The 72,089-nt window shown below is 47.9% G+C and overlaps 1 pseudogene; it reads right to left on the bottom strand.

The window, feature by feature from the left end:
- Positions 1-31,626: 31,626 nt before the first annotated feature.
- LOC150045370 (uncharacterized) lies at positions 31,627-34,401 on the bottom strand (annotated as a pseudogene).
- Positions 34,402-72,089: the final 37,688 nt, after the last annotated feature.

The raw sequence follows: 72,089 nt of genomic DNA, 5'->3' as shown, positions 1-72,089 counted from the left end.
TTATTCTATTGGTTTCAGTCTCTAATTATTAGTAATGTTGTTTTCTTAGTTAATGTTGGAATGCTTCCCAGTTTTCTCTGGCTGTTGTAGTCAGAGCCCCTCAGTATATACCAGTGCCTGTACAGGCAGAGGAGAATGCTTTCCCACTCATCAGTAAAAGAGACTTTGGTATTTTCCTGGCCGTGGTGGTAGCAATTGGCCCTTGCCACTGTGGTTTCTACAGAGAATGCTTTGAATACTGTATTGCAGACCCAAGAAGCCATTAATCAGCATGTGAGGACTGGAATTGTTATACTTGATCAATGAGTTGATTTATTGCAAGAATATTCTGGAGCAGGTGATAAGCACCTTTTGTGTAGCTGCTTATTCCAGATTTTGCTTGACAGGACTACCATATAACATTTTCAGTTGAGCGACTAATCTGTCCAATGTTCAGTTTGATAACTTGACGACCTCTCTATGTGCACAAATAATTATTGTTAATCAGACACGTTAATATTCCAACTTTGTGTGATTGGTTATCTTTACTTGAGACTATTTTAGGACTTGATCAAAGATGGGCAGGATTGATCGGTTTGGATTTATTTTTATGCACTATAATTTTAATATGTCTATATTGCTTGCCTAAAATAATACAAAGTCAATGAAGAAAGTAAATGCTAATGCAACAGGCGACTGCTCCCATGGAAATAGGTGCATCCCTTCAGGCCTGGTTTGCTTAAATGGACGGCTGGTAGTCAAAGACGGGAAAGTCCCAGCTATTATCCTATCAACCTAAGACAGGAGCCAAGTAAAGAGTACTTGGTGATCCCATGACGGGTAAGAAGACTAATGAACTTGGAGACACCTAAGACAGGCACAGTCGACCAAATATGGTGGTAGCCCCACATATCCTAGGTTTTGTCTTTTTTCTAAGAAAAAGATGGGGTATATGTTGGGAGCCATGTAAAGCCATGTCCTTATCAAGCTCTGCTGAGGCTTGTAGTAGGGATAAGACACATGGACCAATTTGTCCTGCCCACCTTTTGTGCTGATAGGCTCCGGGACCCAATATAAGGAAGAGGGATTTGGGGAAGAAAGAGAGAGATTTTCCTGCCTTGATGAAGCTGTGTGGTGTCTCTGTTCGTGCCCTAGGGAAAGAAGGGTGAATGCCGGAGGACAGTGGTCCTTCTCTCGCGGCTTGGCCTGGTCGGGGTGTGTTTTCCTCATCCCTCCAACTAGCCGAGAGGGACCAAGGACGATGGACCCCTACACCCCAGGAGAGGCAAAGACACACACACACACACACACACACACACACACACACACACACACACACACAAACACATGAGATGTAACCTATATAGCCAAGAAAAATTCAAAGAGCTCCTACTTTATGTCTCACATGAGACATCCACAATGCCTAAGGAAACAGGCCAGACAGGCGCAATCCCCACCTTGGGGGAATCTGGAGCGAGAGGCTTGGCACCAGTAGGGGGCACCCTTCTGTGTCCTCCCCTGTCTCCCTAACCAAACCGCCTTGCTATGAAATGTCAAATTCTTTCAACAAGAAGTCTGGCCTTGCTCTCCTTGCCTTCCATATCCCACCTACCCCTGTCTGAATAAAAATGAGACCTACTAGCCCACCACTTGTCCTTTGATTCCAATCTCAGATGGTAACGACTAGGGTCAATGTCAGACTCCTCTTGTAATAGCTCAAAGAAAATAAAGTACCTAGGAATTAACCTAACTAAGACGGAAGGACCTTTTCCAGGAAAACATTAAAATCCTGAAAAAGGAACTTAAAGCAGAACTGAGGAAATGGAAAAACCTCCCATGCTCATTGGACTGCAAGAATTAACATCGTGGAAATCGCAAACTTGCCAAAGACTATCTACAAATTCCACACAATACCCATCAATATCCAAATGTCATTCTTTAAGGAAATAGAAGAGGCAATCCAAAATTTTATATGGAACAACAAAAGACCCCGTTTAGACAAAACAATTATTAGCAGATAGAACAGTGCAGGAGGAATTTCAATACCAAATTTAGGCTATATTACACAGCTACACTGACAAAAACCACTTTATACTGTCACAAGAACAGGCCTCAAGAACAATGGAATAGAACTTAGGATCCAGATATTAACCCACAGACCTATGGCCACCTCATCTTTGTAAGAAAGCTAAAAGAAATAGAATGGAAAAAAGCCTCTTCAACAAGTGGTGCTGGAAGAACTGGTTAAGCACCTGTAGCAAACTAAAGTTGGATCCTTCTTTGTCACCCTGCACCAGGAGTAGTAACTCCAAATGAATCAAACACCTGGAGGTAAAAGCAGATATACTGAAAACTTTACAAGAAGCAATAGGAGACACACTAGATCTGCTTGGCATAGGTCGAAACTTTCTTAATAAGTACCCAGAAACACAACAAACCAGACAAAGTCTGGATAAGAGGGCCTGCATGATACTGCAGGACTTCTATATGACAAAAGACATAGCTAGCAAATTATCCAGAGAGCCTAGAGAGTGGGAGAAGATCTTCACTAACCATACAACAGACAAAGGCCTCCGATCTAAATTATATCAACAGTTAATAAATATTGAATCACTCCAAAATTAATCTCCAAAGAAACAACAATCCGCTGAAAAGATGGGCCAAAGTTTTATAGAGAGTCTTCTCTGAAGAAGAAATAAGAATGGCTTATGGACCCATGAAGAAATGCTGGCCATCTCTGTCCATAAAAGAAGTGCAAATCAAAACATCTCTAAGGATGCACCTCACTCTGGTTAGAGGCTCACAGCCCCAGCAGGTCTACAGTGGAGGCTGGAGGCCAGACATCTGACCTCTTCAGAGTAGTAAGAAAACACGCCCTGTCCCCTCCTGCTCAGGGCAAGGCCACTTCTAATGGTGGGATGTTTTGTGACTTTGTCACAAGGGGGCTGAATTTCATTTCTCCACCCCAAACTTCTATTGACTTTTCTCAGTGCAAGGAGGGATGGGGGGTTCAGTGCAGAAGATTCGCTGTGCCACTGGAGTGGTTGGGTGCTCACATCAGAAATGGGTACAACTTAAGTATTTATTCCTGACAATTGTATAAGCTCTCTGGGTCTTGCTTATGCCTCTGATTTTACCTATCTGAGTTATTCCTTTCACTGAAGGATCTTTCTGGGGTGTGGGCTTGTTGCCTGGTTCCTTGCCCAGCTGTCCTGCCCTGGAGTGGGTTGGGTTAGGGGGTTTAGATTTCCTAAAGGGGATTAAGGCCTGACAGTGACTCGGGACAAGTGGGGAAGGATGACCGAGACACAGTCTGTGTTCAAGCTAAAAATCCCACTGAAATTCCACAAAGAGTAGGATGGTACTTGGTGGATTGAGGTTGTCTCCCTTCTGCCTATGTCTCCCTCCTATCCCAACCATTCTTGTGAAGGCAGGGTGGGCCTGGATAAGGAAGTGGGGTGTACAAAGGCCTGAGGAGACAGGGCAGTGTGGATAGAGAGAAGCTGCCTACCTGCTGTGAAATTTGCAGACCAGGCACTGGCACTGGAGGCTCACACCTCCATTATGCACTGCACAGGAGGCTGAGAGAAAAGGGTGAAGGAGCAAAACCAACCCAAGCAAACAAACCTACAAGGTACTCTACCAAAAAGCAGGGATGCTGGGTCTCTAGCAAAAGAACCAGCTTTGAGTACAAAAGCACAGGGACAGTGCACAGGCCCTGAGTTTAAGCCCCAGGACAGGGACAGAGACATAGACACAGACACACATTCGTGATATGAGCACCCAACCCCTCCACAGGGAATCTTCTGCACTGAACTCTCCATCTCACTCTAGGACTGAGAAAAGGCTCTGGAAGTTTGGGGTGGAGAAATGAACATCAGCCCCTTGGGACAAAGTCACAAGACCTCCCCCCATTTGAAATAGGTGGGCTTGCCCAGAGCAGCAGAGGCCAGGGCGCTGTCTGCTTGCTACTCTGAAGAGCTCAGAGGTCTTGCCTCTGGCCTCCAAATTATATCTGCTGTGGCTATGAGCCTCTGCCCTGCTGGCCTGCGAGCCTTGCAGTGCAGGCTTCAGGCCTTTCCTGGGTTACTGTAAATCCAGCTCAGACCTTAGAGGGTCTGGCCCTGAGAATTTCTTTTTCTCAGTCTTGAACCACTTGTCTAAAGCTTGGTGGACCATAGCCAGCGGCAAGGGCAGCTCATCAAGATTGCCAGGAGGGCTACGAAAGTGTCCCCCATCAGGCCACACATAAGTTCCCGGTAATTGTGGAGCTGGACATTGCCAAGTTAGGTCTAAATTTTTCTTCTGATGTCTCATGTGACCAACAGACCAGAGTCTCAACCTGTCTAAATTTTATCTTTCATGCACAAATATAAGTGCTTTGCCCCTTGGGACTTGCCTCTTGTGCCCTGCCTCGCTGCAGTCTCCTTGCCTCTTCGCCTTACCTGGCTCCTTGCGGTTTGCCTCTTGGGCCTTGCCTTGCTCCTTGCCCCTTGCCTACTGCGCCCAGCCTTGCCCCTTGCACATTGCTTTTTGTGCCCTGCCTTTCCCTTTGCACCTTGCCCCTTCTGCTCTGCCTTGCCCCTTGTGCCCTGCCTTGCTTGTACCTTGCCTCTTGCGCCCTGCATTTCCCCCTTTCCTTGCCTCATGCGCTCTGCTTGGCCTCGTATGCCTTGCCTCTTGCACCCTCCATGGCCCATTGCGTATTGCTTCTTCTGCCCTGCCTTGCCCCTTGCACCTTGATGCTTATGCATTGCCTTGCCCCTTGCACCTTGCCTCTTGCACCCTTCCTTGCCCCTTTCCTCTTGCACACTGTCTAGCCACTTGTGACTTGCCTCTTGAGCCCCGCCTTGCCCCTTGCACCTTGCCTCTTGCACCCCACCTTCCCCCTTGCACGTGGCCTCTTGCACCCTGCCTTGAACCTTGTGCAATGCCTCTTGCGCCCTGCCTTTCCCCTTTCAGCAAGCCTGTGGCACACTGCCAGGCCTCTGGGGCTTTGCCTCTTCCGCCCTGCCTTGCACCTTGTTCCTTGCCTCCTGTGCCCTGCCTAGCTCCATGTGCATTGTCTCTTGGCCCTGCCTGTCCCATTGTGCCTTGCCTCTTGTGGCCTGCCTTGCCCCTTGTGCCTTGCCTCTTGCACCCTGCCTGGTCCATTGTGCCTTGCCTCTTTCGCCCTGCCTGGCCCCTTGAGCCTTGCGTCTTTTGCCCTGCTTGGCCCATTGTGCATTGCCTCTTGCACTCTGCCTTGCCCCTTGGCCTTGCTCTTTCTTGCCCCTTGCATTTTGAGCCTAGCCTTGCCCCATGCACCTTGTCTCTTTCACCCTGAATTGCCCCTTGCATCTTTCCTCTTGTGCACAGCCTTACGCTTTGGGCTTCACCTCTTGCACCCTGCCTGGCCCCTTGTGTGTGGCCTCTTGTGCCATGACTTGAACCTTGCGCAATGCCTCCTTCGCCCTGACTAGCCCCATGAGCCTTAATTCTTGCACCCTGCCTGGTTCATTGTGCCTTGCCTCTTGCGCCCTGCCTGGCCCATTGTGCATTGCCTCTTATGCCCTGCCTTGTCCCTTGCACTTGCTTCTTGTGCCCTGCCTTGCCCTTGCGCCTTGACTCTCACGTTGCCTGGCCCCTTGTGCTTTGCCTTTTGCGCATTGCCCTGCACGTTGCCCCTTGCATCTTGTGCCCTGCCTTGCCCCTTGTGCCTGGCCTCTTGTGCCTTGCCTTGCCCCTTACACCTTGTCATTTTTGCCTTGACTTCCCCCATGCGACTTGCGTCTTGTGCCCTTTGTTGCTCTTTGGGCCTTGCCTATTCTGTTCAACCCTGCTGCTTGCACCTTGCTTATTGTGTGTTGCGTAGCCTCTTGCACCTTGCATCTTGTGCCCTTCCTAGTGCCTTGAGCCTTTCCACTTTCCCCCTGTCTTGCCCATTGCACGGTGTCTCTTCCACCTGCCTTGCCCCTTTCATCTTGCCTTTGAGTCCTGCCTTCGCCTTTGCGCCTTGTCTATTGTGCCTTGCCATTCCCCTTACGCCTTGCCTCTTGCGCCCTGCCATGCCATTGCACCTTGCCTCTTGCACCCTGCCTTGCCCCTACGCCTTGCATCTTGAGACTTGCCTTGCAACATGTTCATTGCCTCTCCCGCCCTGCCTTGATCCATTCACCTTGCTTCTTGTGCCCTGCCTTGCCCCTTGCACCTTACTTCTTGAGCCTTAGCTTGATGCATGCACCTTGCCTCTTGTGCAGTGCATTGCTCCTTGCACCTTATCCCTTGTTCCCTGCCTTGCTCTTTGCACTTTGCCTTTTTTGCCTTGCCTCTCACCTTGAGCTTTGCCTCTTACACCTTGCCTTGCTCCTTGCCCCTTGCCTCCTGAGTCCTGCCATGCCCCTTGTGCCTTGCCTCTTGCACCTGCCTTGCCACTTGTGCCTTGCCTATTTCGCCCTGCCTTGCACCATGTGCCTTCCCTCTTGTGCCCTACTTTGCTTGTTGCGCTATGCCTCTTGCGACCTGCCTTGCCCCTTGCAACTTGGCTCCCTCGCCCTGCCTTTCTCCTTGCTCCTTGCATATGGCCCGCTAGCTGGCCCCTTGCAACTCGTCTCTTCTGTCTGCATTAGCCTTGAGGTTTATCTCTTGTGCCCTGTTTTGCCCCTTGCACCTTGCCAATTTTTCCCTGTTTTGGGCCTTGCACCTTGCCTCTTCCGCCCTGCCCTCCCTTGCGCTTTGCCACTTGCAGCTTGCCTTGACCCTTGCATGTTGCTTCTTGGGCCCTGCCTTGTCCCTTGTGCCTTGCCTCTTGTGCCTTGCCTTGCCCCTTACACCTTGCCTCTTGAGTCCTGCCTTTCCCCTTGTGCCTTTCATCTTAGGCATTGCCTTGCCTCTTGCGCCTTGCCTCTTGCACCCTGCCTGGCCCCTTGTACCTTGCCTCTAGCGCTCTACTTGGCCCATTGTGCCTTGCATATTCTGCCATGACTTGTCCCTTGTGCCTTTCCTATTGCACCTTGCCTCCCCCCTTGCACATTGTCTTTATTCCTTGCCTAACTGCTTGGCCTTGCGGCTTGCCTCTTGAACCCTGGCTTGTCCCTTGCGCCTTACCTCTTTCACCCTGCCTTGCACCATGTGCCTTGCCTACTTTGAATTTCCTTGCCTCTTGAGCCTTGCCTCGTTTGCCCTGCCTTGCCTCTTGTGCCTTTCCTGTTGGCCTGCATTGCCCCTGCACCTTGCCTCCTGCGCATTGCCTTGCACCATGCGCCTTACCTCTTGTGCCTTGCCTTGCTCCTTATGCCTTACCTCTTTCACCCTGCCTTGCTCCTTGTGCCCTTGCCTCCTGCGACTTGCCTTGACTCTTGCACCATGACTTCTATGACTTGCCTACCTCCTTGCACCTTCACTGTTGCTCCCTTCCTTGCCCATTGCCTCAGGTCCCTTGCCTTGCCCCTTGTGCCTTGCCTCTTGCAACTTGCCTTGCCCCTTGCACCTTGCATCTTGTGCCTTGCCTTGTCCCTGTGCATGGCCTCTTGTGGCTTGCCCTGCCCCTTGCACCTTGCCTCTTGCACCTTGCCTGGCCCCTTGCACCTTGTCTCTTGCGCCCTGCCTTCCTCCTTGCGCCTTGCCTCTTGCACCCTGCCTTTCCACTTGGCTTTGCCTCTTGTGCCCTGCCTTGCCACTTGCACCTTGCATCTTGAGGTTTGCCTTGCCCCATGTGCTTTGCCTCTTGTGCCCTGCTTTGCCCCTTGTGCCTTGACTCTTGTGGCTTGCCTTGCCGCTGGTGCATTGCCTCTTGCTCACTGCCTTGCTCGTTTTGCCTTGCTTCTTGCACCCTGTCTTGCCCCTTTCGCCTTGCCTTTTGCACCCTGCTTTGCCCCCTTGGCTTTGCCACTTGCTCTCTGCTTTACCCCTTGCCCATTGCTTCTACAGCCATGTCTTGCCCCATGTGCCTTGCCTCTTGCGCTTTGCCTTGCCCGTTTCACATTTCCTCTTGCACCCTGCATTGCCACTAGTGCCTTGCGTCTTGCGCTCCACGTTTCCCCTTGCACCAAGCTTCTTGCAGTCGCCTTGCCCTTTGCATGTGGCCTATTGCACCCTGCATTGCCACTAGTGCCTTGCCTCTTGTGCCCTGCCTTGCCCCTTGTGCCTTGCCTCTTGTGCCCTGCCTTGCTCCTTGTGCCTTGCCTCTTGTGCCTTGCCTTGCCACTTGTGCCTTTCCTCTTGCTCCATGCCTTGCCATTTTTGCTTTGCTTGTTGTGCCCTGTCTTGCCCCTTACACCTTGCCTTTTGCACCCTGCCTTGCCCCTTGGCTTTGCCACTTGCACTCTGCCTTGCCATTGCCCATTGCTTCTACAGCCTTGCCTTGCCCCATGCACCTTTCCTCTTGCACCTTGCCTTGCACCTTGCACATTTCCTCTTGCACCCTGCATTGCCACATGTGCCTTGCCTCTTGCTCTCCGCCTTTCCCCTTGCACCAAGCTTCTTGCAGTCGCCTTGCCCTTTGCATGTGGCCTCTTGCGCCCTGTGTTGCCACTTGTGCCTTTCCTCTTGCGCCCTGCCTGGCCTCTTGGCCTAGCATCTTGCACCCTGCCTTGCTCCTAGGCCTTGCCTTCTGCGCCCTGCCTTGCCCCTTGCACCTTGCCTCTTGTGCCCTGCCTTGCCCCTTGCACCTTGCCTCTTGCGCATTGCCTTGCTCCTTGGGCCTTGCCTTTTTTGCCCTGCCTTGCCCCTTGTGCCTTGCATCTTCCGCCCTGTCTTTGCGGTTGCACCTTGTCACTATCGCCTTGCTTGGCCCCTTGATCTTTGCCTCTTGCGCATTGCCTTGCCTCTTGCCCCTTGCTTATTGAACCCTGCCTTATCCCTTGTGACTTACCACTTCTGCCTAGCCCTGCCCCTTGCTCCTTGCCTATTGCGCGCTGCGTGGCCACCTATGCCTTGCCTCTTGCACCCACCCTGGCCCTTTGCACCTTGACTCTCACTCCCTGCCTTGCACTTAGTGGCTTGCTTCTTGCCCCTTGCCTTGACCCATTAGCCTTGCCTCTTGTGCCCTGCCTTGCCCCTTGCATCTTGCAACTTGCGCCCTGTCTTGCCTCTTTCGCCTTGCCTCTTGTGCACTGCATTGCCCCTTGGGCCTTGTCTCTTGCGCCATGCCTTGCCCCTTGCACCTTGATTCTAGCTCCCTGTCTTGACCCTTTGCTCCTAGCCACTTGCGCCCTGCCTTGTCCCTTGCACCTTGCTCTTGTGCCATGCCTTACCGCTTGTGCCTTGCCTCTTGTGACCTGCCTTGCTCCTTGTGCCTTGCCTCCCTCGCCCTGCCTGGCCCCCTTGCAACTTGCCTTTCCGCCCTGCCTTCCCCTTGAGTCTTGCCTCGTGTGGCCTGCCTTGCCCCTTAAACCTTTCCTCTTGCTCCCTGCCTTGTCCCTTGTTCCTTGTATCTTACGCCTAGCCTTGCCCCTTGCGCTTTCCTCTTGGGCCCTGCCTGGACCATGGTGCCTTGCTTCTAGCACCCTGCCTGGCCCATTGCGCCTTGATTCTTGCACACTACCTTGCCCCTTTAACCTTGCCTCTTATGCCCTGCCTCCCCTCTTGCGCCTTGTCTCTTGTTCCTTGCATAGCCCCTGGTCTTGTGCCTTGCCTCTTGAACACTGCCTTGAACCTTGTGCCTTCCCTGTTGTGCCTTGCCTTGTCCCTGCGCCTTGCCTTGCACCATACACCCTGCCTCATGCCCTGCCCTGCCCCCTTAGACTTTACCTCTTTCACCCTGCCTTGCCCCTTGGGCCTTGCCTCCTGCAATTTGCCTTGCCTGTTGCATCCTGCCTTGCCCCTTGCGCCTTGCCTATTTTGCCTTGACTTGCCCCTTGTGCATTTCCTCTTTTGTTTTGCCTTGCCCCTGTGGCTTGCCTCTTGAGCCTGTCCTTGCCCATTACGCCTTGCCTCTTGCGCCCTGCCTTCCCCCTTGTGCCTTGCCTCTTGTGCCCTGCCTTGCCCCTTGCACCTTGCTTCTACAGCCTTGCCTTGCCCCATGTGCCTTGCCACTTGTGCCTTGTCATGCCTATGGCACCTTACCTCTTGCGCCCTGCCTGCGCACTTGTGTCTTGCCCCTTGCGCCCCACCTTGCCCCATGTGCCTTACCTCTTGCAGCCCGCCTTGCCCCTTATGCATGGCCTCTTGCACCATGCATTGCCCCTTGCCCCTTGCCTCTTGCGGCCTGCCTTGCCCCTTGCGCCTTGCCTCTTGCCCCTACCTGACCTCTTGTGCCTTGCCTCTTGGGCCCTGCCTAGCCCCTTGCCCATTGCCTCTTGCACCCTTCCTGGCCCCTTGCGCATTGCCTCTTGCACCCTGCCTGATCCCTTGGCCTTGCCTCTTGAACACTTCCTTGCCCCTTTGCCTTGCCTCTTGTGCCCTGACTTGCCCCCTGTACCTTCCCTTTAGCGCCTTGCCTTCCCCTTTGTGCCTTGCCTCTCTTACCCTGCCTTGCCCCTTGCACCTTGCCTCTTGCACCCCACCTTGCCTGTTTTGCCTTGCTTCCTTCATCCCACCTTGCCCATTGCACCTTGGCTCTTCTGCCCTGCCCTGTCCCTTGGCCTTGCCTCTTGGGCCCTGCCCTGCCCCTTGGCCTTGCCTCTTGCACCCTGCCTTGCCCATTGTGCCTGCCTGTTGCGCCCTGCCTTCACCCTTGCACCTTGCCACTTCTGCTCTGTCTTACCCCTGTTACCTTGTCTCTTCCGCCCTGCATTGCCCCTTGTGCCTTGTCTCTTGCGCCCAGCCTGGCCCCTTGCATCTTGCCTCTTGCACCCTGCCTGGCCCCTAGTGCCTTGCCGCTTGTGCACTGCCTTCCCCATTGTGCCTTGCCAAATGCACCTGCCTTCCCCCTTGCACCTTGCATCTTGAGCCCTGTCTTGCCCCATGGCCTTGCCTCTTGCGCCCTGCCATGCCCATTGCATCGTTCATCTTGAGCCTTGCCTAGCCGCTTTTGCCTTGCCTCTTTCACCGTGCCTTGCCCCTTGCGTCTTTCATCTTGCACCTTGCCTTGCCCCCATGGCCTTGGCTCTTGTGCCCTGCCATGCCCATTGCACCGTTCATCTTGAGCCTTGCCTAGCCCCTTGTGCCTTGCCTCTTGCACCGTGTCTTGCCCCTTGCACCTTTCTTGTTTTGCCCTGCCTTGCCCCTTGAGGCTTGCCTCTATCGCCTTGCCGCCTGTGCCTTGCCCCTTGCGCCCTGCCTTCACCCTTGTGCCTTGCCTCTATCACCTTGCTTGGCCCCTTGCGCTTTGCCTCTTGGGCATTGCCTTGCCCCTTATCCCTTGACTCTTGTACCCTACCTTGTTCCTTGTGACTTACCTCTTCGGCCTAGCCCTGACCCTTGCTCCTTACCTATTGCGCTCTGTGTGGCCCATTGCGCCTTGCCTCTTCTACCCAGTCTGGCCCCATATGCCTTGCCTCTTGTGCCTTGCCTTGCCCCTTGATCTTTGCCTCTTGCGCCTTGTCTTGCTTCTTGGCCCTTGCCTTCTGTGCCTTGTCTTTTCCCTTGTGCCTTGGCTCTTGCAACATGCATTGCTCCTCGCACCTTGCCTTTTCTGCCTATCCTTGCCTATTGCCCCTTGCCTATTGCACACTGTGTGGCCCCTTGCACCTTGATTCTTTCTCCCAGCCAAGCCCTTTGCACCTTGCCACTTCCTCCTTGTCTTGCTTGTTGTGCATTGCCTCTTGCACCCTGCTTTGCCCTTGCGCCTTACCTCTTGTGCTCTGTCTTGTTCCTTGTGCCTTATTTCTTTCTCCCTGCCTTGCCCCTTGCTCCTTGCCTCCTGCACTTTGCCTTGCCACTTGCGCCTTGCCTCTTATGCCCTGCCTTGCCCCTTGTGCCTTACCTCTTTTGCCCTGCCTTGCCCCATGCACCTTGCCTCCTTCCACTTGCCTTTCCCCTTCCCCCTTGCCAACTGTGCCCTGCCGTGCAAACTTGTTCAACCACTATGGGAAGTAGTATGGCAGTTTCTCAAAAGATTAAACATAGAGCTCCCCTATGACCCAGCAATTCCACTAATAGGCATTTACCCAATCGTCCAGAATATACTAAATCCACTAGCACAATGATGTTCATTGCAGCACTATTTACCATAGCAAAGTTATGGAACCAACCCAGATGTCCCTTAGTTGATGAGTGAATCAGCAAGATGTGGTATTTATACACAATTGAATTCTATGCTGCTGTCAGAAAGAACGATATCGCCCCATTTGTTAGGAAATGGAAAGACTTAGAAAAAATCATTAAGTGAAGTAAGCCAGACTCAAAGAAACATAGGCCCAAAGTCTCCCTAATTCATCATAATCAATAGAAAGCTTGGGCTCTCCTAGCAAAGATTTACAATAGAACAAAATCTAGATACATTAGGCCAAATAGTATGACACTAAATGTAAGGAACTCCAGGATAAGGAAACAAAAGCCATATAACGAATAACTGGTATCCTTTATGTACTATGTTATTGCTCATCTCTCTTTCCATCCCTTGGTTATCTCATATTGTTACAATTTTTCACCTTGTTATCTGATATATTTTATATGTGCTTAATTGGTTATTTGAAATTGGATAGGGAAGAGGGGGATCAAGATAAGCAGGGGGAGGGTGGGAGGGAATTGGGGACCATGTAATGTGAAAGGGTACCAGTGTTTGTGTAGTTATGCACCTTCTACTGATGAATATAATGTAACCCTTCTATCAATCACAATAAAAATTATTTAAAAAGACACACAGATAGACACAGACTCTCAGATATGCACACAGACACACACAGAGTCTCAGACATGCACACAGACACACACTCAGACACACATACACACAGAAACACAGATACACACACATACACACAAACAGACACACACAGATGCACACACAGACACACACAGAGACACACAGACACACACAGAGACAGAGACACAAAGACACACACAAACACACAGACAAGCTGACAAACATACATACAGACATAGCAACAGACACAGACACAGAGACACACACACAAACACACAGAACCACAAACAAAAAGACAGACACAGACACACAGAAACACAGAGACAAAAACACACAGCAACACATAAATAGACACACACACACACACAAACACACAGACATATAGACAAACAGACACACAAACACACAGACAGATTTTAAGACAGACACAATGTGACACACAGACCCACAGACACCCACACAGACAGACCCACATACTTACACACAGATACATACACAGACACACACAGAACTACAGACATACACAAGTCAGACATACAGACACACACACCAACACAGACACAGACACACAGACACACAAACACATACATTCTGAAAAAATACATACACCCACACAATAGACACACAGAAACAGAAACACACACAGTCACACAGACACACGTACACACACAAAGACACACACTGACACAAACACACAGACACACAGAAACAAACACAAACACACAGACACACACCACAGATACACACACAGACAAGCACACAGACAGACACACATAGACAGACACACAGATACCCACATAGACACACATACACACAGACAGACACACATAGATATACACACACTCAGACACATACACACACAGTCAGACACAAAGAGACACAGACAGACACACAAAGATACAGACATACACACAAGCATAGAGACCTGCATACAAATAGACACACAGACACAAACACCGTCAGATCCACAGACACACAAAGACACACAGAGACACAGACACACACACACAAACAAATACACACATAGACAAACAAACACACACACAGACTCACAGACACCCAAACACAAAAAACAGACCCACAAACAGCTAGATATACAGACACAAACACAGACACACACACACACACATAAACAGACACACATTCACACAGAACAACACACAGACACATAGACAGACACACAGATACACAGAGACACACACACAGAAACATAGACTCATAGACTGACAGACACAAATTCACAGACACACAGACTAACACAGACACACACACGCACAAATAGACAGACACAGACACACAAACACACACAGATGCACACCCAGACACACAGACACCCAGACACACACATGGATGCACAGACACACACACACAAGGACACACAAACACTCAGAAACACAGACACACACACACAGAGACATATAGTCCCACACACAAACACACAGACACACAGAGGCAAACACACAGACACACAAGCACACTGACACACACACACAGACTCACATACAGTCACACACACAGATTAACATATCCACATACGCAAAAAAACAGGCACACAGACAGACACACATACAGACACAGACTGACACACAGACACACACACACACAGACACACATGGAGACACACAGACACAAACACACTCACACACAATGACACACACACACAGACATGTGCAGACATAGACACACCAACACACACAAACAACACAGAGACAAACACACATGTTTTGGGGGCCGAGTGTGGGGTCAGAGTAACCTTGGACCTGCACAACTGAGTACACAAGGAAGTAAGCCATTATCATGATGACTTTGGGGTTTGTCAATCACTTCTCATTTAACTTGTTTGAGACTTGATTGCTGTTTTGTGCGAATGCAACCCCCAGCACTTTCTTGGTTTTATAAAAGTATTTAAGATTTGAACTTGAAATAAACTAGGCTACAGTCTTAAGCTTACAGCCTTAGGCTCTGCACTCTTTGGCTGCTGAGTTGGGCTGTAATCCTCCAGACCCGATCTTTCTCTTGTCTTCTTCTTTTCTAAGTCCCTGCCCCTAAGTCGGAATCCCCATTCACTACTGGCTGACTCCAGCAAGTGGCACCCAAACAGAGACCTGAAAACCTGGGACGATGGTAGAGGACCCGCTGTGGTGAGTGACACGTCACAAGAGTCTTAAGAGAATGAGAATCTTAAGAGAGTGAAAGAGCAGGAGAGTGTATAGTCAGGAATAAAAAATAATGGGACAAGGTAATAACCACAGGCTCTATGAGCAGGCCATTAGAGGAACACTCCAAGGCCACAGAGCACGGGTAGGGCAAGGGCAGCTTGAACACTTCCTACAATTTATTGAGGAAGTGTGCCCGTGGTTTTCAGAGGAGGGAACCCTAAATTTAGAAACTTGGCAAAAGGTAGGGAAAGGAATTCAGGAGCACTATGATGCAAATGGCCATGAAAAGATGCCCATAGATGCTCTTACCCTGTGGAATTTAGTAAGAGATTGTTTCGATCTTCAACATGAGAATGCCAAGTTTAATCTTGATTTAAAAAACTGTTCTGGGTTTAAAGCCCTGAAAAAGGAAATTAATGCAGAACTGAGGAAATGGAAAAACCTCCCATGCTCCTGGATTGTAAGAATCAACATCGTGAAAATGACAATCTTGCCAAGAGCTATCTACAAATTCAATGCAATACCCATTAATAACCCAATGTCGTTCTTTAAAGAAATAGAAGAGGCAATCCAAAATTTCATATGGAATAATAAAAGACCCCGTATAGCAAAAAACACTTCTTAGCAGAAAGAACAGTGCAGGGGGAATTTCAATACCAAACTTTAGACTCTATTATAGAACTATAATTATAAAAACAGCTTGGTACTGGCACAAGAACAGGCCTCAGGAACAATGGAATAGAACTGAGGACCCAGATATTAAACCACAGACCTATAGCCACCTAATCTTTGACAAGGGAGCCAAAAAAAATAGAATGGAAGAAAGACAGCCTCTTCAAAAAGTGATGCTGGCAGAACTGGTTAAGCACCTGCAGAAAACTAAAGTTGGGCCCTTCTTTGTCACCCTGCACTAGAATTAACTCCAAATGGATCAAAGACCTGGAGGTAAAAGCCGACACACTGAAAAGTTTATGAGAAGGAATAGGAGACATACTAGGCCTCCTTGGTACAGGTCGAAACTTTCTTAATAAGGACCAAGAATCACAACAAATCAGAGAAAGGCTGGATAAGTGGGACTGCATTAAACTGCAGAGCTTCTGTAGGGCAAAGGACATAGCTAGTAAATTAATTCGAAAGCCTATAGAATGGGAGAAGATCTTCACCAACCACACAACAGACAAAGGCCTCATATCTAAAACATATCAACAGCTCAAAAAATTGAATCAATCCAAAACTAATCTCCAAAATAACAACCACCCCATTAAAAGATGGGCCAAAGACTTAAAGAGAGTCTTCTCTGAAGAAGAAACAAAAATGGCCTATAGACACATGAAGAAATGCTCAACATCTCTGGTCATGAAAGAAATGCAAATCAATGAATGGACCTCTAGGATACAGAAACATAAGCCAATAATGAATGATTGTTGTTCTTAAGGTACTATGTTATCTCTCATCTCTTTTGATGTCCCTTGGTTAACTCATATTGTTACAGTATCTCACTTTATTACCTGATATATTGGATATATTTGTATTTGGTTATTTGAAATTGGATAGGAAACAGGGGGAAACAAGATGAGGGGTGGGGGTGGAGGAAGGAAATGGGGACCAAGACATGTGAAAGGGTATCAATGTATGGGAATTAATGCACTATCTATCTGGCAAATATCATGTAACCCTTCTATTAATTACAATAAAAATATACGAAAAAAAGAAAGGAAAGGCTAAAGATTATGAAGTTGCAAAGTAGTAAGACAGGGTATCATGTTATTCTTAATGTGCTATATTATTTTCTCATCGCTTTTGTTGCCCCTTGGTTAATCTCATATTACAGTATCTGACCTTGTTATCCAGTAAAAAAAAGAAATGCAAATCAAAACAACTCTAAGATTCCACCTCAGTCCAGTTAGAATGGCCAGGATCAAGAAATCTAATAACAACAGATACTGGAGGGGATGTGGCCAGGAGGGCTCACTACTACAGTGTTGGTGGGAGTGCAAACTCATTCAACCATTATGGAAAGCAATGTGGCAGTTCCTCAAAAGACTAAACATACAGCTCCCCTATGACCCAGCAATCCCACTACTAGGCATTTACCCAATTATCCAGAAACTAGGACATACTAAATCCACTAGCACCATGATATTCATTGCAGCACTATTTACCATAGCAAAGATATGGAACCAACCCAGATGTCCCTCAGTTGATGAGTGGATCAACAAGATGTGGTATTTGTACACAATGGAATTCTATGTTGCTGTCAGAAAGAATGACATCGCCCCATTTGTTAGGAAATGGAAAGACTTAGAAAAAATAATATTAAGTGAAGTAAGCCAGACTCAAAGGAACTTAGGCTCAATGGTTTCCCTCATTCGTCATAATCAGTAGAAACCTTGGGCTCTACTAGCAGAGATCTGCAATAGAGCAAAATCTTGATACATAAGGCCATATAGTATGAAGCTAATTGAAACCACCTCCAGGATATTGAAACAAAAGCCATATAAAGAATGATTGTTGTCCTTAATGTACTATGTTATCTGTCATATCTTTTGCTGTCCCTTGGTTATCTCATATTGTTACAGTATCTCACTTTGTTATCTGATATATTGGATATATTTGTATTTGGGTATTTGAAATTTGATAGGGAAGGGGGGAAAACAAGATGAGGGGTGGGGGGGGGGGAAATGGGGACCAAGGCATGAGAATGGGTATCAATATATGTGAATTAATGCACCTTCTATCTGGCAAATATTCTATTAATATTCGATTAATTTTATTAATTACAATAAAAAATATATGAAAAAAACTCTTCTGAGGAAAAACTCAAGGCTGGGCCATACACCGCAGCCCAAGAGAGTTTAAATGAAATTTTAAAAAGAGAACAACAGTCAGTAGATGTTGAGCATGAGAATTCAGATTCGGGCAGAAAGGAGGAAATTCATGATGAGCCATCAAAGGATGGCTATGATGGAGGGCATGCTTAAAGAAATTTTATACAACCTATCTAAGGCAGAGATTGGGGGGGGACACCCCCCCCCACCAAAAGTAGAAAATAAATATGGCCTCCCAGCAACTGTCTCGGCCGATCTTAATTCTTTCCCCACACTCCTGCCACCTTCAGTTATTGCAGCCTTATAATCCCAACCCCCTTCTCAACCTTTATGGGTGCCTGAATGTCCTAGCATAAGTTTCCCTGGACAGGCACAACAACAAGGCGCAGTGTGCTGCAACAAAGTCTGGCTCAAGCTGCTGAAAGGGAGGAAGATATTTCAGGGTTTCAATTCTTTCCCATTTTAATTGATCAAGACCAACAGAGACACCACCAAACTACTCCTTGTAAACAAATACGAGACTTAAAGAGTGCCTGTTCCCAGATGAACCAACTGCCCCCTTTACTCAAGTAATGTTGGAGGCCACGTGTACTGACATCTTATGCCCAAATGACTGGAAGCAGCTTGCCAGAGTATGCCTTAGTGGGGAAGATTACTTATTATGTAAAACAAAGTTTACTGAGCAATGTCAAGCTACAGCTCAAGCAAATAGAGCTACGAACCTGCCTCATACATTTGATCATTGGCAGGAGAGGGAGCTTGTAGGGACACAAATGACCAGTTGGAATATCCACTTGAAGCTTATATACAAATAAATGCAGCGGCAAAAGGGGCTTGAAAAAATTACCAAATTCTAACCGTACTGAGGATCTAGTTAAAATTAGACAGAGAGGAAGGAAGATGGCGCCGAGACAATAGGGACCCTGCCTAGCTTTCTCTGACAAAAAGAGAGAACCAGGGAGTCCCACGAGCCAACTATCTAAAGAAATCCACAACAACAAACTCAAAAAGCAACGGAGAAGGACTCAAACTGGAAAAGAAATCCAGATAAAGCTCACATCCAACTTTCTCAAAGAATTCGGAACGCGAGGACCCCTCCCCCACCTCTCGCCCAAAGCCTCGGAGAGCCACGCCGGACCAAGCCGCGAAAAGCGGCTTGAGCGGGTGCCGGCTCCACTCGGGGAAAGCGGGAGCGGGCACCTGCATTAATCCATGAAAAGCGGCGGCAGTGGAGGGCACCAGGCTGGGAGCCCAACGGCTGAAGAAACCAGCACAGAACCGGGCCAGCGAACGGCGGAAGCAGCTGTTGAGCAACATTGTATATCTAGGTGTTTAATTATTCTCTAGGCTCAGAGGGACTTAAAGACAATATAGATTGGATTGAGAGGCTTATTGTTTTGGATATAAATCGCTTATCAGTGAATAATTAGACTAGTCAGTAACTGCACAAAAAGAAAGAGTGATAACACCAATCAAAACTTGTGAACATCTAGAGTCTGCCAGCTACAGAGGTCTAGGCTGGTTATATCTGAAAAACTATAATCGTGTTTAGTATTAATCTTGCTCCCATTTTCAAATGGGCAGAACAAGAAACTCAAGAAAAATGTCAAATCAAGAAACAACATCTCCCACCTCCCCCACCCAATGTAAACAGCCAATGGAACAGTCACTGGCAAACCTAGAGGAGAGTCTTCCAAGTGCTGTACAAATGCAATTGATAAACATCATTAATGAAAAATGTGAAAATATAAAGAAAGAGATAAGGGAGGAAGCCATAGCTGAACAAGAGAAAACCATAAACAAGGTGATAAGTGAAAAAAAGAAGCCATAAAGGAAGCCATAATAAAGGCTGTTCAAAGAAAGATGGATGAATACATAGAATTCACAAATAAAAAGGTGACTGAACTCCAGCAAATCTTCAAAGAAAATAAAGCTACTGAGCTAACCACTCAAATGGAAATCAAGGAGCTAAAGAAATCCATACATGATCTAAAAGAAGAGATGCAAGGCATCAAAAATGAGCAATTAGTAGCAAGGGAGATGAAAAATAAAGTAGATAGCTTTGATAGCAGTTAGACAATGCAGAGGAGAGAATTTCCGGGGCTGAAGATAATTTAGTTATTATAGAGAAAGAACAGAAAATGAGTCAATCGAAATTTAGGAAAAATGAGAGAGCGCTTCAGGAGGTCCAAGATACAATTAGGAAGCCTAATTTAAGGCTAATTGGTATTGAGGAGGGTCTGGAGAAAGAGGTCAATGGTATTGGAAATATACTTCAGGGAATCATCTCAGAGAATTTCCCAAATATCCAGAAGGGCAGGCCCATCCAGATACAAGAAGCTTTTAGAACCCCAAACAGACCTGACCAGAAAAGAACATCCCACCGCCACATCGTAATCCGAACTGGATCAGTAGAAACCAAACAAAGGATCCTAAAGGCAGCCAGGGAAAAGGGTTCAGTAACCTATAAAGGAAAACCAATCAGAATAACCCCAGATTACTCAGCAGAGACCATGCAAGCAAGAAGTGACTGGAAGCATATATGTCATGCCCTTAAGTCAAATAACTACCAACCAAGAATACTGTACCCAGCTAAGCTCTCATTCATAACTGAGGGAACAATAAAAACATTCCATTCCAGGGAAAAGCTGCAACAATATGTCGCAACAAAACCAACACTACAGAGAATTCTGAAAGATGTTCTATACATAGAAAACCAAAATAAAGGCAATATAGGGAAAGAAATGGCACCTAAACAGCATACCACCTAAGGACCACAAGAACTGTCAAGACACAGGCCCAAATAAAAGCTTTTAAAAATGGTAGGACCTAATAAATATCTCTCAATCCTAACTCTCAATATCAATGGACTTAACTCTCCAATTAAACGACATAGGCTGTCTAGTTGGATCAAAAAGCAAGAGCCATCGTTCTGCTGTCTTCAAGAGACACATCTTACCAAAAAAAAACAAACATCTTTTGAAAGTGAGAGGTTGGAATAAACTCTATCAAGCTAACGGCCCCCATAAACAGGCTGGAGTTGCCATCCTCATAGCAGATAAAATAGACTTCAAATCAAAATTAGTAAGAAAAGACAAAGAAGGTTACTACATATTACTAAAGGGATCTTTCCTCCAGGAAGACATAACGATCCTAAATATTTACACACCCGATCCCGGAGCTCCGAACTTCATCAAGCAAACTTTACTTACACTGAAACCATACATAGATCGAAATACAGTGATTGTCGGTGACTTTAACACACTACTTTCACCTATGGACAGATCAACAAGGCAAAAACTCAACAGAGAAACCTTAGAACTGAACAACTATATAGACCAGCTAGATCTAACAGACATCTGCAGAATATTCCACCCAGCAACAACACAATATATGTTTTTCTCAGCAGCACATGGAACATTTTCCAAAATAGATCACATCTTAGGTCATAAAACAAACCTGGACACATTCAGAAACACTGAAATTATTCCATGCACACTCTCAGACCACAAAGGCATCAAACTGGAACTGAACAAACATCTCCACCAACGAAAACCCTCTAACTCATGGAGACTGAACAACACACTGTTGAATCACCAATGGGTCATCGAAGAGATCAGAACAGAAATCCAACAGTTTATGAAATTTAACAGTAAGCAGCACACAAAATACCAACTCCTTTGGGACACAGCAAAGGCAGTACTCAGAGGAAAATTTATAGCACTGAGTGCCTACAACAACAAGTTGGAAAAATTGCAAACCAACAAGTTAATGTGTCACCTTAAGCTCCTGGAAAAAGAGCAACAAACCAACCCTAATCCCAGTAGAAGAAAGCAAATAATTAAAATCAAAGCAGAATTAAATGATTTGGAATCCAAAAAAACTACAGAAAGAATCAACAAAACAAGGAGTTGGTTCTTTGAAAGAATTAAAAAAATTGAGAAACCCTTAGCAAATCTTACCAAAAAAAGAAGAGAGCACATCGAAATAAACAAAATCGCAGATGAAAATTGTAATATCACGACAGAGATTACCAAGATCCAGAATATCATGAGGGAATACTTCTCAAACCTTTATGCCAACAAATTTGAGAATCTAGATGAAATGGATGAATTCCTAGCCAATATTAACATACCCACACTGAACCAAGAAGAACTAAGCCAACTCAACAGGCCTATTTCAACCTCTCAAATAGAAATGGCAATTAGAGAACTTCCACCTAAGAAAAGCCCAGGGCCAGTTGGATTCACAGCTGAATTCTATAAGGTCTTCAAAGCAGAGCTCACACCAATACTCCTCAAGCTCTTCAATGAAATTGAAAATGAAGGTTCTTTACCAAACTCATTCTATGAAGCCAGTATAACCCTCATCCCCAAACCAGACAGAGATTCATCAAAGAAAGAGAACTATAGACCTATATCTTTGATGAACATCGATGCAAAACTTCTCAACAAAATACTGGCCAACCGTCTACAACAACTCATCAAAAAAATTATACACTATGATCAAACTGGATTCATCACAGGGAGGCAAAGCTGGTTCAACATACGCAAATCAATTAATATAATTCAACACATCAACAGGAGCAAGGACAAAAATCACATGATTGTCTCAATAGACGCGGAAAAGGCATTTGACAAGATCCAACACCCCTTTATGTTAAAAGCTCTGGAGAAACTAGGAATCCATGGAACATTCCTCAATGTAATAAAGGCTGTGTATGAGAAACCTACTACTAGTATTACACTTAATGGTGAAAATCTAAAGCCATTCCCTCTAAAATCAGGAAGGAGACAAGGATGCCCACTCTCTCCACTACTCTTTAACATGGTACTAGAATTCCTAGCCAGCGCAATAAGGCAAGAAGCAAGCATAAAGGGGATCCAAGTAGGGAAAGAGGAAATAAAACTATTCCTCTTTGCAGATGACATGATTCTCTATTTAAAGAATCCTATAGACTCTACTCCCAAGCTCCTTGAGCTGATCCAAAGCTTTGGAAGAGTAGCAGGCTATAAAATCAACCCTCAAAAATCAACTGCCTTCCTTTATGCCAACAGTGAGAGGAACGAGGCAATAATCAGGAAAGAAACTCCTTTCACAATAGCCTCAAAGAAAATAAAGTACCTAGGAATTAGCTTAACTAAGAATGTAAAGGACCTTTTTGAAGAAAACTTTAAAACCCTAAAAAAGGAAATTAAAGCAGAACTAAGGAAATGGAAAAATCTCCCATGCTCCTGGATTGGAAGAATCAACATTGTGAAAATGACAATCTTGCCAAGAGCTATCTACAAATTCAATGCAATACCCATCAACATCCCAATGTCATTCTTTAAAGAAATAGAAGAGGCAATCCAAAATTTCATATGGAATAATAAAAGACCCCGTATAGCAAAAACACTTCTTAGCAGAAAGAACAGCGCCGGAGGAATTTCAATTCCAAACTTTAGACTCTATTACAGAGCTATAATTCTCAAAACAGCTTGGTACTGGCACAGGAACAGGCCTGAAGACCAATGGAATAGAACTGAGGACCCAGATATTAAACCACAGACCTATGGCCACCTAATCTTTGACAAGGGAGCCAAAAAAATAGAATGGAAGAAAGACAGCCTCTTCAACAAGTTGTGCGGGCAGAACTGGTTAAGCACCTGCAGGAAACTAAAGCTGGATCCTTCTTTGTCACCTTGCACTAGAATTAACTCCAAATGGATCAAAGACCTGGAGGTAAAAGCTGACACACTGACAACTTTAGAGGAACGAATAGGAGATACACTAGGCCTCCTCGGCACAGGTCGAAACTTTCCTAATAGGGACCAAGAAACACAACAAATCAGAGAAAGGCTGGATAAGTGGGACTGCATTAAACTGCAGAGCTTTTGTATGGCAAAGGACATAGCTAGTAAACTAATCAGGAAGCCTACAGAGTGGGAGAAGATCTTCACCAACCAAACAACGGACAAAGGCCTCATATCTAAAATATATCAACAACTCAAAAAATTGAATCACTCCAAAACTAACCTCCAAAGTAACAACCATCCCATTAAAAAATGGGCCAAAGACTTAAAGAGAGTCTTCTCTGAAGAAGAAACAAAAATGGCCTATAGACACATGAAGAAATGCTCAACATCTCTGGTCATAAAAGAAATGCAAATCAAAACAACTCTAAGATTCCACCTCACTCCAGCTAGAATGGCCAGGATCAGGAAAACGAATGACAACAGATGCTGGAGGGGATGTGGCCAGGAGGGATCACTACTACACTGTTGGTGGGAGTGCAAACTCATTCAACCACTATGGAAAGCAGTGTGGCAGTGCCTCAAAAGGCTAAACATAGAACTCCCCTATGACCCAGCAATTCCACTACTTGGCATTTACCCAACCATCCAGAAATAAGGACATACTAAACCCACTAGCACAGCAATGTTCATTGCAGCACTATTCACCATAGCAAAGATATGGAACCAACCTAGATGTCCCTCAGTTGATGAGTGGATCAACAAGGTGTGGTATTTGTACACAATGGAATTTTGTGCTGCTGTGAGAAAGAATGACATCGCCCCATTGGTTAGGAAATGGAAAGACTTAGAAAAAATCATATTAAGTGAAGTAAGCCAGACTCAAAGGAACTTAGGCTCAATGGTTTCCCTCATTCGTCATAATCAGTAGAAACCTTGGGCTCTACTAGCAGAGATATGCAATAGAGCAAAATCTTGATACATAAGGACATATAATGTGAAGTTAATTGAAAGGACCTCCAGGATAGTGAAACAAAAGCCATATAATGAATGATTGTTGTCCTTAATATACTATGTTGTCTCTCATCTCCTTTGCTGTCCCTTGGTTATCTCATATTGGTATAGTATCTCACTTTGTTATCTGATATATTGAACTTATTTGTATTTGGATATTTGAAATTTGATAGGGAAGGGGGGAAAACCAAGACGGGTGGGGTGGGGGGGGGAGGGAAACGGGTACCAAGACATGTGAAAGGGTATCAATGTATGTGATTTAATGCACCTTCTATCTGGCAAATATCATGTAACCCTTTTACTAATTACAATAAAAAAAGAAGAGAGCATATCGAAATAAACAAAATCGCAGATGAAAATGGTAATATCACGACAGAAATTACCAAGATCCAGAATATCATGAGGGAATACTTCTCAAACCTTTATGCCAACAAATTTGAGAATCTAGATGAAATGGATGAATTCCTAGCCAATATTAACATACCCTCACTGAACCAAGAAGAACTAAGCCAACTCAACAGGCCTATTTCAAGCTCTGAAATAGAAATGGCAATTAGAGAACTTCCACCTACGAAAAGCCTAGGGCCAGCTCAATTCTATAAGGTCTTCAAAGCAGAGCTCACACCAATACTCCTCAAGCTCTTCAATGAAATTGAAAATGAAGGTTCCTTACCAAACTCATTCTATGAAGCCAGTATAACCCTCATCCCCAAACCAGACAGAGATTCATCAAAGAAAGAGAACTATAGACCTATATCTTTGATGAACATCGATGCAAAACTTCTCAACAAAATACTGGCCAACCGTCTACAACAACTCATCAAAAAAATTTTACACTATGATCAAACTGGATTCATCACAGGGAGGCAAAGCTGGTTCAACATACGCAAATCAATTAATATAATTCAACACATCAACAGGAGCAAGGACAAAAATCACATGATTGTCTCAATAGACGCGGAAAAGGCATTTGACAAGATCCAACACCCCTTTATGTTAAAAGCTCTGGAGAAACTAGGAATCCATGGAACATGGCTGCGTATGAGAAACCTACTGCTGGTATTACACTTAATGGTGAAAATCTAAAGCCATTCCCTCTAAAATCAGGAAGGAGAAAAGGATGCCCACTCTCTCCACTACTCTTTAACATAGTACTAGAATTCCTAGCCAGCGCAATAAGGCAAGAAGCAAGCATAAAGGGGATCCAAGTAGGGAAAGAGGAAATAAAACTATTCCTCTTTGCAGATGACATGATTCTCTATTTAAAGAATCCTATAGACTCTACTCCCAAGCTCCTTGAGCTGATCCAAAGCTTTGGAAGAGTAGCAGGCTATAAAATCAACCCTCAAAAATCAACTGCCTTCCTTTATGCCAACAGTGAGAGGAACGAGGCAATAATCAAGAGAGAAACTCCTTTCACAATAGCCTCAAAGAAAATAAAGTACCTAGGAATTAGCTTAACTAAGAATGTAAAGGACCTTTTTGAAGAAAACTTTAAAACCCTAAAAAAGGAAATTAAAGCATAACTAAGGAAATGGAAAAATCTCCCATGCTCCTGGATTGGAAGAATCAACATTGTGAAAATGACAATCTTGCCAAGAGCTATCTACAAATTCAATGCAATACCCATCAACATCCCAATGTCATTCTTTAAAGAAATAGAAGAGGCAATCCAAAATTTCATATGGAATAATAAAAGACCCCGTATAGCATAAACACTTCTTAGCAGAAAGAACAGCGCCGGAGGAATTTCAATTCCAAACTTTAGACTCTATTACAGAGCTATAATTCTCAAAACAGCTTGGTACTGGCACAGGAACAGGCCTGAAGACCAATGGAATAGAACTGAGGACCCAGATATTAAACCACAGACCTATGGCCACCTAATCTTTGACAAGGGAGCCAAAAAAATAGAATGGAAGAAAGACAGCCTCTTCAACAAGTTGTGCTGGCAGAACTGGTTAAGCACCTACAGAAAACTAAAGCTGGATCCTTCTTTGTCACCTTGCACTAGAATTAACTCCAAATGGATCAAAGACCTGGAGGTAAATGCTGACACACTGAAAACTCTACAGGAAGGAATAGGAGATACACTAGGCCTCCTTGGCACAGGTCGAAACTTTCTTAATAAGGACCAAGAATCACAACAAATCAGAGAAAGGCTGGATAAGTGGGACTGCATTAAACTGCAGAGCTTTTGTATGGCAAAGGACATAGCTAGTAAACTAATCAGGAAGCCTACAGAGTGGGAGAAGATCTTCACCAACCAAACAACGGACAAAGGCCTCATATCTAAAATATATCAACAACTCAAAAAATTGAATCACTCCAAAACTAACCTCCAAAGTAACAACCATCCCATTAAAAAATGGGCCAAAGACTTAAAGAGAGTCTTCTCTGAAGAAGAAACAAAAATGGCCTATAGACACATGAAGAAATGCTCAACATCTCTGGTCATAAAAGAAATGCAAATCAAAACAACTCTAAGATTCCACCTCACTCCAGCTAGAATGGCCAGGATCAGGAAAACGAATGACAACAGATACTGGAGGGGATGTGGCCAGGAGGGAGCACTACTACACTGTTGGTGGGAGTGCAAACTCGTTCAACCACTATGGAAAGCAGTGTGGCAGTGCCTCAAAAGTCTAAACATAGAACTCCCCTATGACCCAGCAATTCCACTACTTGGCATTTACCCAACCACCCAGAAATAAGGACATACTAAACCCACTAGCACAACAATGTTCATTGCAGCACTATTCACCATAGCAAAGATATGGAACCAACCTAGATGTCCCTCAGTTGATGAGTGGATCAACAAGTTGTGGTACTTGTACACAATGGAATTCTGTGCTGCTGTGAGAAAGAATGACATCGCCCCATTTGTTAGGAAATGGAAAGACTTAGAAAAAATCATATTAAGTGAAGTAAGCCAGACTCAAAGGAACTTAGGCTCAGTGGTTTCCCTCATTCGTCATAATCAGTAGAAACCTTGGGCTCTACTAGCAGAGATTTGCAATAGAGCAAAATCTTGATACATAAGGACATATAATGTGAAGTTAATTGAAAGGACCTCCAGGATAGTGAAACAAAAGCCATATAATGAATGATTGTTGTCCTTAATGTGCTATGTTGCCTCTCATCTCCTTTGCTGTCCCTTGGTTATCTCATATTGGTATAGTATCTCACTTTCTTATCTGATATATTGAATTTATTTGTATTTGAATATTTGAAATTTGATAGGGAATGGGGGAAAACCAAGACGGGTGGGGGATGTGGGGGGGAGGGAAACTGGTACCAAGACATGTGAAAGGGTATCAATGTATGTGAATTAATGCACCTTCTATGTGGCAAATATCATGTAACCCTTTTACTAATTACAATAAAAAAAAGAAAAGAAAAAAATTTAGACAGAGACCCAATGAACCTTATAAGGAATTTGTGTCTCTATTAAAGGAGGCCACAGATAGCCTAGTGCATGATGTGGATGCAGGTAAAGTTATAATTCAACAAATAGCCTATAAAAATACCAACTCTGCCTGTCAGGTGGCTATCAGACCTTTTAAGAATAAAGGAGGAATAACAGACTATATTAGAGTATGTGCTGATATAAGACCCTCCCATATACAGGGCCTCACATTAGCTTCCGCTCTTCAAGGAAAGACTGTTGCTGAATTTCTAAAATACCCTAAAAAAGGATATAAGGGCAAGTGGCATCCCTTGGGCTGCTGCACCCCCAGGGAGTTGCTTTTCTTGTGGACAAATGGGACATCAGGTGGTGCAATGCCCATGTCAGGCCAAGCTAGAGAAAGAAACCCAACCTGGCCCATGTCCACGCTGAGGTAAAGGAAAGTACTGGGCTATATATTGCAAGTCAGTAACAGACAGCAATGGCTGCCCAATTTCGGGAAACTGAAAAAGGGGCCAGCCCCTGGCCTTGCAACATTATGAGGCAGTCCCTCCCTCTTTTTGGCCACAAGTTTGTCCTCTAACAACCCTCTAAAATCAGTCTCAAATCTCTTCTGCGCCACCCCAAACAGCACAGGATTGAACCTCTGTTCCTCCACCTACACAGTATTGATCCCAGAAATGGGGATACTAGCTCTCCTGATGGGGGTCTTTGTCCCCCTCCCCTCAGAAGCGGTTGGATTGCTGCTAGGGCATAGCAGTTCGGCCCTTAAAGGCATACAAATTACACCTGGTGTGATCGACCAGAACTCTACTGGTGAAATCAAGGTCATGGCCTCTGCCCTAAGGCATGTGATACTGATCCCAGCAGGACAGAGAATTGCACAGGGAATTGTACCCTTATTCCCTGTGGGGACTACTAATTCATCTGCCCCACGTGGACACAGAGGATTTGGATCCTCTGATCTCTACTGTGTACAGAGCATAAGACAAGAGAGGCCTGAGATGACTGTGTTTATACAAGAAAAGCCCTTTAAAGGAATATTAGACACACAAACAGACACACAGACACACATGCAGATACATACAAAGACACATAGACACGCAGGCACAGATAAGGACACACACAGAGAAAAACACACACAGACACACACACACACACTGACAGACACACACATAGACACACAGAAAAACAGACAGACAGACACACAGACAAACACAGACACATACACAGACAGACACACATACACACACCTAGACACACAAACAAATAGACCCACAGACACACACAAAAACACACACAGACATACACACACAAATACACACGGACATATAGACACACAGAAAAACACACAGAAGGCACACAGATACACAGACACACACAGAGAAACACACACAGACATACACACAGACACATACACCAACACACTCCAACACAGACACACACACAAACACACACAGACATACACAGAGACACACACACAGACAGACACAAAATCAGACACACACACACACACACATAAAACAGACACATAGACAGACACACAGACACCCAGATTATATACACACAGACACATGCACACACACACAGATAAACAAACAGACAAACACACTGACACACAGATGCACACACAGACACTCAAACACACAGGGAGACACAGACACAAACATACAGACACACACAGACACACAGACACACAGACACACATGGGCACAGACACACAGACACACACAGTCAAACAGAGACACACATGGACAGACACACAGATACACACAGAAACACATACGATGTCACACAGAGAGACACACAGACAGACACACAGAAAATGCACACAGACACACAAAGCCACACAAGACATATGCACAGACACAGATACACACAGACAAACCCACAGACACACAGACAACAAACACACACATAGTCACACTGACAAACAGACACACATACAAACACACAGACAGATTCACAGACAGACACACAGACGCAGAGATATACACACACAGAGACAGACACACAGGCACAGAGACACACTCAGAGACACAAACAGATACACACACATAGAAACATACACAGACACACAGAAACACTCACACAGACATATAGACAGACTCACAAACACAAACACACAAAAAGACACACACAATCAGACACCCAGACACACACACATGAACACGTAGACATACACAGAGACATAAAGACACCAGACATACACACACACACACACACACACAGTCACACAGACATACACACACAGAGAAACACAGACAGACACACAGACCGACAGACAGAAATAGATACACAGACACACAGATGCACACACACACAGACACTCACACAGACAGACTCACAAAAAACAGACAGACACAGACACTCAGAAACACAGACACACACACAGACAGACACATAGACACACATGGACACAGACACACACATAGATACCTAAACCCACACACAGACTCACAGACAAAAACACACACACATACATACACACAGACACATAGACTGACACAAAGACACACAGACACATAGACACACACATACAAACACATACAAACACACAGACACAAACAGACCCACAGGAACACATACAGACTCACAGCACAGAGATGCAAAAAAGAGACACACAGACAGACACCGACACCAACAGACACACAGACAGAAAGACACACAGACAGAAAGACACATAGACAGACACACAGACACACATACATACCGACACACAGACACACATAGACAGACACAAAGAAACACACAGACACTCAATCAGACAGCCAGACACACACACAGACAAACATGTGTAAAGATAGACACACCACACACAGACACACACAGACATAAAGAAATACACTGACACACACACATATAAACACAGACAAACAGGCAGACACACACACACACACACACACACACACACAAACAGACATACCGACACACAGACACACAAACAGACACACAGACACACACAGAGACACACAGACAAACAGACAGACACACAGACACAGACAGACACAGAAACAGACACAGGACAGACACTCAGAAACACAGACAAACTCATACACAGAGACCCACAGACAGATACTCAGACACACACACAAACACACAAACACACATAGACAGAGAGATACACAGACACACACACACACACACACAGGTAGACACATACATACAGACACACAGACACACACAGACAAACACATAGACACACAGACACACAGACAGACATCAACAGACACACACAGAAACACATAGATAGACGGAGAGACACAGTGATACTCAGACACACAGAGACACAAACACAGACAGACACTCAGACAGACACACAGAGACACATACACACAGGCACACAGATACACACAAACAGATAAACAGACAAACTGACAGACACCCAGAGAGATTCACAGACACACAGAAACACACAAACACAGAGAGAAAGCACACACAGATACACAGCGCCACACACAGATACACACACAGGCACAGATACACACAGACACACATAAACAGACTCATAGACACACAAACACAGAGATACACAAAGACACACAGACACACAGGCACAGAAACACACAGACACTCACACAGACACACAGAAAAATACACACAGACACACAGACAGACTCACAGACACAAACCCGCAAACAGACACACACACTCAGACATACAGATACACACTCAGACACACACTAATGGACACCCAGAAACACACAAAGACATACAGACACACAGACAGAAACACAGACACACAAACACTCACACAGACACACAGAAACACAGACAGTTACACAGACTGGAAGACAGAAACAGATACACAGACAAACACAGTCAGAAACACACACAAATAGACAGACACAGACACACTCAGGCACACAGACACACACAGACACAGACAGACACACTGACCCAAAGACACACAGACACTCAGAAATACAGACACAAACAGACATAGAGACACAAACAGACACACATGGACACACACAATCAGACACATGCACACAGACACACACACAAATGCAGACACATAGACAGACAGACATACAAACAGACATACAGATATATACACATATGCACACACAGAGAGACACACAGATACTCACACACACAGACACACACACAGACGGACACTTAGACAGACACACAAAGATGCAAACACAGGCATGCCTGTACACACACAGACAAACAGACAAACAGACAGAAACCCAGACAGACACACAGAAACACACAAAAAAAACACACAGAGACAAATACACAGATATAGATACACCCAGACACCGACAGACTAACAGACAAACACACAGACACACACACACACACACACACACACACACGCACATTCAAACACAGAGACAGATACACAGAGAGATACACAGACATAGGGACATATACACACATACATACACAAAGACACACAGGCACAGAAACACACAGACAAACACACAGAGACAAAGAGACACAGACACACAGACTCACAGACACAAACACACAGACACACAAATACACACACATGACATACAGACACACATAAAGACACACAAAAACATTGAAAAACAAACACAGACACACACACAGAGACAAAAACAGACACTCAGACACACACACACACAAACACTCACACACAAACACACAAAGACCCACACACACCTACACAGGCAGACACAAAGACACACAAAGAGACACACACAGAGACATACACACAGATAGAAATACAGACACACACACATACACAGAGACACAGAGACAGACACACAGTCACACACACAGACAGATACACAGACACACAGAAACAAAGACACACAGACAACCAGATAGACACACAGACACACTCAGATACACACACACACACACACACACAGATGCACAGACACATGCACACACTGACAGACTGATAGACACACACAGATACACAAAAACATACACAGATACAAACACAGACATACAGACAAACACACAGACACAAACACACTCAGACACACAGACAGACACACAGACAGAGACTTAGCCACACACACAGAAGCACAGACAGACACACCACACACACAGGCACACAGACACACACAGTCACACACAAAGACACACACACAGAAACACAGACCGAGAGACAGACACATATACACAGACACACACACAGAGACACACACATGCACAGAGACAGGCACACAGACAGATACCCAGACACAGAGACACACAAAGACAGACACACACACACAGAGACACACTGACAGACACATAGAAACATACAAACACAGACACACACAGAGACACAAAAACATACCCAAACTCACACACAGACACACACACACACACACACAGAAACAAACATACTCACACAGAGACATACCAACACAGACACACACACAGAGACATACATGAGCACAGACAGCCATTCAGACACACACACACACACACACACACACACACACAAAGACACACAGACACATACACACACAGACACACACACAGGCACACACACAGGCACACACAGAGACAGACAAACACAGACAGACACAGAGAGAGACAGAGACTTAGACACACACAGAAGCACAGACAGTCACACAGACACACAAATAGACAGACACACGGGCACACACACAGACACACACAAAGACACACAGACACACACATAAACACACAGACACAAACACATAAACACACAGACACACAACTACAGGCACACACAGACAGACACAGGTACACACACCCACATAGGCACACACACAGACACAAGCAGACAAACAGACACACACAGACACAGAGTGCATGGGCAAACACACAGACACACACATGGACACACACACATACATACAAACAGATACACATAGACACCCAGTCACACACACACACACACACACAGAGCTAAAGACATACAGACAGGCACACAGGCACACACAGACACAAAGACACACAGACACACAGAGACACACAGAGGCACAAACACAGACACACAGATACACAGACAAACACACATAGACACACAAAGACACATAGACACACAGGCACACATATAGACACACTCAGAAAGAAACATAGACAGACACACAAACAGACAGACACACAGAAACAAAGACACAGACAGACAGACACACAGACACAAGGATACAATACACAGACACACAAAGACACATGCACACACACAGACATACAGATAGACACACGCACAGACACTCACACAAAGACAGACACACAGTCACACAGAAACACACACAGACATACTCAGACACACACAAACACACACACACACACACACAGAGACAGACAGAAACACACACAGACATACACACAAACACACAGACACACACGCATCACACATACAGACACCCAGACACACAAACCCACACACAGACACACACAAAGACAAATAGACACACAGGCACACATACAGACACAGACACACACACAGACATACAAACAGATACACACTCATACACCAACATGCAGGTGTACACACAGACACTCAGACACACACACATACACAAAGACACACACATATACACAAAGACACACAGAAATACACATGTAGACACTCAAACAAACAACACACACACAGACACCCCGACATGCCCACACAAGCCACACAAAAAAACACACAGGCATACACACAGAGACACGCAGACACGCAGAAACACACACACACACAAAGACATTCAGATAGACACACAGACTTGCAGGCAGACACAGATACACAGACACACAGAGAGACACATAGGCACACACACAGACACAAACACACAATCATACAGAGACACATAGACATAGACACAAACAGAGAGACACAAAGACACACAAAGCCACACACAGACACTCAGACCAACACACACACACAGGCACACACACAGACATAAACAGACACACAAACACACACAGACTGACACAGACACACACACAAAGATACGGAAAAACACACACAGACACACAAAGACACAAACACAGATGCACAGAGAGACACACACATAGACAGACACACAAACCCAGAGGCACACACATGCACAAACAGACACACAGACACACAGACACACTCAGACACATAGAGATACACACAGAACCACAGAAACATAAACACACATAGAGACCCACAGACAGACATACACATAGACACAGAGACACAGAAACACAGACCCACAGACACATACACAGAGACAGACACACACACACACAGATGCACACAGAGACACACAGACACTCAGACTCGACATACACACAGGCGCACAAAGAACACATAGACACATAGACACACACATATGCCCAGACACAGACACACACACAGACACTCAGACACACAAATATATACAGACATACACACACAGACACCAAGAGACACAATCACACACTGACAGACAGACACAGACACACAGTCATACACACAGACATACAGAGAGACGCACAGATACACAGATACATAAAAACACAGAAACACACAGAGACACACCCAGACAGACACAGAGACAAACACAAAGACATACAGATACACAGACAGACACACAGACGGACACACACAGAGACAGACATACAAAAAGACACAGAGACACTGACACACAGACACACACACACAGAGACACACAGACAGACACGCAGAGACACATAGACACCCAGCCAGACAGACACACAAACAGACACACAGTCAGACACAGACACACACAGATGCACAAAGACACGGAAACAGACTGACACACAAACAAACACACACATAGACACACAAACACACACACAATCAGATACACACAGACACACAGACTCACAGAAAGACACAAACACAGAGACAGAGAAACAGAAACACATACAAGCAGATACACAGTCATAAAGACACACAAGACACACACGCAAACAGACACAGAGAGACACACAGACAGACACACAGACACATAGACAGACACACACAGAGAAACACACAGACACAGAGATGCACACAGTCGAACAGACACACCCACCGACTGACAAACAGATAGACACACACACATATACCCAATGACACACACACAGAGACACACAGATCCCCATTCACCCACACAGACAGACACATACATAGACTGACACACAGACACACAGACAATCATACACAAACACACAAATACACAGACACACAAACACACAGACTCACAAACACACAGACACAGAGACGGACCCACAGATAGACACAGACACTCACACACACAGACAGACACAGAGACACAGACACTCAGACACACACAAACAGACACATTGACTACACAGAGACAAACAATCATGCACAGACATGCTCACATATACACACACCGACACACAGACACACAAACAGACACACAGCAACACAGACAGACACACACAATGGAAAACACACAGACACACATACATACACACCCCCACACACTGACACACAGACACAGGCAGAAAGATAGACACACAACACACTCACTGACAGACACACAGACACACAGATAGGTACACATAGAAACAGAGACACACACACACAGAAACACACACCAATGCACATATACTCAGACCCTCAGACACCCACACAGACAAAAACACACAAACACACAGACACACAGACATACATATAGACACAGACACGCACAGACACAGGGAGAGACACACAGACACACACAGACACACACACAGACACATAGACACAAAAACACACAGACACTCATACAGACACACAGACACACACAGAGAGACACACAGATACACATACACACACAGACAGACCAACACACAAACAGACATGCACACAGACAAACACACAAACATACAGACATACCCAGACAAACACACAAACATACAGACACACCTAGAGAAACACAGACACACAGACACACACAGACAGACACACAGGAAGACACAGACAGAGAAACACACAGACACATAGACACAAAATATACAGACAGAGACACAGACACACAGTCACACACACACACACAAAGACACCAGATACACACACAGAAACAGAGACACACACAAACACAGAGACAGACACACAGACACACACAGACAAAAAGACACACACAAAGACAGATACACACGCAGACACAAAGACACACACAAAGACAGACACACATACACAAACTCACAGAAACACATAGACACACATAGAAACAGACACACACAAAAACACACAGACACTCATACACACATACAGACTTACAGACACGCAAAGACACACGCCCAGACAAACAGAGTCACACAGAGATACACAGACACAGACATACAGACACACAAACAGACAGACACACAGACAAATTCACACAGACAGACACACAGACACACTGAGAGAAATACAGACACATACACACAGGCACACACGCACACAGACAGGTCAGATGGACAGACAGACAAACAGGTGAACGGACGGAATGATGGTCAAATAGACAGGACAGACGGACAGAGAGACAGATGGATGGTCAGGCTTTGGACAGACGGACAGATAGTCGGACAGGCCAACGGATGGACAGACATACAGATGGACAAACCAACAGACAGATGTTCGGACAGAGGTACAAATCAATGGGCAGACAGGCAGACTGGCTGATGGACGGACAGGCAGACAGAGAGAACAACGGAGAAGACAGACTGACCTATGGACAGATGGATAGCCAGATAGACAGATGGAGAGGCCAGACAGACAGACGGACACATAAACGAACTGACAGACAGACGGATGGATGGACAGATGCACAGACAGACCAACGGACAGTAGGATGGACACACCAACGGAGAGACAGACAGAGGGGCAGGCCAACAGACAGACAGGCTGTTGGACAGACAGACTGATGGATGGACAAATGGAAGGATGGACAAATGGACGGATGGATGGACAGACAAATGGACAGACTGGCGGACATGCCGACAGAGAGACAGACCGACGGACTGACACACAGATGAACAGACAGACAGATGGACGGACAGACGGACAGATGGACAGATAGCCAGACAGGCCGACAAATGCACAGGTTGACAGACAGACAAAAAGACAGACTGACAGATGGACAGAGAGACAAGCTGACGGATGGACAGAGAGACCAATAGTCCGAGGGATGGACAGACCGTCATATGGACAGGCGGATGAACAGAAAGACTGACAGACAACAGATGGAAGGACAGACAAACGGACGGCGGATGGACAGACAGACTGAAAGGACAAAAGATGGACAGACGGGCAGAGAGACAGACAGACAGACCAACAGATGGACAGACAGGTGGACGGACAGATGGATGGACAGAAGGACAAACAGACAGATAGACGTGCAGACAGATCAACAAACAGGCCAACAGATTGACAGAGAGTCAGACAGATAGGCTGACAGACGCACAGACAGACAGATGGACAGATGGACGAACAGATCTTTGGACAGACGGACTGACGGACGGATAGAACAAACCACACACAGACGACGGACAGTCCAACAGACGGACAAACCAATGGATGGAGAGACAGATGGACAGACGGAAGGACAGACAGACAGACAGATGGACGGATGGACAGACAGATAGGCCAACGGACAGATGAACAGATAGACAGACAGGCCGACGGACAGATGGACAGAAAGCCACACAGGCCATCAGATGTACAGACAGACAGCCCCACGGACAGACAGATGGACAGTTACAACGATGGACTTATGTACAGACAGATGGACAGGCCGGAGGACCTACAGATAGAGAAACAGACCGATAGATGGGCAGTCGGACGGACAGACATACAGAAGAACGGACATACAGATGGACGGACAGACAGACAGACAGACAGACAGGCCAATGGACAGACAGACAAATGGAAAGAGAGACAGACAGATAGATGGATGGAAAGACAGACAGAAAGACTGACAGATGGACGTATGGACAGACAAAGAGATCGATGGATCAGCTGTCAGACAGACCGATGGACAAACAGACAAACAAATGGCCAGCCCAATGAATGGACGGACAGACAGATGGACAGAAAGATAGATGAACAGCCCGATGGATGGACAGACAGATGGATAGATGGACAGACCAACAGAGAGATGGACAGAGAGATGGACAGTCCTACGGACTAACAGACAGATGGATACACAGATGGACAGACAGACAGTTGGACAAACGGATGATTCAATGAATGGACGGATGGACAGTCTGACAGACATACAGACTGACTGATGTACAGGCCAACAAACAGATGGACAGTCAGACCAACTGGCAGATGGACGGATGGACAGACAGAGGGACAGACAGATGGACAGGCCGATGGACAAATGGACGGACAGACCGACAGACAGACAGATGGACACATGGAGAAACAGACAGACGGATGGACAAACAGATCGATGGACGAACAGATGGATGGACATATGACGGACACACCCCCTCATATGGGCTGATGGACAGAAGGACAGACAGATGGAGAGTCCAACAGACAGACAGATGGATAGACAGACAGATAGACAGACCGACAGACAGACTGACAGACAGACAGACCGACAGACAAACGGACAGACCAACGGACATACAGACAGACAGACCGCCACACCGACCCACAGATGGACAGGAGGATGGATGGATAAATGGACAGAGAGATGGAGAGACACACGAACATGCCAATGGAAAGACGACAGGCCGACAGAGAAACAGACAGGCCAACTGACAGACAGACGGACGGACAAGCCGACAGACGGACAGATAAACCGACAGATGGACCGACAGACAGACAGACGAATACACTGACGGACAGATGGAAAGACAGACAGATGGATGGACGGACAGACCGATGGACGGACAAACCGAAGGACAGACAAACAAATGGATGGACGGACAGAGAGATGGACAGGCCAATGGACAATCAGACTGACGGACAAACAGATTATCAGAAGGACAGACCGGCTGATGGAGAGACAGACAGAGAGACAGACGGACAGGCCAATGGATGGACAGGCAAAGAGACAGACAGGCCAACGGACCCGCCGTCAGAAAGACAGACCTAAGGACGGCAGACAAACCGACAGATGGATAGACAGATTGATGGACAGGCTGATGGCAGATGGACAGACAGACGGATAGGCCGACAGGCAGACAGATAGAAGTACAGGCCAATTAACAGACAGACGGACCGACAGACAGACAGATGGACAGATACTCCGATGGACAGACGGAGAGACAGAAAAAAGATGGATAAAAGAACAGACTGATGGACAGATCGACGGGCAGATGGAGAGGCTGATGGATGAACGGAAATACAGATGGAGAGTCCAACGGACGGACCGATGAATGAACAGACAGACAGATGGACGGACAGACCAATGGATGGACAGGACAGGCTGATGGAAGTATGGATAAACAGACGGACAGACCGATGGACACATAGACAAAGGGACAGAGAGACAGATGGACGGACAGGCCGATGGACAGACGTACAGACAAACAGGCCAACAGATGGATACACAGACAGATGGACAGACCGACAGACAAACGGATAGACAGACAGACAGACAGGGCGATGGTCAGACGGACAGACAAACTGAAAGACCGATGGACAAGCCCATGGACAGACACAATGATGGACGAACAGACGGATGGATGGAAGGCTAGAGGGATGGACAAACAGACAGAACAACGGACAGTCGACAGACAGGCCTACTTACAGACGGACAGACCGATGGACGGACAGACAGACAAACAGATGGACACACAGACAGACGGATGTACAAGCAGACAGACAGAGAGATGGATGGACAGACAGGCCGACGGTCAGATGGACAGACAAACTGAAAGACCAACCGACAGGCCCACAGACAGACACAATGACGGATGAACAGACAGACGGACAGAAGGATAGAGGGATGGACAGACAGACAGACCAACAGACAGATGAACAGACAGATGGATGGATGGACAGATGGACAGACAGACATGCCAATGGACGAACAGACAAGGCAAGGCACACCCTAGAGGCACGGCAAGGCAAATCAAGGCAAGACAAGGAAGGCAAGGCAAGCATGGCTCCCCCAAGCGGCATGGCATGGCAAGGCAATGCAATGTGCCCCCTAGCGGTAAGGAAAGGCAAGGCAACCCAAGGCGCCCCCTAGCGACAAGGAAAGGAAAGGCACACCCTAGAGGCACGGCAAGGCAAATCAAGGCAAGACACTTCAGAGCAAGGCCAGTCAAGGCAAGACATGGCAAGGCAAGGGAAAACAAGGCAAGGTGACCCCTAATGGTAAAGCAAGGCAAGACGACCCCTAGTGGCAAGGAAAGGCAAGTCAGGGGAAGACGGCAACACAATGTACCCCCTAACATCAGGGCAAGTCAAGTAAAAGCAAGGCAAGGCGCCTCCTAGCGGCAAAGCAAGGCAAAAGTTCCCATAGCAGCAAAGCAAGGCAAAGTGCCCATAGCAGAAAGGCAAATAAAGGCAAGGCAAGGCAAGAGGCACCCCCTAGAAGCAAGGCAATGCAAGGCTTCTCATAGCAACAAGTCAAGACTAGGCAACTCAAAGCAAGGCAAGGCAAGGCAAGGCAAAGTGCCTCCAGAGGCAAGGCAAGGTAAGGTAAGGCAAGGCAAGGCAAGACTCCCCCTAGTGGCAATGGTAGGGAAGGCAAGTCAAGGCATGGTGAGCCCTAGAGGCAAAGCAAGGCAAGTCAAAGCAATGCAAGGCAAGGTAAGGTAACGCGTGCCCTAGAGTCCAGGCAAGGCAAGGCAAGGAGCCCCTAGTGGCAAGGGTAGACAAGGCAAGGCAGGGTAAAAAAAGGAAAGGTGCCCCCTAGAGGCAAGACAAGGAAATGAGAGGCACCCACTAGTGGCAAGACAGGGAAGGTTAGGCAAGGCAAGGGAAGGCAGTTCCTTGAGGAAAAGCAGGGCAAGGCAAGGTAAGGCAAGGAAGGTGCCTCTAGTGGCATGAAAAGGCAAGGCATGTAGCCCCTAGGCAAAGCAAGGCAACGCAAGGCACCCCCTAGCATTAAGGGAAGACCAGGCGATCCCTAGGGGCAAGGAAATGCAAGGTAAGGCAAGACAAGGCAAGGTAAGGCAAGGCAAGGAAAAGGTGCTCCCAGAGGCAAGGCAAGGTAAGGCAAGGCAAGACACCTCCTAACGGAGAGGAAAGGCCAGTCAAGGCAAGGAAAGTCTCCCCCTAATGGCAAGGAAAGGCAAGACAAGCCACGGCAAGGAGCACCCCCCCCAAGTGGCAAGGCAAGGCAATACACCCCCTAGCGGCAAGGCAAGGCGCCACCTATTGGCAAGGGTAGGCAAGGCAAGGCAAGGCGCTCCCTATGGGCAAGGCAAACCAAGGCAAGGCAAGGCACTGCCTAACGACAAGGCAAGGCAAGGCAAGGCAAGGTAAGGCCAGGCGCCCTCTTGGCAAGGGTAGACAAGGCAAGATTAACGAAATGCAAGGGGCCCCCTAGCAGAAAGGCAAGGCAAGGCATGGTGCCCCTTTTGTGAAAAGGCAAGGCAAGGAAAAACTACTTAAGGCAAAGGAAGGCAAGGCACCCCCTAGCCGCAAGTCAGGGCAAGGCAAGGCAAAGAAGGTGCTCTGGAGGGGCAAGGAAAGAAAAACGCCCCCTAAACTCAAGGCAATTCAAGACAAGGTCGCCCTTAGTGGCATGCCAAGGAAAGGCAAGGTGCCCCCTAAGACCAAGGAAAGCAAAGACATTGCAAGGAAGCCCCTCGTGGCAAGGCCAGCCAAGGCAACTCAAGGCAAGGCAAGGCTCCCCCTAGAGGCTAGGCAAGGCAAGGCATGGCAAGTAGAGGCGCCCCTTAGAGGCAAAGCTAGGACTGGTAAAGCAAGGCACCATCAAGTGGTAAGGCAAGGCACCCCCTAGATTCAAGGCAAGGCAAGGCAAGGACAGGCACCCCCTAGCAGCAAGGAAAGCCAAGGCACAGTGCCCCCTAGCGGCAAGACAGGGCAAGGCAAGGCAAAGAAAGGCAAGGGAATGCACCCACTAGCGGCAAGGCAGGGCAATGCAGGGCAAGGCAAGGAAGGTGTCCCATGATGGCAAAGCAAGGCAAGTTGGCCCCTTAGCAGAAGGAAACACAAGACACGGCACCTCCTAACAGCAAGGAAAGGGAAGGCATACCGCCCCTAGCAGAAAGGAAAGCCAGGCAAAGCAACACATGGGAAGGCAATTCTCCCCCTAATGGCAAGACAAGTCAAGGCAAGTGAAGGCGCCGCCTAGCAGTAAGGCAAGGCAAGGTGCCCCCTAACGGAAAGGCAAGTCTAAATGCCCTGTAGCGGCAAAGCAAGGCAAGGCGCTCCCTAGTGGAAAGGCAAAGCAAGGCAAGGCAAGACGCCCCCTAGAAGCAAGGCAAGACGCCCCCAAGCTTCAAGGCAAGGCAAGGCACCCTCAGAGGCAAGGCAAGAAAAGGCAAAGTAAGGCACAGCAAGACACCACCTAGCGGCAAGGGAAGGTGATCCCTAGTGGCAAGGACAGGCAAGGAAAAGCAAGGCAATGAAGCCCCTCCTCATGGCAGGGCATGGCACCCCCTAGCAACAAGTCAAGGCAGGCAAGGCAAGGCAAGGCAAGCAAAGGCATAGCACCCCATAGCAGCAAAGCAAGGTAATTCAAGGCAAGGCAAGGCAAGGTGAACATTTTCAGCATGGTGAAGCAAGGCAAGGCAAGGCAAGGAGACTGCTAGCTGCAAGGGAAGCCAAGGCAAGGCAAGACAAGGCGCACCCTAGTGCTAGGAGAGGCAATGCAAGACAAGGCAAAGCACAGTCTAGTAACAAGGCAAGGTAAGACACGCAGCCCCCTAGTGGCAAGGGTGGGCAAGGCAAGGTAAGGAAAGGCCAGAGTCTCCCTAGGGGCAAGGCTAGGTAACACAAAGCAATGCAGAAGCTAGTGGCAAGGCAAGCCAAGGCAAGGTGCCCCACAGTGTTAAGGCAAGCAAAGCCAGTCAAGGTGCCCCCTAGCTGCAAGGCAAGTCAAGGCATAGAGAGGCACCCGCTAGCTACACGGCAGGGAGAAGCAAGGCAAGACAACACATAGAAGGCATGCCCTAGTGGCAAGGCAAGGCGGCTCCTAAGCACAAAGGAAGGCAAGGCGCCCCCTAGCAGCATGTCAATGCAAAGCAAGTTGCCCCATAGGCAAGGAAAGGCAAGGCAAGGCAACGTGCCCCTTAGTGGAAAGGCAAGGCAAGACACATCAAGACAAGGAGCCCCATAATGGCAAGGCAAGGAAAGGCAAGGCAAGGCAAGGAGCCCCATAGCGATGAGGGAAAGCAAGGCAAGGCAAGGCAAGGCACCCCCTAGTGCAAGGCAAGGCAAAGCAAAACAAGGCAAGTCTCCCACTAGCGGCAAGGCAAGACAAGTCAAGGGAAGATACAGTAAGGCAAGGTACCCCATAACAGCAAGTCAAGGCAAAGTAAGGCAATGCAAGGTGCCCCCTAGCGGCAAGACAAGGCCAAGCGCCCCCTAGCGTCAACCCAAGGCAAAGTGCCCCATAGCAAAAAGTCATAGCAAGGCAAGGCAACGCAAGGCAAGGCAACACAAAGCAAGGCTCCCACTAGCAGTACAGCAAGGCGCCCCCCTAGCGTCTGGGCATGGCAAGACAAGCCCCCCCTAGTGGCAAGACTAAGCAAGGCAAGGCAAGGCAAGGCAAGGCAAGGCAAGACAAGACAAGACAATACAAGACAAGACAAGGCAAGGCAAGGCAAGGCAAGACAAGGCAAGGCACCCCCTAGCAGCAAAGCAAAGCAAGGAAAGGCAAGAGAAGTGCTCCATATCAGTAAGGCAAGGCCAGGCAAGGCAATGCAAGGCAAGCCAAGAAAAAACAAAAGGCAAGGCAAGACAAAGCGCCCCCATGAGTGAAGGAAAGGCAATGTGCCCCCTTGTGGCAAGGCAAGACAAGGCCAGGCAAGAAAAGGCAAGGCAAGGTAAGGCATGCCCCCTAAAGGCAAGGCAAAGCAAGGAAAGGAAAGGAAAGGAAAGGAAAGGAAAGGAAAGGAAAGGAAAGGAAAGGAAAGGAAAGGAAAGGAAAGGAAAGGAAAGGAAAGGCGCCTTCTAGCCTAGTGACAAAGCAAGGCAAGGTGCCCCATTGTGGTAACCCAGGGCATGTCAAAGCGCCCCATCAGCAAGGCAAGGAATGGCAGGGTAAAGCAAGGCAAGGACCCCCCAAGCGGCAAGGCAGGCAAGGCACCCCCTAACAGCAAGGCTAGGCAAGGCAAGTAAAGGCAAGCCAAGGCACCTACTAGCAGCATGGCAAGACAAGGCAAGGCACCCCATAGCAGCAAATCATGGCAAGGTAAGGCAAGTTGCTGTCTAGCATCAAGGCAATGCAAGGCAAGGCAAGGGGCCAAAAAGCAGCAAGGCAAGACAAGGCAAGGCGCCCTCGAGCAGCAAGGCAAAGCAAGGCAAGGCACCCCTTGTTGACAAATCAAGGCAAGGCAAGGAAAGGAAAGGAAAGGAAAGGAAAGGTACCCCCTAGCAGAAAAACAAAGCAAGGCAAGGCAATGCAAGGTGCCCCCTAGAGGTGAGGCAATGCAATTCAAGGCAACACCTGGCAAGGCAAGGCACCCCCTAATGGCAAGGCAAGGCAAGCAGAGTTGCCCCTAGCAGAAAAGCAAAGCAGGGCAAGGAAAGGCCATGGGCCCCTAGATTCAAGGCAAGACAAGGCACCCCCTAGAGGCAAGGCAAGACAAGGCAAGATGCTTCCTAGCGCAAGGCAAGTCTAGGCACAACAAGGCGCACCCTAGCTGCAATGGACGGCAAGGTAAGACAAGGCAAGGTACTCCCTCATGACACGGGAAGGCAAGGCAAGGCAAGGAAAGTCACTACCTAGAGATAAGGCAAGGCAAGGAGCCCCCTAGCAGACAGGCAAGGCAAGGCAAGGCATCCCTTAGCGGAAAGGCAAAGCAAGGCAAGGAAGGCAAGGAAAGGAACCCTTGGCATCAATGGAAGCCATGGCAAGGAAAAGCAAGGTGCTCCCTTGTTCAAGGCAAGGCTAGGCACCGCCTAGTGACAAGGCAAGTTAAGGCAAGGCAAGGTAAGGTGCTCCCTAGAGGCAAGACAAGGCAAGTCAAGGAAAGACATGTCAAGGCAAGGCAATCCTAACTGCAAAGCAAGTCAAGGCAGGGCATGGCAGGGCAAGGCGCCACCAAGCAGCAAGACAAACCAAGGCAATCCAAGGCAAAGCAAGGCAAGGCCCCCCCTAGCTGCAACTGTATGCAAGAAAATGCAATGCAAGGCAAGACAAGACAAGGCAAGGGAAGGTGCCCCCTAGCGTTAAGGCAATGCAAGGAAAGGCAAGGCAAGACAAGGCACCCCCTAGCAAAAGGCAAGGCAAAGCAAGGAGAGGCCCCCAATACTGGCAAGACAAGGCAAGTCCAGGGAAGACATAGCAAGACAAGAGGTCCCCTAACGTCAAGGCAAGGAAAGGAGCCCCCTAGAGGCAAGGCAAGCCAAGAGAAGGCAAAGCACCCACTAGTGGCAAGGCAAGGAAATGTATGCAGCCCCCCTAGCAGCAAGGCAAGGCAAGAGGCGCCCCATAGAGGTAAGGCATGGCAAGGCTACTCAAGGCAATGCAAGGCAAGGCATGGAAAGGCGTCCTTAGTGGCAAGGTAGGGCAAGGCAAGGAAGGCACCCCTTAAGCACAAGGCAAAGCAAGGCAAGGTGCCCCCTAGCGAAAGGGCAAGGCAAGGAGAAGTGCCACCATGGGCAAGGCTGGGCAAGGCAAAGCAATGCAGAACTTAGTGGCAAGATACCCTTTAGCCTTAAGGGAAAGCAAGGCCAGGCAATGTGCCCCATAGCTGCAAAACAGGGAAGGCTAGGCAAGGCAAGGGAAGGTACCCCCTAGCGGCAAGGCATGGCAAAACAAGGAAGGCGCCCTAGTGGCAAGGAAAGGAAAGGAAAGGAAAGGCCCCCCTAGAGGCAAGGCAAGCCAAGGCAAGGCAAGGCATGGCTGCCAAGGCATGGCGACCCTAGTGGAAACTGCAAGGCAAGGCGCCCCCTAAAGGCAATGCAAGTCAAGGCATGGCATGGCAAATCAAGGCGCCCCCTAGCAGCAAGTCAAGCCAAGGCAAGGCAAGGCATGGCAAAGCAAGGCATCTGCCAGTGGCAAGGCAAGAGAGTCGCCTGCTATGAGCAAAGCTAGGAATGGCAAGGCAAGGTGCCACCTAGTGGCAAGGGAAGGCAAGGCAAGGGAAGGTGCCCCCTAGAGGCAAAGCATGGTAAGGCTACTCAAGGCAAGACAAGGCAAGGAGTCCCTCGTGGCAAGGCAGTGTCAGAGACCAAGGAGTTAAACGGAACGAAGCAAAGACCCTCTAGCCTTGAGCAAATCGCATCTGGTTGAGTCATCTGCACAAAATACTTCTCGGAATAACCGCAGGTGGTTGCTTGGGTTAGCACAACAGCCAAAAGAACAGCCTGACCCACCCCTAACCTTGAGACTTCTCCTTCTTGTTATCACAAAAACTCTCCATTCCCCCCCCCTCTATACTCCCTTCCTTACACTCAGGGTATATAAACCCTGCTTTACTTTTAATAAATGAGACCTTGACGCGACTCAGATTGTCTCTGTCTTTCTTTATGCACCTGGTCTCCTTCCTCTCTTTCCCCCATTGGTTTTCTTCTTTCAGGAGGTGCCTCTTCGAGCCGCATGAATAGCTGAACCCGCGGGTCGGGAGAAGTGGCGCCCAACGTGGGGCTCGAAGCACGGTGACCTACCGGACGGCGTGGAGAACAGGGGACCCCGATTATATTAAGGTAGAGACGCCCACACCGCATCGCTCGTGCACCGTGGGAGAGTCTTGAGGTAAGTTCTGCCGTCCCATCAACCATGGGCAAAGCGTTATCAAAAGAGGTTTTATTTATAAAAGAAATGAAAGGATCACTTAGGGAGAGAGGAGTAAGAGTTAAAAAGAAAGATTTGGTAAAATTCTTTTGTTTTGTTTTGTTTGGTTGGTCTTGCACGGACCAGACATCCATCCCCTTACCTGGAATAAGGTAGGAAAAAATATCAATGATTTACTCCGTCAGGGAGAGGAAATCCCCGGGGCCTTCTTTAGCTTCTATGGGGTTATTAGAGATATTTTAAAGGAAGCAGAGGAGGGAGGTGACAGTGCTCGATTACTAGCTTTAACAGAGGATTACCTAACGGAGTCACGTTGCCCGTCTCGCAAAAGCGAAAGTGACAATGAAAAACCTATGGTCACTGGCCTTCGGCCTGGCTCGCGCACTCCCTCTTTGATTGATGAGCCTGTGCCCTCAGGACGCCGCTTGGCGTCACCTTTAATCCCCGAAAAAGAGAAACAAGTCCAACCCCCTTTAGAAGACAGCATCAGGAACAATACTAAAAAGAAAAATATGTCACTAAAACCTTATAAAAATATTTATCCTATTATTCCTAAGACTTCTCCTGATAATGGCAGGCTCAACCCCTCCTCTGAGGTGGAGCTAGAGGAGGAGGCATCGCATTGTGAGGAAGAAAGATATGGCCCTTTTTCTCTTCCCCAAGTTTCTGCAGCTACACAGACTCCAGAGACAAGGGCCCTTCACTGGCCCACCCCTCCCCCCTATCCAGACACCCCTCTCCAGTCAGCCCCACCACAGGAAATGTTGAGATCATTCTCTGTTCCTCCGGAGGTGCAAGGTCTCCTTAAATCCAAAGACTCTCTCTTGAAACAAGTGACAGAATTAAAAAACGTGCTTCATTTAAAAAGAGAGTTAAGGGACCTCACTTTGCAAATTCATGATTTACAAATGGATCTTGTTGGGGAAGCTGTGACTACCCCCCATGCCTCGGGTAACAAGCCCGCTAAAACACCCTCGGCCTCAAAGAGCCGCAATAATAGACTCAAATCTGGGGCGCAAACTGTTTCCTTCTCCTTCCCCGTAATTACTCGCTCTAACACTCAACCTCGGGAACAAGAGGGGGAGGGAGGAGAAGCGGGAGAGGAGGAGGCGGACACCACCAGAAGGCAGGAGGAGGGACAAAACCTAGATTCCTCTGCCTCCGAGGAGGAAGGGGGTGATCAGGAGGAGGCAAGGAGAGATTCTCAAATTACATATAGGAAATTGACGTTTAAACAAATTAAAGAACTACATTCGGCTGTTAAGAATTATGGAATTTACGCCCCTTTTACTTTAACAGTACTGGAGGGCCTCGGGGGTGAGGGACATTTATTGCCTCTTGAGTGGCACAAAATTGTACAGTCTGTTTTAACCAGGAGTCAATATCTAACCTGGAAAGCTGAATTTATAGATAAGGCAGAAAATCAAGCCATTACCAATAAAAAACATACACAAATGGCTTCATGGTCTTCTGATAAAATTTCAGGGAGGGGCGAATTTGCCTCGGAGGAAAAACAACAAAAACTCCCTGCAGGAATATTAACCCAGACTGCTCAGGCTGCCCTGGCCGCCTGGAGAGCAGTGCCTGCTGCAGGAGCGGTTACTACCTCTCTTTCCAGGGTAGTACAAGGCAATAATGAACCATATTCTCAATTCGTTGCCAGACTGTTAGAAGCAGCTGAAAGAATATTAGGTGAGGTAAATACAGATGATATTATAGTTAGACAGTTGGCCATAGAAAATGCTAATGCAGCCTGTAAAGCTGCTTTAAGAGGCAAAACAAAGACCCTAGATTTAAATGGTATGATTAAAATTTGCAATGATGTGAATTCCTTTGAACATAAAATGTCTAAATCTATTAATTTGGCCATTGGAGCCATACTCCAAAACCAGACTCCACCTTCAGGAAAACTAGGACAAATATCTAGCCCTAAAAACTGTTTTAAATGTGGACAAATTGGACATTTTGCTAGAGAATGCCCTGGAACTATTAAACAACCCAATGTTCCTGGGACGATTCCCTTCCCCCTTCCCCCTGGCCTTTGTCCTAAATGCAAAAGAGGCCGTCACTGGGCTAGAGAGTGCCGGTCCAAGACCGATATAAATGGCCAGCCTTTATCTGTGGTCTCGGGAAACGGGCTACGGGCCCCAGTAGGGGGCCCTACCTACCCACCACGACAACCAATGACCCCTCCCGCCCAAAATCTGCCTCTAATGCAAACATCGCTGACTCAGACTTGTTCCGAGCCCCTGCAGGCAGCGCAGGACTGGACCTCTGTTCCTCCACCACCAAGATTATAACTCCAGAGGAAGGAACAGTTGTTATAAACTCTGGAAGGTTCGGGCCTCCCCCGCCAGGAATGTTTTTTCTTATTATAGGCCGAGCTTCAAGCTCACTGCAAGGACTCTCCTTTAAAATGGTTTATCTGAATAAAAAAAAGGATCTGAAAGGAATTCTCTTAAATGTTTGCTCAAAAGGGAAAATAATCATGGAATGTTCATGTAAGTCGTAAAAGGTTTGAGTATGTCGCCAATGGTATGTGTATGTCTTGAGTAAAGTTGGTATGCAGTTAAACTGCAGTAATGTAAATAGAGTCAGAATTGATACACTGATGTGAGGGTTTGCTATACTTGGATGTATATTTTCTAATTGTGTGGGTTTTCTTGGGTGCAGAACTGGGAGGGAATGCTGTATGCCCCTCCAAACCAAAGAATGCTGTCTGCCCAGCATTCTGCCCAGGTCTGATAGCAATTGTTAGCCCCCCCCCCACCACCAGGCCATATGTTATCTCTGGTATCAGAGGCAGCCCCAGGAGTCATTTAAAAGAAAACTTGGGAAAGCTAAACTAGCTGACAGTACTAACCATGATTCAGTCCAGTCCTTCCAGGCCTTACAGGTTGATCTAGGGACATGTTCATCGTCTGGTTTCTAACATCCTGGCTCTCCCACAGCTATCCCTAAAGGATTTTTTAAAATTGTAATAGATATAAAAGACTGTTTTTTCTCCATTCCCCTCGATCCTGGAGATTGTAAAAGATTTGCCTTTTCCATACCCATAATAAACCATAAAGGCCCTAATCCCCGCTTTCAATGGCGAGTGTTGCCTCAGGGTATGGCTAATTCTCCCACTCTTTGTCAAAAATTTGTGGCTCAATCCATAGACCCAATTCGTGTTCAATACCCTCATATATATATTATACATTATATGGATGACCTATTAATTGCTGCCAAACTAGAACTGGAGGCACACCAAGTGACTCAAAAAATAGTTATTGCTTTACAAGACAGAGGACTTTTTATCTCCCCAGAAAAAATTCAAACTTGCTATCCCTTCTTGTTCCTGGGTTTTCAATTAGAACCCTCTTTAATATATGCTCAAAAAATTCAAATCAAAAGGAATAAGCTAAATTGTCTAAATGATTTCCAAAAACTCCTTGGAGACATTAATTGGCTACGTCCTCACCTTAAATTAACAACAGGAGATCTCAAACCCCTGTTTAATATTCTACAGGGAGATTCTGACCCTTCCTCCCCCAGAAAACTTACGCCCGAAGCTGAAAAAGCCCTAATAAAGTTAGAGGAGGCCATTACACAACAAAATATAGGTTACTTCAACCCCTCCTTGACCCTTTATTTAATCATTTTTGCCACAGAATTTACACCCACCGGTTTATTGTGGCAAAAAACCGTGCCCCTGTTATGGATTCATGCCTCCGCCTCTCAGTCCAAGGTACTCCCCTCCTACCCCTTTTTGGTCTCCCAACTTATTTTTCTGGGGCTCAAGACTTCTGTCAGATATTTTGGCAAGGATCCTGATATCATAATCACCCCTTACTCTAAGGAACAAATTAATTGGTTACAACAAAGACAAGATGATTGGGCTGTTTTATGCACTGGGTTTCAGGGTAGCTTTGATACTCACATGCCCAGCGACAGACTTATTCAATTCCTTAATATCACTCCTTTCGTTTTTCTAAAAAATACCTTGATAAAGCCCATCCCCAATACTTTGAGCATCTTTATTGATGGTTCAAAAAATGGAAAAGCTTCATATGTTATTAATAATGTTTCCCACTTTGTAAATACTTCCTTTAAATCTGCTCAGTTAGTAGAATTATTTGCTGCGCTTTGTGTTTTTCAGTTATTAAAGACCCACCCTTTTAATCTGTTTTCGGATAGCCATTATGTTGTCAGAGCTTTACAAGTTTTAAAAATGGTTCCGGTTATTCAGCCTACTACACCTACTTTTCAATTATTTTTTGAATTGCAAAAACTTATTAGACAACGTTTGTACCCCTTCTTTGTAGGACATATTCGTGCTCATTCTGGCCTACCTGGGTCACTAACCCGGGGCAATGAATTAGCTGACTTGGCAACCCAAATAGTTACCCTATCTCAAACAGTTAATCCGGTGACCCTTGCACAAGAGGCCCATGCTGTTCACCACCTTAATGCTCATACCCTGCGCTTAAAATTTAAAATTACTAGAGAACAGGCAAGACAAATTGTTAAAAACTGCAGAAATTGCCTAACCCTGCTCCCTGAACCCCATGTAGGTGTAAACCCTAGAGGGCTCATACCTGGACAACTTTGGCAGATGGATGTTACTCATGTCCCCTCCTTTGGAAGGTTAAAATATGTACATGTTACCATTGATACCTTTAGTGGATTTATTTGTGCCTCTGCTCATTTAGGGGAGGCCACAAAAGATGTTATAAACCATCTCCTATATGTTTTTTCTGTCATGGGACAACCCCAAACTATAAAGACAGACAATGGGCCTGGATATACCAGTCAAAAGTTCAAACAATTTTGCTCCCAAATGAACATAAAACATATTACTGGAATCCCCTACAACCCCCAAGGACAAGGAATAGTGGAAAGGGCTCATCAGACTTTAAAAAACACCCTCATTAAACTTGCCTCACAAGAAACATTATATTCCCTTAAAGGAAACTATAAGACTTTGCTATTACATGCTCTCTTTGTTTTAAACTTTTTAACCCTTGACGCTAATGGCAAATCTGCTGCAGAGCGCCTTTGGCATCCCACCACACAAACAGACTACGCCCAGGCCCTATGGAAAGACCCACTGACGGGAATATGGAATGGCCCTGACCCAGTCATTATCTGGGGAAAAGGATCAGCTTGCATTTATAATTCTAAAGAAGGGGGAGCTAGATGGTTGCCTGAAAGATTAATAAAGCCATATAGTAAACAATAAAGCCATATAACTAATTCCAGGGTGGCGCCTGAGAACAAAAATATTTTTCTTTTACAGGTCAACAACCATGATGATGAGGCCTTCCCCGTCATCACTCCACATGATACTATTGACGGTAATGCTCTCTGGCAGAAGTTGTCCTCCAAAATCGACGAGGATTAGACTTACTTTTTCTACAGCAAGGAGGCTTATGCGCGGTTTTAAAGGAAAAATGCTGCGTATATGTAGATAGAACAGGACTTGTTAAGGATAGCTTAGAAAAAATTACAGCTAGCCTAGAAAAGCGAAAAAGAGAAAGGGAAAAACAAGAATCTTGGTATCAAAATTGGTTCTCCACATCTCCCTGGCTATCAACTCTTTTACCCTCCCTCTTGGGCCCCCTTGTGGGACTTCTCCTCCTAATTTCTTTTGGCCCTTGGGCTTTTCAGCGCCTTACGCGATTTATAAAAAATCAAATTGATTCTGCCTTTTCCAAAAACTCAATCTCGGTGCATTATCATCGCTTAGAGGCTCAGGATGACCCTGTAGGGTCTGAAACAAGCACTCCCGAAAGAGGGCTCCAGTTTCATACACTTCTTGGCTGATAAACCCCAAGCGGCTAGAGAGCATCCAATGACGGGATTATTATGGAGCTTACCCTGGGTGGCACAACATACAGAGGCCGTCGAGGCCGGCTCAACAAGGCATGTTGCCAGGAGTAAGGGTCCCTCCATATAGCCTAAGACAGGGTGTTCTCTCCACCTATAAAGACCTTGTTCTTTAAAGGAAAGGGGGAATTGTCAGAGACCAAGGAGTTAAACGGAACGAAGCAAAGACCCTCTAGCCTTGAGCAAATCGCATCTGGTTGAGTCATCTGCACAAAATACTTCTCGGAATAACCGCAGGTGGTTGCTTGGGTTAGCACAACGGCCAAAAGAACAGCCTGACCCACCCCTAACCTTGAGACTTCTCCTTCTTGTTATCACAAAAACTCTCCATTCCCCCCCCTCTATACTCCCTTCCTTACACTCAGGGTATATAAACCCTGCTTTACTTTTAATAAATGAGACCTTGACGCGACTCAGATTGTCTCTGTCTTTCTTTATGCGCCTGGTCTCCTTCCTCTCTTTCCCCCATTGGTTTTCTTCTTTCAGGAGGTGCCTCTTCGAGCCGCATGAATAGCTGAACCCGCGGGTCGGGAGAAGGCAGGGCAAGGCAAGACAAGGAAGATGCCCCCTAAGCGCAAGGCAAAGCAAGGCAAGGTGCCTCCTAATCACAGAGAAACGCAAGGCAAGGTGCCCCATAGCAGCAAGGCAAGTCATTTCAAGTTACCCCATAGTGGTAAGGCAAGGCAAGGTGTTCCCAAACTGCAAGGCAAGGCAAAGCAAGGCAAGACAAGGCACGGCAAGGCACCTCCCAGTGAAAAGGCAAGGCAAGGAGAAGCATCCCCTAGGGGCAAGGCTAGGCAAGGCAAAGCAATGCAGAATCTAGTGGAAAGGCAAAGCAAGGCAGGCAAGGTGCCCCCTAGGGGCAAGGCAAGGCATGGCAAGGAGAGGTGCCCACTAGCGGCAAGTCAAGGCAAAACGCCCATTCCAGCAAAGCAAGGAAAGAAGCCCCCTGGCGGAAAGGCGAGACAAGGCAAGGGAAAGTGCCCCCTGGCAGGAAATAAAGGCAAGGCAAGGCACCGCCAGGAGGGCCCCGCCTAATGGCATGGCAAGGCAAGGCAAGGCGCCCCCTGGTTGCAAGGCAAGGCAAGGCTCCCCCTATTGAAAAGGGTAGGCAAGGCAAGGCAAAGCAATCCAAGGCATGGCGCCCCCTAGCGGCAAGGCAAGGCAAGGAGCCCCCTAGCAGCAATGGATGGCAAGGCAAGGCAAGGCATTGCAAGGAACAAGCCCCATAGTGGCAAGGCAAGACAAGGCATCCCCTGTGGGCAAATCAAGGCAAGGCAAATAAGGTGCCCCCAAGTGGCAAGGAAAGGCAAGGCAAAGCACCCCTTTGCAGAAAGGCAATGCGAGTCAAGGCAAGACATGGCACAGCAAGGCAGTCCCCCTTAATGGCAAAGCAAGTCAAGGAATGCCAAGGCAAATCACCCTGTAGCAGCAATGCAAGGCATGGCGCCCCCTAGGGCAAGTGTAGGAAAGGCAAAACGATACAAAACCTAGTGGTAAGGCAAGGCAATGCAAGGCGCCCCCTCTCATTAAGGCAAGGTGCCCTCTAGCGGCAAGGCAAGGCATGGCAAGGAACAAGCCCCATAGTGGCAAGGCAAGACAAGGCGTCCCCTATAGGCAAATCAAGGCAAGGCAAATAAGGCGACCCCAAGTGGCAAGGAAAGGCAAGGCAAAGCACCCCTTTGCAGAAAGGCAATGCGAGTCAAGGCAAGACATGGCACGGCAAGGCACCCCCCTAATGGCAAAGCAAGTCAAGGCATGCCAAGCAAATCACCCTGTAGCAGCAATGCAAGGCATGGCAAGGCATGGCGCCCCCTAGGGCAAGTGTAGGAAAGGCAAAACAATACAAAACCTAGTGGCAAGTCAAGGCAATGCAACGCGCCCCCTCTCGTTAAGGCAAGGTGCCCTCTAGCGGCAAGGCAAGGCAAGGCATGGCAAGGAACAAGCCCCATAGTGGCAAGGCAAGAAAAAGCGTCCCCTATAGGAAATCAAGGCAAGGCAAATAAGGCGCCCCCAAGTGGCAAGGAAAGGCAAGGCAAAGCACCCCTTTGCAGAAAGGCAATGCGAGTCAAGGCAAGATATGGCATGGCAAGGCGCCCCCTAATAGCAAAGCAAGTCAAGGCATGGCAAGGCAAATCACCCCATGGCAATACAAAACCTAGTGGCAAGGCCAGGCAATGGAAGGCACCCCCTAGCATTAAGGCAAGGTGCCCTCTAGAGGCAAGGCAAGGCAAGGAGAGGCGCCCACTAGTGGCAGGACAGGAAAGGTTAGGCAAGGCAAGGGAAGGCACCCCCTAGCAGCAAGGCAGGGCAAGGCAAGGTAAGGCAAGGAAGGTGCCCCTAGTTTCAAGTAAAGGTGAGGCAGGGCAAGGCTGCCCCTAGAGGCAAGGCAAGCTAAGGCAAGGCAAGGCAAGGCATGGCAAGTATGGCGACCCTAGTGGAAAGGGAAGGCAAGGCAAGTCAAGAAACTGTAAGGCAAGGTGCCCCCTAATGGCAATGCAAGTCAAGGCATGGCATGGCAAGGCAAGGTGCTCCCTAGTGGCAAGGCAGGGCAAAACTAAGCAAGGCGCTCCCTAGTGGCAAGGCAAGGCAAGGGGCCCCCTAATGCAATTCAAGGTAAGGCAGTGCAAGGCAATGCCTAGTGACAAGGCAAGGCAAGCTAGGCAAGGCATGGCAAGACAAAGCACGCTCTTGCAGCAAGGCAAGGCAAGGCAAGACAAGGCACCCCCTACCACCAAGGCAAGACAAGGCAAGGAGAGGCGCCTGCTACCGGCAAGGCAAGGCAAGGCAATGCAAGGTAAGGTGTCTCCTAGCAGCAAGGCAAGAGAGTCGCCTACTATGGACAAAGCTAGGAATGGCAAAGCAAGGTGCCACCTAGTGGCAAGGGAAGGCAAGAGAAGGCTCCCCCAGCCTCAAGGCAGGACAAAGCAAGGCAAGGTACTCCCTAGAGGCAAGGCAAGGCAAGCAAGGCACCCCCTAGTGGCAAGGCAAGGCAAGGGGCTCACTAGTGCAAAGCAAGGAAAGGCAATGCAAGGCATCGCCTAGCAACAAGGCAAGGCAAAGATAGGTAAGGCAGGGGAAGGCAAGGTGCCCCATAGCAGCAAGGCAAGCCAAGGTAAGGCAACGCATGGCAAGGCAAGGCGCCCCCAAGTGGCAAGGAAAGGAAAGGTGTCCCCTAATGGCAAAGCAAGGCAAGATGCCCCCTAGTGGCAAGGCTAGGCAAGGAAAGATAAGTTAAGGCTAGACAAGGCAAGTCACCCCCTAGCTGCAAGGCAGGGCAATGCAATGCATCACTAGCGGTAAGGCAAGGCAAGGAAATGCAAGGCATCCCATAGTGGCAAGGAAAGGAAGGCAAGGCAAGGACACCCCTAAAGGCAAGGCAAGGCAAGAAACATCAAGGCAATGCACCACCTAATGGCAAGTCAAGTCAAGGCATGGCATGGCAAGGCAAAGAGCCCCCAGCAGGAAGGGAAGCCAAAACAAGGCAAAGCTTGGCAAGGCAAGGCTCTCCATTTTGGCAAGGCAAGTCCCCCCTAGAGCCAAGGCTAGGCAAGGAAAGGCAAGAGAAGGCAAGCCCCCACTAGCGACAAGACAAGGCGAGGGAAGGCACCCCCTAGTGCCAAGGCAAGGCCATGCAAGGAGAGGCACCCACTAGCAGCAAGACACGGCAAGGCAATGCAAGGCAAGGTGCCCACTAACGGTAAGGAAAGGCAAGTCAAGGGAAGATACTGCAAGACAAGGCGCCCCCTAACGTCAAGGCAAATTAAGCCAAGACAAGGCAAGGCACTCCCTAGCAGAAAGTCTGAGCAAGGTAACTTAAGACAAGGTACCCCCTAGCGGCAATGCAAGGTGCCCCCTAGCGGCAATGCAAGGCAAGGTAACTCAAGGCAAGAAGAGGCTCCCCCTAGGGGCAAAGATAGGAATGGCAAAGCAAGGTGCCACAGTGACAAGGCAAGGCAAGGCGCCCCCTAGCATCTAGGCAAGGCAAGGCAAGTTAACTCAAGGCAAGTCAGAACAAGGCAAGGCAAGCAAGGAGCCCCCGAGGGGCAATGCTATGCAAGGCAATGTAAGGTGCCACCAAGTGTCAAGGCAAGGTACACCCTAGCGGCAAGATAAGGCAAGGCATTTTAAGTCGAATCCTAGCGCTAATGCAAGGCAAGGCAAGCCAAGGTTCCCCCAAGCGGTAAGGCAAGGAAAGGCAAGGCAAGGCAAGGAGAGGCGCCCTCTAGCAGCAAGACAGGAAAGGCTAGACAAGGCAAAGGAAGGTGCCCTCTAGCGGCAAGGCATGGCAAGGCAAGGTAAGGCAAGGAAGGCACCCCCTACTGTCAAGGCAAAGCAAGGCGCCCCCTAGTGGCAAGGAAAGGAAAGGAAAAGCGACCACCCAGTGGCAAAGCAAGGCAAGGTGCCCCTAGTGGAAAGGCAAAGCAAGGCAAAGCAAGGCAAGACACTCCCTAGAAGCAAGGCAAAGAAAGGTGCCCCTAGTGACAAAGCAAGGCAAGGCAACTCAAGGTAAAGCAAGGCAAGGCAAGGCAAGTTACCCCAGAAGCAAGTCAAGGCAAGGTACCGCAGAAGCAAGCCAAGGTAAGGCAAGGCAAGGCAGGACACCCACTAGCAGCAAAACAAGAAAGGCAAGGGAAGGCAAGGAAGGTTCCCACTAGAGTCCCCCTAGTGCAAGGCAAGGCAAGAGAAAGCAGTACCTAGTGACAAGGCAAGGCAAGGCAAGGAGCTCCCTAGCAGCAAGGCAAAGCAAGCAAGGCAATTCAAGGCAAGGCAAGGCAAGTCAGTGCGCCTCCAGAGGCAATGCAAGGTAAGGCAAAGTGAGGCAAGACACCCCCTAGCGGCAAGGCAAGGGAAGGCAAAGCATAGCAAAACCTAGTGTTAAGGCAAGGCAAGGGAAAGAAAGACAAGGATAGGCAAGGCAAGGTACCCCCCAGTGTTAAGGCAAGGCAAGGCAAGGTACCCCCTAATGCCAGGCAAGGAAAGGCAAGGCATGAAGAGGTGCCCCCTAGAGGCAAGACAGGGAAGGCAAGGCAAGGCAAAACAAGGCGCCCCCTAGACACAAATCAAGGCAACGCAAGGGAAGGGGCCCAAATGGCAAGAAAAGGCAAGACAAAGCACCCCCTAGCAGCAAGGCAAGACATGGCAAGGCAAGGCATGGCAGCCACTAGGGGCAATGCAAGGCGCCCCCTAGTAGCAAGGGAAGGCAAGTTATGTGCCCTCTAGCTGTAAGGCAAGGCAAGGCGATGAAAAGCAAGACAAGGGGCCCCTAGTGCCAAGTCAAGGCACGACAAGGCGCCACTAGTGGCAAGGGAAGGCAAATAAGGTAAAGCAAGGCAAGGCATGGCACCCCTTAGCGACAAGGCAAGGCAAGGCCAAGAGAGGTACCACCTAGGGGAAAGGCTAGGCAAGGCAAAGCAAATTAGAACCTAGTGTTAAGGCAAGGAAAGGCAAGGCAAGGCACCCCTCCCCCAGTGTTAAGGCAAGGAAAGGAAAGGCAAGGTGCCCCCTAGGGCAAATCAAGGCAAGGCAAGGCAACCCCAAATGGCAAGGAAAGACAAAACAACACCCTCTAGGGACAAGGCAATGCAAGTCCAGCAATATACGACAAGGCAAGGCACCCCCTATCAGAAAGGCAAGACAAGGCACGGTGGCCACTAGGAGCAATGCAAGGCGCCCCCTAGAGGCAAGGCAAGGCAAGCAAGGCTCCCCCTAGGGGCAAGGCTAGGCAAGGCAAAGGATGGCACCACCTACTGGCAAGGCAAGGCAAGGGAAGGAGCCCCCTAGTGGAAAGGCAAGACAAGGCAAGGTGGCCCTTGTGGCAAGACAAGGGAAGGCACCGCCTAGAGGCAAGGAAAGGCAAGGCTAGGCAATGACCCCACTAGTGGCAAGGCTAGGCAAGGCAAGGCAAGACAAGGCAAGGCACCCTCTAGCGGCAAGGCAAGGCACCCTCTAGCAGCAAGACAAGGCAAGGAAAGGTACCACATAGCAGTAAGGTGACCCAAGGCAAGGCAGGACATGGCGCCCCCTAGCCCCATGGCAAGGCAAGTTCCCCCCTCACAACAAAGCAAGGCATGGCACCTCCTAGCCTCAAGGCAAAGCAAGACAAGGCAAGGTGCCTTCAAGCACCAAGGCAAGGCAAGGCACCCCCTATTGGCAAATTAAGGCAAGGCAAGAAAAGAAAGGAGCCCTCTAGCGGAAAGGAAAAGCAAAGCAAGGCAAGGGGCCCCTAACAGCAAGGCAAAGCAAGACTAGGTGGCCCATAGCAGCAAGGAAATGCAAGACAAGGCGCCCCCTAGCGGCAAGGCAATGCAAGTCAAGGTAAGACACATCAAGGCAGCTAGGCAAGGCAAGTCATGGAGGCCCCTAGCGGCAAGGCAAGTCAAGGCAATGCATGGCAAGTCAAGGTGTCCCTTAGCAAGGCAAGCCAAAGCAAGGCAAGGCAAGAAAAGGAAAAGTGCCCCCTAGCAGCAAGGCAAGGCAAGGCAATGCACCCCCTACCAGCAAATCAAGGCAAGGCAACGCAAAGCACTCTGAAGCAAAGAGGCAAGGCAAGGCAAGGTGCTCCCTAGCAGCAAGGCAATGCAAGTCAAGGCGAGACATGGCAAGTCAAAGCACCCCCTAACGACAAGGCAAGGCAAGGCATGGCAGCCACTAGCGGCAGGGAAAGCAAGGCGCCCCTAGTGGCAAGACCAGGCATGGCATGTTAACTCAAGGCAAGGCAAGGCAAGGCAATGCAAACAAGTGTCTCCCTAGGGGAAAGGCAATGAAAGGCGCCCCCTAGCTGCAAGTCAAGGCAAGGCAAGACAAGGTGCACCCTAGCGCTAAGGCAAAGCCAGGCAAGGCAAGGCACCCCTAGCAGCAAGGCAAATCGAGGCAAGTCAAGTGAAGACAGGGCAAGGCAAGACTTTCCTAATGGCAAAGCAAGGAAAGGCAAGGGGCCCCCTAGCGGTAAGCCAAGACAAGGCAAGGCATGTCAAGGCAAGACTACCCCCTAGCAGCAAGACAAGGCATGGTGGCTCCTAGCCTCAGGGCAAGCAAGTTACCCCTAGCAGCAAAGCTAGGCATGGCATGGTAACTCAAGTCAATGCAAGGCAGGGCAAGACTCCCCTTAAAAACAAGGCAAGGTTAGACAAGGCAAGGCTACGCATCGCAAACAAGGTGCCCCTAGGGGCAAGACAAGGAAAGGAAAGGTGCCCCTAGCTGCAAGGCAAGAAAAGATGCACCCTAGCACCAAGGCAAGGCAAGGAGAGGTGCCCACTAGTGGCATGACAAGGCAAGGCAATTCAAGGCAAGTCACCCCCTAGCAGCAAGGCAAGTCAAGTCAAGGGAAGACAGGGCATGGCAAGGCTTTCCTAATGGCAAGGCAGGGAAAATAAGGCGCCCCTTAGTGGTAAGCCAATACAAGGCAAGGCATGTCAAGGCAAGGAGCCACATAGCAGCAAGAAAAGGCAAAGCACCCCATAGCAGCAAAGCAAGGCAAAGGGCCCCCAAGCAGAAAGGCAAAGCAAGGCAAGGCAAGACAAGGGGCTACTAGTGATAAGCCAAGGCAGGACAAGACACCACTAGTGGCAAGGGAAGGCAAAGCAAGGCAAGGCAAAGCAAGGCAACTCCTAGTGACAAGGCAAAGCAAGGCAAGGAGAGACGCCACCTAGGGACAAGGTGAGACAAGGAAAAGTAATGCAGAATCTGGTGGCAAGGCAAGGGAATGAAAGGCAAGGCAAGGCACCCCCTAGTGTTAAGGCAAGGCAAGACAAGGTGCCCACTAGTAGCAAGGCAAGTAAATACGAGATGCCCCCTAGCGGCAATACAAGGCAAGGCAAGGCAAGGTGGGGTATCACCAAGTGGCAAGGAAAGGCAAAGCAAAAAACCCCTAGCAGCAAAGCAATGTGACTCAAGGCAAGATACCGCAAGGAAGGCATCACCTAGTGACAAGGCAAGGCAAGGCAATGCGCCCCTTAGATGTAAGGCAAGGCAAGGCAACTCAAGATGCCCCTTAGCAGCAAGGAAAGGCCAGGCAAAGCAAGGAGCCCCTAGTGGAAAGGCAAGGCAAGTCAAGGCAAGAAACAGCAAGGCAAGGCACCCCCTAATGGCAAGGCAAGACAAGGCATGGCAAGGCAATGCGCCCCCTAGAAGCAAGGCAAGTTAAGGCAAGGCAAGGTATGGCAAGTCAAGGCAACCCCTAGCAGCGACAAGTCAAGACAACCCTAGCAGCAAGGCAAGGCCCGCCTAAGGTAAAGGACAAGCAAGGCAAGGCAAGGCAAGAGAAGTCAAGCCACCCCCTATCGCCAAGGCAAGGAGAGGCACCCACTAGTGGCAAGACAGGGCAAGGCAATGCAAGTTAAGGCGCCCCCTAGAGGCAAGGAAAGGCAAAGCAAGGCACCCCCTAACGTCAAGGCAAGACAAGACAAGGCAAGGCGCCCACTAGTGGTAATCCAAGACAAGGCAAGGCATGGCAAGGAAAGGTGCCCCCTAGCAGAAAGGCAAAGCAAGGCAAGGCAAGGCATGGTGATCCCTAGAAGCAAGGCAAGGCAAGTCAAGGCACCTTTTATTGGAAAGGCAAAACAATTCAAGGCAACTCAAGGCCAGGCAAGGAAAGGAAAGGAAATGTGCGACAGAAGCAAGGCAAGGTAAGGCAAGGCAAGTCAAGACTCTCCTTAGCAGCAAGGCAATGCAAGGCAAGGCAAGGGAAGGCGCCCCCTTGTGGTAAGATAAGGCAAGGCAAAGCTCCCTCTAGTGTCAAGGCAAGGCAAAGCAAGGTGCCACTTGCAGCAAGGGAAGGCAAATCAATGCAAGGCAAGGCAAGGCGCCCCCTAGCCACAAGGCAAGGCAATGCAAGGTGCCCCCTAGGGGTAAGGCAAGGCAAAGTGGTCCCTAGTGGCAAGGCAAGGAGCCCCATAGCGGTAAGGCGAGGCAAGACACGGCAAGGCAAGGAGCCCCCTAATGGCAAGGAAAGGCAAGACAAGTCAAAACAGAGCAAGGCAAGTCAAGGCAAGGAGCCCCATAGTTGCAAGGCAAGGTAAAGCAAGGCAAGGTGACCCCTAGCAGCAAAGCAAGACATGGCTCCCTAGTGGCAAGGCAAGGCAAGACAAGGCAAGGTGCCCCCAAGCAGCAAAGCAAGGCATCCTCTACTGACAAATCAAGGCAAGACACAGCAAGGCACCACCTAATGGCAAGGCAAGGCAAGCCGCCCCCAGCGGCAAGGCAAGACAAGGCAAGGTGCCCCCTAGAAGCAAGGCAAGCAAAGCGCCCCTAGTGCCAAGGCAAAGCAAGGCAAGGCAAGGCAAGGCAAGGTGCCCCAGGAGGCAAGGCAAGGTAAGGAAAGGAAAGGCAAGACGCCCTCCAGCAGCAAGGCAAGGTAATGTAAGGGAAGGTGCTCCCTAGCTGTAAGGCAAGAGAAGGAAAGGCAAGGCAAGACAAGGCGCCACTAGTGCAAGGGAAAGCAAAGCAAGGAAAGGCAAGGCAAGGTGAACCCTAGCTTCACAGCAAGGCAAGGTGCCCCATAGGTGCAAGGCAATGCAGCGCAACGCAATGCAAGGCGCCCCCTCACGGCCAGACAAGGCAAGTCAAGGCAAGCAAGGCAAGGAGCGCCATAGCAGGAAGGCAAGCCAAAACAAGGCAAGGCATGGCAAGGCAATCACCCCCTAATGCCAAGGCAAGGCAAGGCAAGGCAAGGAAAATCAAGGCGCTCTCCAATGGCATGACAAGGCAAGGGAAGACGCCCCTCTTAGCAAGTCTAGGCAAGACAAGGCAAGGCAAGACAAGGCAAGGTGCACCCTAGCCACAAGGGAAGGCAAGACAAGGCAAGGCATGGCAAGGTAAGGCAAGGCAATGCACGGCAAGTTAAGGCAAGGCGCCCCCTAGCTGCAAGGCAAGGCAAGGCGTTCCCTAGCTGCAAGGCAAGCCAAGACAAGGCAAGGCAAGACAAGGCGCCCCTTAGTGACAAATCAAGGCAAGTCAAGGCAAGCAAAGGCACGCACTAGCAGAAAGGCAAAGCAAGGAAAGGAAAGGAAAGGAAAGGTGCCCCCCTGATTCAATGCAAGGCAAAGCGTCCCCTAGTGGCAAGGCAAGGCAAGTTGTCCTCTAGCGCAAGACAATGCTAAGCAAGGCAAGGCTGCTCCTAGCTGCAAGGGAAGGCATTTTAAGGCAAGGGAAGGGGCCTCTAGCATCAAGGCAAGGCAAGGCAAGTCAAGAGAAGACAGGGCAAGGCAAGGCACCCCCTAATGGAGAGGCAAATCAAGGCAAGGCAAGGCGCCCCCTAGCGGCTAGTCAAGACAAGGCAAGGCATGGAAGCAAGGCTCCCCTAGAGACAAGGCAAGGAAAGGCAAGTCATCCCCTACAGCAAGACAAGGCTAGGAAAGGCAAGGTGGCCCCTAGCCGCAATGGAAGGCCAGAGAAGGTGCCCCCTACCGGTAAAGCAAGGCAAGGCTCCCCCTAGTGTCAAGGCAAGGAAAGACAAGGAGAGGCGCACACTAGTGGCAATAGAAGGCAACGCAATGCAAGGCAAGGCATCCCCTAGCGGCAAGGAAAGGCAAGGCACCCCCTAGTGGCAAGTCAAGACAAGTCAAGAGAAGACAGGGCAAGGCAAGGCACTCCCTAGCTGCTAGCCAAGGCACGGCAAGGCATGGTAAGGCAAGGCAACCCCTAGGGGAAAGGCAAAGCAAGGCAAGGCGCCCCCTAGAAGCAAAGCAAGGCAACTCAAGGCAAGGCAAGGAAAGGCAAGGCAAGACGCCCATTAGTGGCAAGGAAAGGCAAGGCAAGGGAAGTCACCCCCTAGTGTAAGGCAAGGCAAGGCAAGACAACTCGACCCCTAGCGCCAAGGAAAGGCAAGACAAGGGCCAATAGCGGCAAGGCAAGCAAAGCAAGGCAAGGCTAGGCAAGGCAAAGCAAGGTAGCCCCATAGGCAAGACAAGGCAAGGAGTCCCCTAGCGGCAAGGCAAGGCAAGGCAAGGAAGGCGCCCCATAGCGGTAAGGCAAGGCAAGTTAAGGCACAACCTTTTGGCAAGGCAAGACAAGGCAAGGAGTCCCCTAGCGGCAAGGAAAGGCAAGGCAAGGCACGATACCCCCCATTACAAGGCAAGGAAAGGCAAGGCAGGGCATCGCCTAGTGACAGGACAAGGCAAGGCAACTAAGGTGCCCCATAGTGGCAAGGGAAGGCAATGCAAGACAAGGAAAGGAAGGCGTCCCCTAGTGGCAAGACAAGGGAAGGCAAGGCGGCCCATAAGCGAAAGGCAAGGCAAGGCACCTCCAAGAGGCACGGGAACGCAAGGGAAAGCACAGCGCCCCCTAGTGGCAAGAAAAGACAAGACATGGCATGCCCCCTATCAGCAAGGCAAGGCAAGGTAAGTTGCCCCCTGGCGACAAGCCAAGGCACTCACTAGCAGAAAAGCAAGGCAAGGCTACTCAAAGGCAGGTGAATTCAAGGCAAGGCAACATGCCCCCTAGTGGGAATGCAGGGCAAGGCTACTCAAAGGAGGGGAATTCAAGCCAAGGCAAAGAACCCCTTGGTAGGGATGCAGGGCAAGGCTACTCAAAGTAAGGGAAGGCAAGGCGCCCCCTACCTGGAATACAGAGCAAGGCAAGGAAGGAACCCCGTAGGGGCAAGGCAAGGCAAGGCGCCCTCTAATCTCAAGGCAAGGCAAGACAAGACAGCCCCTAGTGGCATGGAAAGGCAAGGCAAAGCAGCCCCTAACGGCAAGGGAAGCCAATACAAGGCAAGGCACCTGCTAGTGGCAAGAAAAGGCAAGGCAATGCAAGGTGCCACCTAGCAGCAAAGCAAGGCAAGTCAAGGGAAGAAATGGCAAAGCAAGGCGCCCCCTAGTGGTAATGGAAGGCATGGCTCCCCCAAGTAGCAAGGCAAGGCAACTCAAGGCAAAGCAAGGCTCCCCCTGGATGCAAGGCAAGGCAAGGAGAGGCGCCCCCTGGGGCAAATTTAGGATTGGCAAAGCAAGGTTAGATATGGCAAGTTACAGCGCCCCCTAGCGTCAAGGCAAGGCAAGAAGAGACATCTCCCATTGGCAAGGCAAGGGCAGTCAAGGCGCTGCGCCCCCTAAAGGCAAGACAAGGCAAGGCAAGTCTCTCCCTAGCATCAAGGCAGGGCAAGGCAAGGAAGGCACCCCTAGCAGCAAGGCAAAGTAAGGCAAGATGCTCCCTAGAGGCAAGGCAACGCAAGGCAAGGCACCCCCTAGTGCAAGGCAAGGAAAGGCAAGGCAAGGCATGCCTGGGGACAGGCAAGGCAAGGCATGGTACTCCCTAGAGGCAAGACAAGGCAAGGCAAGCAATGTGCCCCCTAGTGGTAAGGCAAGGCAACGCAATGCCATAACATTAACCCTAAACCTAATGCAATCCTAAGCCTTATTCAGGCCTAACCAACAACCTAACCCTAAACGTAATCCTAGATCTAAGCCTAAACCCAAATCCTAAGCTTAGTCCTAAACCTAACCCTAAGCATAAGCCTATCCCAAACCCTAAACCCAACCCTAACCCAAGCACTAACCCTAGCCCAAGCCCTAATCCTAAACCTAACCCTAAACTGAGCCCTAGCCCTAATTCTAAAACTAATCCTAAATCTAGACCTAACTCTGACCCAAACTCTGGACCTAACTTTAACCCCAGCACTAACCCTAATCCTATCTCTAACCCTAAACTTATTCCAAACCTTAAACCTAACCCTAACCCTAATCCTAAACCTAAACTTACCTATAACAATAGTCCTAGCACTAATCCTGACCCTAAACCTCATACTAACTAGAACCAAAACACTACTCTTAATGGAAATCTAACTCTAACCCTAACATGATTCCTTCACCTAAACCTATACCTAAACCTGACCCAAATCCTACCCTAGCCCTAACTCTAACTTAACCATAACCATAGCCCTAGGCCGAGCCCTAAACCTAACCCAAACCCTAGCACTAGTACTAGCCCTAGACCTAGACATAACCCTAGCCTTATCCCTAACTCTTACACTAACACTAACCCTAGCCCTAAAGCCAACCCTAAACCAAACACATAAACTTAACCTTAACCCTAACCCAAACACTAACACTATACTTACCCAAACCTAACCCTAAACCTAAACCATGACCCTAAAGCTAACCCTCACCTTAACCCTAACCCTCTAACTCTAACACTAACACATAACCCTAATCCTAACCCTAACTTTAGCCCTTACCCAAGCCTTGTCCCTAATCATAATGCTAAGCAAACCCAAGAACTAAATAATACCCTAAACTTTAACCCTGAACTTAACCCTAACCCTAACTCTAACCCTAAACTAACCATACACCTAACCCATAATCCTAACCCTAAACCCTAACCCTAAATATTAATACTAACTCTAACTCGAGAAGGAAGATGGCGCCGAGACAATAGGGACGCTGCTAGCTTTCTCTGACAAAAAGAGAGAACCAGGGAGTCCCACGAGCCAACTACCTAAAGAAATCCACAACAACAAACTCAAAAAGCAACAGAGAAGGACTCAAACCGGAAAAGAAATCCAGATAAAGCTCACATCCAACTTTCTCAAAGAATTCGGAACATGAAGACCCCTCCCCAACGTCTCGCTCAAAGCCGCGGAAAGCCGCGATAAGCGGCAGCTGGCGCTGGACCAAGCCGCGAAAAGCGGCCTGAGCGGGTGCCGGCTCCACGCGGGGAAAGCTGGGGCGGGCACCGGCTCTAATCCACGAAAAGCGCCGGCAGTGGAGGGCACCAGGCTGGGAGCCCAATGGCTGCAGAAACCAGCACACAACCGGGCCAGCGAACGGCGGAAGCAGCGGAACCCAGACGCGGAACCAGAACAGCAAGCAGCGGAGCCCAGACGCAGAACACAGGCCACGGCGGAGACCCGAGGGGAGTGAAAGACTCCCCACCACCGTGGAGCACCCGCAGACGGACACAGAGGCGTGAGTAATGCAGCGCACCCCCAAACACATCGGGAAAGCGGAGCGGGTGCCAAGCAATAGAACTTAACTCAGACCCCAACACCCCGCCCAAGAAAGACTGGCGGGAGCAGGGGGGCAAGGAATATAGAATCTTGTCCCTTCCCTCAACAGCCCACTCCCTCAGGCCATTGACTGGAGATTGACAGGCGGGCTACCCATAAGACCCAGCACCCCACCAAGGGAGGCAGGGCTGCCCCAACTCCCACCCGCCCAACGGGCTCAACCCCCAGCCCTCTGACTGGAGACTGACAAGCGGGCGGACCCTAAGACTCAGCACCCCACCAGGGAAGGCAGAGCTGTCACAGTTCCAACCCGCCCACCAGGCTCCTCTCCCAGGCCACTGGATCTGGAGAGTGGAGGGCGTTGGGACACTGCCTTACAACAGTGGGTAGGGGGTGCGGGTAAATAAGAGCCAGCATCTGCCCCCCCTCAATTCTTGAGCGGGGCATCCTCCAGCTGGGAATCCTGAGCAAGAAACCACCGAGGGCCCCCCCCCCACAGTCACAGACTCTGACAAAGCAGTGGAAACACAGCAGGGATCTGAAGGGCCAACCAGCAGCCAAGCTCCCCTTCTGAGAACCAAAAAGGCGCGGCTCCGCCCTTGGAGCCCACGTCCCCAGGTGGGCCCCGTCCCTGGGAACAGAGGGGCCTCCTGCTGGTCCTGCTGAGAGCTCCTGAAGCTGTCAATCCCCACACCCTTGGCTTGGGGCTGCCCCAGGAAGCAGCACAGGAAAACGTCCGCCAACCGCGCTCAGACGGAAGCTCACAGATCCATCCCATGGTCCACTGTGAGGCCACTGGTTGGGCTAAGAGCTAGTCGTGCAGCAACACATAAGTTTTATTCTAATACTTTCCAAACTTTGTACTCAAATACGCTACCTACTTACGCCCTGACCTCTCTCATTCTATTTTTCTATCTCTGGACCTCTGTTCATCTTTCAACCCTTATACTGCATGGATCTACACTTGATGGCTGTTGAGCAACATTGTATATCTAGGTATTTAATTATTCTCTAGGCTCAGAGGGACTTAAAGACAATAGAGATTGGATTGAGAGGCTTATTGTTTTGGATATAAATCGCTTATCAGTGAATAATTAGACTAGTTGGTAACTGCAAAAAAAGAAAGAGTGATAACACCAATCAAAACTTGTGAACATCTAGAGTCTGCCAGCTACAGAGGTCTAGGTTGGTTATATCTGAAAAACTATAATCGTGTTTAGTATTAATCTTGCTCCCATTTTCAAATGGGCAGAACAAGAAACTCAAGAAAAATGTCAAATCAAGAAACAACATCTCCCACCCCCCTCAACCCAATGTAAACAGCCAATGGAACAGTCACTGGCAAACCTACAGGAGAGTCTTCCAAGTGCTGTACAAATGCAATTGATAAACATCATTAATGAAAAATGTGAAAATATAAAGAAAGAGATAAGGGAGGAAGCCATAGCTGAACAAGAGGAAACCATAAACAAGGTGATAAGTGAAAAAGAAGAAGCCATAAAGGAGGCCATAATAAAGGTTGTTCAAAGAAAGATGGATGAACTCATAGAATCCACAAATAAAAAGGTGACCGAACTCCAGTAAATGTTCAAAGAAAATAAAGCTACTGAGCTAACCACTCAAATGGAAATCAAGGAGCTAAAGAAATCCATACATGATCTAAAAGAAGAGATGCAAGGCATCAAAAATGAGCGATTAGTAGCAAGGGAGATGAAAAATAAAGTAGATAGCTTTGAGAGCAGGTTAGACAATGCAGAGGAGAGAATTTCCGGGGCTGAAAATAATTTAGTTATTATAGAGAAAGAACAGAAAATGAGTCAATCCAAATCTAAGAAAAATGAGAGAGCGCTTCAGGAGTTCCAAGATACAATTAGGAAGCCTAATTTAAGGCTAATTGGTATTGAGGAGGGTCTGGAGAAAGAGGTCAATGATATTGGAAATATACTTCAAGGAATCATCTCAGAGAATTTCCCAAGTATCCAGAAGGGCAGACCCATCCAGATACAAGAAGCTTTTAGAACCCCAAACAGACCTGACCAGAAAAGAACATCCCACCGCCACATAGTGATCCGAACTGGATCAATAGAAACCAAACAAAGGATCCTAAAGGCAGCCAGGGAAAAGGGTTCAGTAACCTATAAAGGAAAACCAATCAGAATAACCCCAGATTACTCAGCAGAGACCATGCAAGCAAGAAGTGACTGGAAGCATATAAGTCATGCCCGTAAGTTAAATAACTACCAACCAAGAATACTGTACCCAGCTAAGCTCTCATTCATAACTGAGGGAACAATAAAAACATTCCATTCCAGGGGAAAGCTGCAACAATATGTCGCAACAAAACCAACACTACAGAGAATTCTGAAAGATGTTCTATACATTAAAAACCAAAATAAATGCAATATAGGGAAAGAAATGGCACCTAAACAGCATACCACCTAAGGACCACAAGAACTGTCAAGACACAGGCCCAAATAAAAGCTTTTAAAAATGGTAGGACCTAATAAATATCTCTTAATCCTAACTCTCAATATCAATGGACTCAACTCTCCAATTAAACGGCATAGGCTGTCTAGTTGGATCAAAAAGCAAGAGCTATCGTTCTGCTGTCTTCAAGAGACACATCTTACCCAAAAAAACAAACATCTTTTGAAAGTGAGAGGTTGGAATAAACTCTATCAAGCTAACGGCCCCCATAAACAGGCTGGAGTTGCCATCCTCATATCAGATAAAATAGACTTCAAACCAAAATTAGTAAGAAAAGACAAAGGTTACTACATACTACTAAAGGGTCTTTCCTCCAGGAAGACATAACGATCCTAAATATTTACACACCCAATCCCGGAGCTCCGAACTTCATCAAGCAAACTTTACTTACACTGAAACCATACATAGATAGAAATACAGTGATTGTCGGTGACTTTAACACACCACTCTCACCTATGGACAGATCAACAAGGCAAAAACTCAACAGAGAAATCTTAGAACTGAACAACTATATAGACCAACTAGATCTAACAGACATCTGCAGAATATTCCACCCAGCAACAACACAATATACGTTTTTCTCAGGAGCACATGGAACATTTTCCAAAATAGATCACATCTTAGGCCATAAAACAAACCTGGACAGATTCAGAAACACTGAAATTATTCCATGCACACTCTCAGACCACAAAGGCATCAAACTGGAACTGAACACACATCTCCACCAACGAAAACCCTCTAACTCATGGAGACTGAACAACACATTGTTGAATCACCAATGGGTCATCGAAGAGATCAGAACAGAAATCCAACAGTTTATGAAATTTAATAGTAAGGAGCACACAAAATACCAACTCCTTTGGGACACAGCAAAGGCAGTACTCAGAGGAAAATTTATAGCGCTGAGTGCCTACAACAACAAGTTGGAAAAATTGCAAACCAACAAGTTAATGTCTCACCTTAAGCTCCTGGAAAAAGAGCAACAAACCAACCCTAAACCCAGTAGAAGAAAGCAAATAATTAAAATCAAAGCAGAATTAAATGATTTGGAATCAAAAAAAAACTATAGAAAGAATCAACAAAACAAGGAGTTGGTTCTTTGAAAGAATTAACAAAATTGACAAGCCCTTAACAAATCTTACCAAAAAAAGAAGAGAGCATATCGAAATAAACAAAATCGCAGATGAAAATGGTAATATCACGACAGAAATTACTAAGATCCAGAATATCATGAGGGAATACTTCTCAAACCTTTATGCCAACAAATTTGAGAATCTAGATGAAATGGATGAAATCCTAGCCAATATTAACATACCCTCACTGAACCAAGAAGAACTAAGCCAACTCAACAGGCCTATTTCAAGCTCTGAAATAGAAATAGCAATTAGAGAACTTCCACCTAAGAAAAGCCCAGGACCAGCTGAAATCTATAAGGTCTTCAAAGCAGAGCTCACACCAATACTCCTCAAGCTCTTCAAAGAAATTGAAAATGAAGGTTCCTTACCAAACTCATTCTATGAAGCCAGTATAACCCTCATCCCCAAACCAGACAGAGATTCATCAAAGAAAGAGAACTATAGACCTATATCTTTGATGAACATCAATGCAAAACTTCTCAACAAAATACTGGCCAACCGTCTACAACAACTCATCAAAAAAATTTTACACTATGATCAAACTGGATTCATCACAGGGAGGCAAAGCTGGTTCAACATACGCAAATCAATTAATATAATTCAACACATCAACAGGAGCAAGGACAAAAATCACGATTGTCTCAATAGACGCGGAAAAGGCATTTGACAAGATCCAACACCCCTATATGTTAAAAGCTCTGGAGAAACTAGGAATCCATGGAACATTCCTCAATGTAATAAAGGCTGTGTATGAGAAACCTACTGCTAGTATTACACTTAATGGTGAAAATCTAAAGCCATTCCCTCTAAAATCAGGAACGAGACAAGGATGCCCACTCTCTCCGCTACTCTTTAACATAGTACTAGAATTCCTAGCCAGTGCAATAAGGCAAGAAGCAAGCATAAAGGGGATCCAAGCAGGGAAAGAGGAAATAAAACTATCCCCCTTTGCAGATGACATGATTCTCTATTTAAAGAATCCTATAGACTCTACTCCCAAGCTCCTTGAGATGATTCAAAGCTTTGGAAGAGTAGCAGGCTATAAAATCAACCCTCAAAAATCAACTGCCTTCCTTTATGCCAACAG

Source organism: Megascapheus bottae, chromosome 28 (assembly GCF_031878675.1).
Source record: "Megascapheus bottae isolate mThoBot1 chromosome 28, mThoBot2.hap1, whole genome shotgun sequence".
NCBI classification, from domain to species: Eukaryota; Metazoa; Chordata; class Mammalia; order Rodentia; family Geomyidae; genus Megascapheus; species Megascapheus bottae.
The sequence above is the reverse complement of the archived record's forward strand: the minus strand, read 5'-3'. Positions and strand labels throughout refer to the sequence as shown.